At 36.3% G+C, this 72,089-nt stretch overlaps 1 protein-coding gene across 2 annotated transcripts; it reads right to left on the bottom strand.

Annotated features, from left to right (window-relative positions):
• Positions 1–30,370: 30,370 nt before the first annotated feature.
• LOC308058791 (uncharacterized protein) lies at positions 30,371–65,378 on the bottom strand. Of its 2 annotated transcripts, none has more exons than XM_080375142.1 (3): positions 63,839–65,378; positions 61,472–61,569; positions 30,371–33,496 (listed from the first exon to the last, which is right to left on the bottom strand). In XM_080375142.1, the coding sequence occupies exon 3, from the start codon at positions 32,820–32,822 to the stop codon at positions 31,881–31,883; it is 942 nt and encodes a 313-aa protein (XP_080231268.1). In that variant the 5' UTR covers positions 32,823–33,496; positions 61,472–61,569; positions 63,839–65,378; the 3' UTR covers positions 30,371–31,880. Both variants share the same exon structure in this region, with proteins under 2 accessions (XP_080231268.1, XP_080231269.1).
• Between the last annotated feature and the right edge of the window lie 6,711 nt (positions 65,379–72,089).

Raw genomic sequence — 72,089 nt, 5'->3', positions numbered from 1 at the left:
CTTGCTGGAAGTGGTGAGACAAATTAATGAACACCTGAATGATTATTTAAAGTTCAACAAGGTGAATTCCATATTAATTGTGTAAGAAGCTGCTTCTAGTACATTATCTGCAAGACAAACACCACTGATTGGGTGATATATTAATGCAGGTTTGGTTTGGTATTTTATTGAGTGAATAAAGTAATAGTTACTCAAGTTGTTTCAACTTTAACATAAACACATCCTAGAATGTCTGGGGAAAATAATTCTGCATGACTGATGAGAAGGAATAGCAATGAACGGTGTATAATCAATTTTTATTGTGTAGAGCCATGTTTTTCATACAAGGCAGTCCTTTGGAATATTTGTGTGGTAATATAAAACTGACAGAGGGTAATCTTGGATTTGATCCTCCAAATGATGGTAACGTTCCAGAGTGTAACATTTAGATGTAAGATTAAACCCAGAATCGTTACTGGTTTATGTTTAATGGGCTTTAGTATATAAAGGTAACAGTTTGAAACTGCCACTTTTCTTTGGGCAAGATTAGATTAGCACGGACTTCCCATCAGAAGGCTGATTTTGTTCAGATGTAGCAATCTTTAATGGCATTGTAGATCACATTAGAAATCTTTTTGGCTGTTTATGTATTTTTTTCCATTGTCCTAAACCTTTCCAAACATTTTCCTTTAGAAGTTTATTTTTGAAAACACATAAAAAGTATACATGTTGAAAGAATCCTAAATTTTTTTATCACTTGTTTATTGTCCTACATAGAATGATGGAAGATTCTGTAGATAAAGACATTACGTACAAAATCCAAAATTCTTGTGGCATGCTGATAGCACACAGCCTTATTTTTCTACCAGATTTTGATATATATGTAATTTCTTTATAGCTCTCCCATGTATCTATTTATAATTTCAGGTCATAGCAAATAAAATCGGGGAAAAATCTCCCTTTTACGCTTCCTTCTTGTCCAAGAGTAGGTAATATTTTATAGAATAGGTGGAATACTGGATCTAGACACTTTTTTACTTTTGAACTGCACATGATTTAGCATAATATCAATTCAAATGCCAAAAATTCTGCAGCAACAGCATTCTTGTTTTACTGTTTTAGCCAAATTCATTGAGCATTTACACTAAGCACAGTTCAGTATGACACGATTTTATAATTGATCTCATGCAAATCAAGAAGTATTTTAAATACAGAATAAGGTTCTTATCATCATGTATGTTCTTGAATTATTTTTAACTAATGCCTTTTTAAATCAATATCTTTTTTCAGCACTATTCAAATGAAGTTACACATTGCACGGTCAGTTCTTCTGCAATATGTATTTCTGTTTATGATTTTACACAGTAAGTACAAAAAAAGTGGTAGTAGTTGTTGACTTATTCTGTTTTGACAGTGAACGCACCCATAATAAGCATCAAAGGGATATTCCAACACAGATTATTTGCAGTTTTAGTAGATTTTCTAGAATCAAGATTACTTTGGAGGCAGAAAATGTCATTTACATAAAGCTTATACAAGTGAAGGACAGAGAACCAGAAGAAAGCATATAGAAACTCTGCCAATTTAAGAAAAAAAACAGTTCTGAAACACTCAATGCAGGTTATACTATATGATGGACTACTTTTTATGTTATTTTGAATTACAGGAGTTACATCAGTGGAACAGTTTCATTACCTTGTTGCTTTTATAATGTCTTGCTAACATTGATGGAGGGGGAAAAAACAACAACACAGAAACCATGAATTGCCTTTTATCATGTGACTGTCACTTGCATTCTTAAATACAGAAAACAGAAATGTTTGAAACATCAGATATTGATAAAATTTCAAATTCTTCTGCATGGTTATTTATTTTGAGAGGTGCACAATAAGGTAACAACAATAAAACTAATTTTCAGAGACTGAATAAAACAGGGGTTGATGGCACACTGAAAGGTTTCTGCCTCCCTAAGGCAGGATAAGCTATACCTAACCTATGTGAATTACTTCTGATGGTTGACTTAGTTTGACTTTTGAGCTTGGAGATGGTATTTGAGTCTGAGTAACATGCTTAGATTTTGAAACACCTGAGAATCAAAAGCATAGCTTAGGAGAATCTGATCAAAACATGACATGTACTTGCTACTGAAATACAAAACCAATGTTACAGATTATCATCATCAAAATATTATTTTCAGCTACTTATAAACATCAAAGAACTCTCAATATTTCTGGAATGAAGAAAAAGGAAGACTGTATCAGCTAAAAGAAAACTATACACAAAAAGAATAGCTGGTACCATCTTTGTGTATGACTCAGTAATTTTCACCAAATGCCAGTCAGAAAAGACACCACACATGAAGAATCTGTACCAAATAATCAATAGATGGGACTTTAAATCACGTTATCTGCCATGTCAATAAGATGCTTCCTCACTAATACCACAAAAAGTTTATTTGCCAGGAAAACTGTTCAGTGCTTTCAAGGAAATGGTTTGGGTTTTGCCATGTCATGTTATGCATTAATATGAACTCACCTGAAGACATCTTTACTAATGTAGATTTTTTAAAAAATACCACAGGTTAGGACAGTGCCATATATAAAACAACCTAAGCATAAGTCTTTTTGATTAAGAGAACCTAAAAAATGCATGGTAACAGTAATGCTATTCTGACCTTGACTCAGATTGTGGCTTTAATGAAGTCATTTTGCTTATCTAGGCTTTCCTGTTCTTAACAGAGACAACCTATACATCACTAGAGACAGCGTTAGAATGAATATTAGGTTTCAGCTAGTAATTTAAATAGTTGTATAATCTCATTAGAACTGATACAAATTTTGTTATTTAAATTAACGTTGAATTGAGACAGAGTTGAAATATATACGCTTCTCACTGGAACAGTTTGGAATGTGGCAATGGGTGTTCTAAATGCATCCCTCAACTGTGATAAAGCAACCGATTAAAAAGAAAAAGATGGAAATTAAGGCAAAATGGGCCCATAAGTTATTCATGAACAAGTTTAAGGGGAGCTGTGGAAACCAACTAAATGTAGAGAAAGATATCTGAGAAAGAAAAGTAAGAAAGAATGATATTTCTGAGTTGTTGAGTCTAAAAAAGAAAAAAAAAAAAAAAGTGTTTTTTTTGCTCACAAAGTAAAGAAGTTGAAGGATTAATGAGTCCCAGATGGAAGTGCTACAGCTGTCAGAGAATCTACTGGCTTTTCCAGTATAATTTAGTCTTCATTACCTTAAGAAAGTGAAATACAGACACTAAATGATTTTTTTAAGCAAACAAAAATATTCTTAATCTCAAAATTTTAAAATAGATGTAAAGAAATTATTTCAGGTCCTTCCCTGTCACCCCCCACCCCTTAATTTCAAGGTGTCATTATGGTTCAAACATCAAAACAGGTTAGTGTTGGTGCACAACAATAGTATTTTTAAAGACCTCATTTAAACTTACAACTTGGGGTTCCCCCCCCCCCCCCCCCCCCCAGTCCTTTGTAGAACATATAAGGTAGATCATTTGTATAGAAAACAAGAATGCAAAGCAAATGCAGATGGACATGAAGGTCTCGGGGAGTTTCTCAAATGTCATTGTCCAGATTTTTGTGTTTAACAGGTCTATGACTTCTGCAGTATTCTTAATTTGCTTTGATTTGTTCAGTTCAGGTATTAAAAAACCCCACAAACAAAGCACTTACTAAATCACCTGATTATATAAACGTCAGTGAAAGTATAAGCTTAGTTATGGCACAGGTTATTTGTGATGCTTAGTTAAACCTGCATTTCTCACTGTGAATGACAGTGTGATACACCAGCTGAAATAACAATAAACATGACAGAAGGTTTTATTCCTTAATGTAGACAAACCTTGGTGTTGATGCTGTTGAAAGAATTTCTGAAGCCACATGAAATCAAGAATGGAATGGTACTGAGCTGCTTGGAGTGAGTTGAAATCCTGGACATAACATTTTCAATAATGTAAATACGACAAAAAGAAAATCTCATACTTACTTGTTTGATCTCCTTTCTCCTTATTCTTCATTCCATGGAACTGACCACAGCTCTGGTGCAGTTACGCTTTCCTGTAAGCCTGCCTCTAGCCTCTTGGCTTCGATGTATCTGATTGCTCTCTGATTCTTCCATTCAACTGGAAATTAGCATTCACTGCATAGCAAAATGGAATCAAGAGTGAAGGGAGTGTTCAACAAAACAGGTTACTGACAGATTAAAGAATGATTGTACAGTATGTCAGTTATTCTGTGATCATTTATACGCCATTGCTAAGACACCTGGCAGCAAACTAACAAAGAAAAGATCATTAATGACTTAAGGTAAAGGATAAAATTCTACAATTTCACTGATGACATACACATAAACAGCCACAATTTCATGGCAGTTTATGGCTCGGCTTTAGCTAAATATATGATATATATATTACAGACAATGCATTATACAATGTTGAGTGACATTTCAGTCTTGATTCAGAGCGTTCATACCATTAGTAAGACCAAAAGAAATAAAGGACCAAAAATTATCTCAGAATGACCTTTTAACACTATAAAGGCAAAATTATGTATTTCAGTGCTGTGACTAAATTGACATAATCTGAGATAGTTTTATAAGTCTCTGGAATTAATATATTTCAGTACAAGGTATTTGAGAAAGTCAGATAATATTGCCTTCGTTTTAAAGAGAACCAATGACTGTACATAAAGGAAAACAAGGATACTGATGTATAGAAGGCACATGATAATTCTGTAGTCATTGGAAAGAGGAACAGTGAAAACGGGCAAACAATTAAGAACCATAAGAACTGACAATATAAAAACATGAAGAAATAGAAGAAATAGCAACATCTATAGAGTGTGCTTAATATGCATGTTGTTATGTACATACATGTTCACATGTATGTACATATATTTAAATGCTATATGTATATGCTAAGTAGATAGCTCAATCCATTTGTATGCATTCTTACATTTTATCTTTTTCTGTTTCTTCAGGAAACATGGCTGTTCCCTGAAGTGTTTTCTAGTAAAGGAATGATGTATGCTGGCATATAGGACCAAAGGACCTCTTATTTTTTAGGACCACACTCAAAAACCCTAGCAAGGATTCCTCAGTCATAACCCTTTCCAGGGTTCAGCTATGTAAAAAGGAGATATTTACAAAAAAGTAAAAATTTTTAAAAAATCTGGTTTTAATTTTGTTGTACAGATGATGTAAGGCTCAAGCTTCTTTATTAGACTGATCTATTTCTGTTACAGCATCTGTTTAACGCACTCACCTCCTATCCCCACTACCACTTCCGTACCCCAGTTGTAAGTCAGAAACTGTTGGCTGTCGTAGAAGTCATTAAGGCAATTGTAGAGTAAATCTGATATTTGACAAGCAGTTGCACTGTGACTCTCCCTCAAGACTGGAGTGACACACTAAATTGCTTAGAATGAGTTAAAATTCTGGACACAGCATTTTCAGTAATGTGCAGCTTAGGCAGTATTTTCTTAGACATCCATATAAATAAGACTGAAGCTGTTACAGTGCTTGTGGTTACTGAAGGCCAGAAGTCTCTGAAACCACTGGCCAGTTTTTTATTTGTACTAAACTTGCAGAATTGTGAATATTTTTACATAAAGATTTTTAAAGGTTGTTTAAAAAGTGATGTTCCATTTCATAAAGTTTTGGAAAGAACCTTTCATATTCAGAACTTTAATCCTCCACCACTGTGTGATAAAATCTGATGGTTTTGACTGTCATAGAGGAAAGAAAACTGTGACAAGTTCTTACCTTCAAACAGATAAAAATGCTTCTATTGCTTAAAATATTTAAAATCACATTCCTGCTTGTCTTGATTTTATTGTCTAAACAGACAGGGATCTAATTTTTGTTTATTTTTTCCCATCTCCTTACACACTTAAGCTCTGGAACTTAAAAAAAAAAAAAAAGCTTAGTTTTGCCTGTTTGTATAGATCATTTATCTACTGTTTCACAGCCAATAATCATCCCTAAACTTTTTTATGATCATCTCTTCAACTACATGTCATCTCTCTAAGGCAGTCCTTGTTGTTACATTTCCCTATGGACATGCAGGGATCTCAGACTGAAGTAATGACTGCTGATAATTAGACTAAACCAATCACTAAATAGAAGAGGAATTTCTGAGAATGTTACACCTTACAAACTCTTAAAGCCCAGAGAGAATCCTCCAGTTGTCAGTTTCAAATGGACCGATTCCTCACTGTCCATCTTCACCACAATTGGAAAACTTACTTGAAGGTCCAAACGTTAGCAAAAAAATGGTCTGTAAGGTCAGGAAAAATTAAGTACAATCTTGACATCTAAGTAGGACTTCACAATGCTTCTATGTAAATTGGTTCTTTTATATTGTGACATTTTATTGGTGTGACTTCTGTGGCCTTAAATTTTTATTGTGTATCATTAGATTTTATCTTATAAAACAATGTAATTTCTGATATTTGAATAACAAGACTTGTTACAAGTAGAAATTTGAATAATTTTTAATAATTTCTGGAATGATAATAAGGCTGTGCCTTTGCACTTTTTCCTTCTAGTAGTGTGAGATGATGTAATTTGGGCAATGATAAAATTAATAAACAGAGGACTGTGTAGATGAGTATGTTTTTTCCATTTTCCTCATATTAATTCTTTGATCTCTTAGTGGCATATATACCATAATTCAAAAGTACCAGAAATTAATGTGTAGCAAGAGTATAGCTTTATTGTGCAAGCATATCATCAAATAAAACCTGAGTGAAACAGAAACCTAGAACACAGGAACATATTGCAAAAAGCTTCCCAGTGTTCACTGACAATGAAGAAACTTTGAAAAGTTGCCAGAAGAACTTACTAAGTATGGCATAAATACATTTGTCCTTTACTGCAAGGCTAACACAGAAATGACAGAAATACAATATATGTGTTAGTGAATAAATTGTCCTTGGCTAACAGAATTTTTCTAAAGATTTGCTAGAATACTTCAGAAAAGAGCAACACATGAGGAAACTATACAACACCAACAGAGTAGCTATGTATGTAATACCAGGGGAAGATAATCATAGTCTTCCACTTAACACTTCCTATGCTCATTCATTTATACTAAAACTGCAGTTTCAGAGATGCAACAAACACCTGGGTTTTTTTTTGTTGTTTGGGGGGGGGCAGGGTTGAGAGTTAACTGTCAACTGTTATTACAAGTATGATTTTTTCCACTTATTCTTGCTAAATGTAGCAATGTCTAATTCCATATTCTTCTTGATGGGTGTTTTAACGCTCCCATTTTTATTAAGGGAGGTTGCTATTTTTGTGTCTAAAAAAGAAAGCAAAAGCAAACAAACTTATAAACAAAAACAAACAAACTATAAAATGGGTATTAATTAATTGTATTTGTTCTCATATTTTTCAGCCTGGACAAAGGAAAAAGATGTGAGAGGGCACTCAGAGGACCCCTGACAGTTCATGCTGCCTCAATACAAGAAAGCTCACTAGCTTTGTTATAAAATACTGCAGCTGCCTTTCTCCAAAAAGTGTCATGTTATAGATGGGAGTAACCCAAAATAGCATAGACATAAGCCAATCAGTGCCACATGGCCTGTGAGCAGATGTCTGGACTTTTTATTTCCCATTGCAGACACAATCTAAAGGATATTCATAATTTTTTTTTTGGGGGGGGAGATCTGAGCCATTAGATTTATTATTCTGGGGTAAACAAACCTACTAGTAAACATGGAAAATAATCCTTACACATAGAAAATAGAAATTGTGAAGAAAACTCTACAGATCTTATCTACAAATCAATATAGCACCCTCCAAGCTTCAGAAGAGAAGGATTTTTCAAATGTTATGTGTCATGCAATTCTCTTGAACTGCAGAATTTGCCCCACTGTATATTCATCAGGTATACCAGAAAATCCATGCAGCCTGAATGTCTCACCAGGCTTGTAAATCAAGTATTTTTACATGGTGAAAAGGAAGTCCTTAATAGTTTTGAGAATGGGGAAGGGCCGTGACAGCTTCGTGCAGGAAAAAGTGATTAGTGGTAGATTTATTCCATCAAAAGACACTTTTTAAAACAAAACAAACCAACAGTGAGCTGTGGAGAAAACCATCTTTCCTTTAATAGTGCATGGGAAGCAAGTTGTTAAAATCCAGTTTGGACTATCTCTGCAGGTAAGTAGGGGAGATACATACTTCCTTATGAGTATCAGCTTTCCAAGGAAAATCTTATCTGTTTCCTTGCTACTGAGAAGATGACACTGAGGTTCTTGACTTTATATTTCTTTTTTTAATCTTTTGCTACATAAGCTTCCCTCAGCTATTTTATTTGTGCTTCATAATAGTTTTCCATTTGTCAGTCTCTATGCTAGGAGCTCCTACTCTTTTTAGAGCTTATTTAATGACCAGTATCTTTCTGTGGTGTTTCTTCAGGTACAGACACCATCTCTGTAAACCTTATTGTCAATTACTTTATCATGGCAACTCTTTCGTTGTAGAAGAGAAGAAATAGTATCATTTTAAAAGGGGAGATAAAGAGAGGTTCTAATAAAGGAGTAAGATAACGTAGGGTGGGTTATGTTAAGGGTGAAAAAGCAAAATACAGCAAAGGTGGAAAAGGATTGGGAAATTAAACATATGGTGGGTTACAGGACAGAGAAGCGTACAATATGTGCAGCAGCACCATGAGAGGGAGATAATTTAACACTTTTTTTTATTTTTTCATGAAGTGTCATCTATAAAAACTTGAGGGGGAAAAAACTTCTTTATGAATGTTTGAAATTCTAAGATAAAAAAATTCATTCATTTTGGCTGCAATGCAGAGCTTATTTGTTTTTAAATCTTGAACTGGACACATTACCATTTTAAATGCAAACTGACAAATGTCACATCATAATATAATAATAAACTTTAATTTGGGGGCATTTATGCCTGTGGGCATCTGACAATAGTAAGTTGTAAATGAAAATATAATGAAATGTACTCAGATAATATTCCTTTTTACATCAATCTTCTTATGCCTGTGAGACAAAATCTAAATCAATGTAATGGAGACAGAAATATTGCAGGATTTGATTGGATTATTCCCAGTGTTTTTAATAAGAAAACTAAATTCTGCCTGTATCACAGCATGTGTTTTGTTTTTTTGTTAAATTGAAATACAGTAATTGCACTAAATAAGAATAACCACCTAGATTTTACTCCTCCAAAATCTGTGAAATCCATAAAAAATTTTAGTCACACTGGGACTAATCTTTTATTGTACAACAAAAATACAATTAGAAGGAAACTTCAGACAACATATAATGGAAAATTTCAAACCCAAGAAATGCTTAATGTCAAGAAAAATAGTGTACATTTTGCTAATGGAAAAATATCAGCATAGTGATGACTTTCTTGTCTGCTCAAATAGAAACCACAATCATTGATTCAGAGCCTCAGTTCACTATAGAACAATTATAAATAAAATACATTTATATGTCACAGCAGATGTGGTAATTATCATAGATGTTGAATAAAGCGGTTGTTCCTCAGAGCTGTTCTCAGTTTCAATTGTGAACATCTTTCAAGTAAAACCATGCCTCTCTATTTTGATTATAATAGTGCTACCACTTTACCCAAAGTATATATTTGTATAGCTGGTACTTTTATTTGTTTGCAGGCCTAATGGGCTTGGTATCTGAGAAAGCTGAATTTCAGGTTTCTTAGAAAAGCAAGATGGAGTGAACGAGGTTCTCCAGAGTAAATTGAGATTAATTTTGTCAAAAGATACATGGTTCTCAAAAAAAAGAAGGTTCTATCAAACATGTATTTGCCATTCTTTCCATAAGTCTTTGTAGGAAATGAGTTGGCGTTAATTTCCCCCTTGTTTTTCAAATTCAGGATTGTTTTCTGCAGAACCTAGTGCTGCGTAAAGGATTAATCTTGAAAAGAAGAAGTTGTCCTGGGTTTGCCTTTTAGTCAATCTTAATGCTATCTAATGTTACATGAATCATGCCCCAGAGTTAAGATGGTTTTGCCCCATTGATCATAAACTGAATCTAGAACGGTAAAGGGTTTTTTTTATTGTACATGATAAATACGAAAAATGGCACTCATTTTTCTTCTGTCAGGAAATGAAGCCTAAAACTTTTTATCTTCTCACTTCCTCATATCACAGCCCAGGGGAATCTCTTCCCTATCTTTACATGAAGGTTTGTTATTTTTATCTACAAACCTACATAAGCTCATTTTTGTACCTCATTTTCTTTTAAAATCTTCAGGTCAAAGTATGTCTGCATTTAATAAATTTTGTAAAATATTGATAATAGATACTCCTGATCTCTTTGTTTTCACATTTGTTCTGGTTTAAATATTGAAATAAAATATAGTGTTAAAGAGGTATTATCACTGAAAAATTGTTAAAAAAAAACATTCTGTAAGAAAATTCTGGTTTTGTTTTCATTTTGGTTACACAAAAATGGGATATAGATGTTTAATATGCTACAGACAGGAGATCCCATTCTCTAAGCAGCTCTACTATACATGCTTTGGTTTATTCAATATTAAGGGTAAACACATTTCATTATGAGCTGTTAAGAAATTTTCTTTTGTCTTTTTTAATTTGTGACAAGGGTGTAAGTATCTGATTTGCATGATAATATTTCTTTGATTTTTTTAAGAATCAGTTAATTACAAATACTAATGCAATGAAGAATGCAGTCAGGAGTTGTCTGTGCTGAAATTATCTGATTTGCATTAACTAAAGAAGCTACACGTTAAAAAAAAAAAAAAAAAAACAAGTTGCACTTTCCTGACTTAAGAATGTATGTTATGTAGCCCAGGGACAGCTATAAGTAGATAGATCCAAAGATCCACAAGTCTTCCATTTTTTCCCATCAAAAAGTGTGTGTTTAAGGAAAGTTATAAGAACAAGACGTAAATGTAAGTTTACTTTCCCTGAAAACATCTCCTATTTTCAGAAGCCGCTGATTTAGGAGCTTCCTGTGTGGCAGCTGAGTTGAGCTGGGCCTGGCTGATGATAGTCTTAGCATACAAACTTCAGTTAATCCTATAGGATAAAGAGGTAAGCATAGAGTAGTAGCTTGAGCATAAACCTATTAATCACTGTGAAAGTTGCAAACTATGGAGAAAATTCTCAATGAAGTATGTAAAGGGAACAAAAGATAGATGAAAAGTTGACCCCGTCAGAGAAAAAATTTGGAGGAGTCTCAAAGATCAAGGAGAAAATATGGAAAAGAGGTGTGAACACCTGTGAGCTACAGGCCTGAGCTGAGGAGTTAAATGAACAGATCAACAGAAAGAAGACACATCTGCCAAAGGAAGCTGCAGGCGAATCTTTCCTTCAAGAAAAGATTATTGATGACTGCTTAATGATGCTGCTGGAAACTGACATCCTGTGGTCTGGGTGCACCACTGCTGCCCAAGAAGAGGAGGGGGATGTATGGATTTTGGCCAGGAGACTGTTGTATGTTGAGGAGTTAGCGATCTACACAACAGAGAACCTGGGTAGGTGCACATCCAGTATGGCTTTCAGGCTGTGCTATGCTGCACAAATCAATTTGGCTGCAGGGTAACCTCAGCCAACTCATTGTAAAAGAGAAACCTGCAGGCAGCTCCCGTTTGGTACCAGTGATTACAACGCTCTACATGACTTTCCCTTTAAAAGAGCGGCAAGAAGTTCTCATAAGAAAATCTATTAGGAACAGTTGTTTTCTTGCAATGAAGTTATATAATAGCTAAAATGGCCAAAAAGGGAGAGTTTCTTTCCACAGACAGAATCTGAGCAGAACACTGTTGGAAAATCCATGGGCTGTCTAGCACCGCACATCTAGAGGATGCACATGACTGGATGAAGTCAACTTGTGCAACCACTGTATACTGTGATCCATAAGTGGAACCAGTTTAGGAGCATATCCAACCAATCAGAAGCCTTCCAGCAAGTGAGGCCAAAAGTACTGTGGGCAGCATTCTTAGCCCCTGTCTAAACGTGATGGGGTAAAAAATGTCCTCTATACCTCCTCCGAAGATAGAATCCCTGAGAATGCATGGCAAAAGAACCCTGAAGAAATCAAAGTTCAGCCACTGAGATTTTGGAGCCACAGCTATTGGGGATCAAAATTATTAGAAAAACATACACGGAAACCAAAACAAACCTATAACAAGAAAAAATATTTTTTAAAAAAATACTATTGAAAAGCTATCTAGTTAAAATGTTTTGATAACTAGGTCCATTTTATCTCCACACTGTCAATTTTAACATTAACTATGACATCCTGAACCAAAAGTTTTTGTTTTGTTTTAATGAGGTTTTGTTAGTGGGGGGTTTTCTTAGGACTTTTTGTGTTTGGGGTTGTTTTGTTTTGTTTTGTTTTTTTGTTACTGAATAATATATAAAGGAGTGAATGTGACAAAAAAGAAAGGAACAGGAATTCCTATGACTGATAGCAACACAGCTTTTGACAAGATCAGTTGGCTCTACTAGTACAGCTGTATCAGAATTAATTGAAATTTTCTTCTGTAGCTTTTTAATCACAAATGAAATAGCCTGAATCCTAATCAGTTGGTGGAACAGAAGCTATTTTTAAAACACACTGAAATCCTTTCCCTTAACTCACAGAGGTTTGCCCAAGGACCTGGAGTCCATACATAGAGCAGTGTGGGGAAATATATTTTTTTTTAAAGTGATAGTAGGCAGTTCTGGATTGTGAGTTATTCATATTCTTCTCAGTATGATAGTGCATGATACTTAGTGCAGTTTTCTTAAGAAAATAGCTAATTAATATAAAATTCAATATTATGAGGAAAAAGGTTGAAGCAATTTCAAAATCAAATAAGATCTGTATTCTGTATGTTGTTGTTGAAAAGTTGTTTAGTCTGACATGAAAATTGAATGGACCAATTCATGCTTCTCTGTGTATAACATTTAAATCCAAAACAATTTTTACTTCTGTTTCTTCCTTCCTCATACATATAACTCATATACAAATAACCATGGTTACAACTTGCTGCAAACAGTCATAATGGAGATGTATTTCACAGAAAACAAGAAAATAAGCAATCAGGGAAATAGATTAAACCTGTGAATGAAGTGATGACATACATACTATATAGTTTCCATGAAGCTATTCTGTAAAAACTAAAATAAATTAAAAAAAATTAATTTCAACCAGTTAACTGAGACATTTAATCTATACTGATTTGATTTAATTTTCTTTAAAATCCTGTATGCTAAAACTGCTTGACCACTTTTTTCCTTCTTTAAATGCAAAATATTAAATTATAAAAAAGTATTAGAAAGAAGATATTAGCTTACATTTCAGAGCTACATCCTGAAAATTATTAAGCTATGAAAAGCAACATTCCTTGTATTTGAAGCACAGAAATGAAACCCCACATGTAATAAAATCCAGCTGTTTACTGGAATGTAGGTGTCACATGGAGCTCTAATGAGGGTTTAATCCTGAGTCTCCAAGTAGTTTTACAAATCATTGGATAGTGAAGGATACAAATTTGCTTAATTCTATATGATTCAATCTAAAATTAGAGACTGTTTGGGTAGTAAAAATATAGCCTTGAGGAAAAGTGCTTTCATCTCCGTTAGAATAAAATGTCAACATTAAGATTTAACAGAATATAAAGCCTTAACTTCTGAGTAATAGCTACAGAAATTAACAGCTAACTACAAACACTGTATTTCACACACACACATAAAAATAATTTATACTTAAATTAAAAGAGCTTAAAAAGCTTTTATTAAAAAATAGGATCCCTTGTTTCATTAAACATTTTTTCAGGGGAGCTAAACTGACTCATGTCTTGATATACCTACTACTAGCACAGTGGCAGTAAAGATGCAACTCTGCAATGTTTAGGTAATCTCTGATAATATCATAGACCATATAAGCATTTGCAATCTGAATAACTACACTCAGAAGGGACTTTTTGGATGCATCCAGGAGATAAACTAGCTCCTGAATTATCTTTCTTCCTCCACATGAAAGGAAAGAACAGTACCTTTGTCCTTTTGGGACGATTTCACTGGCCTCTTTCTCTACTAAAAAAAATTTATATTTCAGGTTTGTGGATGACACCAAGCTGATTTATGTGGTTGATTACCTAGAGGGAAGGGATGCCGTCCAGAGGGACCTAGACAGGCTTGAGAGGTGAGCCTATGTGAACTCATGAAGTTCGACAAGGTCAAGTATAAGGTCCTGCACTTGTTTCAGAGCAATTTCAAACATGAGTACAGGCTGGGTGATGGGAGATTGAGAGAAGCCCTGCAGCAAAGAAAAAGCTGAATATGAGATGGCAACGTATGGTTGCGGCCTGGCCCAGACAGCCAACCACATCCTGGGCTGCACCAAAAGGAGCATGAGCAAAAGAGGTCATTCTCCCCCTCTATTCCACTCTCATGAGACTCTACCCAGAGTACTGTGTGCATCTCTGGGGCTCCCAACATAAGAAGGGCACGAACCTGCTAGAGTGAGTTCAGAAGAGGGCCATGAAGATGACCAGGGGACTGAAGTACATCTCCTATGAAGACAGGCTGAGAGAGTTGGGGTTGTTCAGCCTGGAGAAGGGAAGGCTCCAGGGAGACCTTACAGCAGACTTCCAGACTCTAAAGGGGGCCTACAAGAAAGCTGGAGAGGGACTTGTTACAAGGGCCGGTAGTGATAGGACAGAAGAGGGAAAGGCTTTAAACTGAGAGAAGGCAGATTTAGATTAGATATTAGGCGGACATTCTTTACTGTGAAGGTGGTGAGACACTGGAACAGGTTGCCCAGAGCAGCTGTGGCTGCCTCATCCTGGGAGTGGTGAAGGCCAGGCTGGATGAGGCTTTGAGCAACCTGCTCTACTGGAAGGTGCCCATGACAAGAAGTTTGGAACTAGATGATCTTTAAGGTTCCTCCCAACCCAGACCATTCTATCTTTCTATGAAGACAGGATTAAATTAATGAATAATCACTGAATATCTTAACCAGATTTAAAGGACAACTTCTGAAGTCATTCCTTACAGGAAATTTAGTTCAGTGGCGTGTGCATACAAGTATGAGTTGTTGTAAGTAATGGCTTGAATAGAAGAGCAATATAATAAATTATGATCATAAGATTTTTATATATATATAAATCTTTAAAATTCTACAAGCTGTCAAAAAGTATGAGAAAAAAATATGCTTTAAGGGGTATTTGTTGATCATCTAAATGATCTCTGAAGAACAGTTCATCTTAATATCAAGGTAATACATATTAATATTCAGGGGGTGAGTTTTTCCTATTGTTGGTAAACACCACAGATTCATTGGATAATTAATTATATATAAAGACTGAGGAAAGGCAGATTCATGTAACCATGTCTGTGTAATCAAGACCCATAAAATTAAAATGTAGATTCAAATGTCTAATCTCTTACAATAAAAGCATTCATGGAAAAGACTGACAACAGTAAGTCAGGGCAATCATTATAGCCAAATGAGAACATGGCATAATAGCCTCAACTATGTCTGGAGGGCTGATTTTATTTTAAAATGTTAAGGTTAAGGATGTTTATTAGAGGTTTTGTAAATTTCAATCTTTAGAAAACTAGAAAGGTGATTTTAAAATCATGTCAGGATGTACTTAATTAGAATGTATGTCCAAGTTTTAAGTCCAAAAAGCCTTTTCCAAAAATTATACCACATTAAATGCATTGCTAAACAGAAAAAAAAAAAAGGCCTCCAAATGGAGATCAGTGCATGTGTCCACCAAGAATTTGACCTTATGTGGGTTTGTAATAGGAACATCATATACTTACATATAGTTTCTTTTATTTGCTAAATGTATTATCATAATGCAGCTGATAGCAATCTTGGAAAGAAGGATATAGTTTCTGAAGTTCCGATTTACAATACAACACTTTCCATTGATGCATGAAAAGTATAAACTCGCATTTTCTTAGATTCAAGAACTCACCTCTAAAATAACATTAACTTATATTTTCGTCTTCCGTAAATATTCAGTTACTCTCTGTAAACACGTCTGTGATGCATATTAGAGATATTGATCACTAGTTAATAAAGCATTGACAGAAGTCGACAATTACCCTTGGAATAACAAAACAATTTCATGGAATTTAGAAGTAAGATAGAGTCATCAGATGAGTCATCATGAGAATACCTGCCAAAGATGTTCATTTACTTGAAGAAAGAAACCTATGTTGTAGTCATCTTTATCAGTATGAGGTCAGTCACATTTTGAGAAGTGACTTTTTCCTCTTACTATATGTACATTTAGTAAGATGAATCCTACCCCCATAGCCATAATATGGTAAAATATGCCTGAACTGAATTTGCTTTATTCCTTTGTCTCTTTGTTCATGGCAAGTCTCATGGCAAAATGTTGGTGTTTTTTTTTTTTTTTTAAATGAATGAGATAATAGCCCAAGACTGAGATTCTCTATAAGCCAGCATTGTGCTTTCTGCAAACAATTCTTAGATGAACGAAGTATTGATTTTACTCATGGCCTTTCTTATTGTCCTATAGAAGCAAATGCATGTCATCCTGATTTCTTCTTTTGTTTTATCACTTATTAATATTATCTGGATTAATTATATCTATATAATATAATTATAAGATATATATATATATAATATAATCCTTGCTTAAGAAAAAAAAAACATACAACAAGACAAAACAAACTGCAGACTCAGATATTTTTCCAGTTAATGGCTTTTTCATTTTTCAACTTGATGATCTCATGGATAGAAATACGGTACAAAATAAAACTAGTGCATGGTCTAAACTGCTTCTTTTAATGTGTCAATGAGCAATTTATTTTTTTTTAATCCCGTGGCTCCTTCTTAGTTCCCCAACAACATCCCACTGACTTTCTACTGACTTTAGCAGTTGAATTCAAGAGTATGACTTAACACATCTAAATCAGCTCATGGAAATCTTACATATTTAATTGGATATCTATAGCTACTACATTTTAAGCTTCTTGTAATGTCAATATAGAAAAACTGACACCTCCAAATCTTGTTCATATGACTTTACAAGAGATGCTCTTAACTGTTGGCACATCAATCAACCTTCTAGGTCCCTATTACTCCTATTGATTATATGAAAAAAATAAAATCACAAGCTCAAACTTAAGTCTGAGATGACTACAGTTAGGTAAGATGAGCCTTGCATCCTGAAAGGGATTATGATCAACTCCCAACTCCCTCACCTTGATGGAAGGGGGATGGAAAAGATCATGAACAGTTTTTAGGAAAAAGAGACACAGTGGGCTTCAGAGACAAAAAGACTGGAAAAGGCAAGATTTTCATCTTGAGTAAAAGAAGAATCAGAGGTGAATTGGGCAGTTTTTATGTAGACACTGCAGAGAAAAGTGATAATTTTGAAGTAATTATTTGTGGCTTAACTGAAAAAGAAACAAACACAAACGGGCAAAGCAGAAACTGATTCAAGAGAGGACTTAGCTTAGGTTTTTCTTCTTTATGACCTGTATTTCATTCTGAGAACAGAACACAAGCCAAAATGCAAACACAATTTGTTAAATTGCTTTCTTTCTTTATGCGTGAACCTAGAAATACTGCATTCTTTCATAGGCTGCTAATGGAAATTTCCTGTCTTTAATTAGAAGAGTTAGTATTCTTAATTACAGATATAACAGTCTACAACCACAATTTTATGAGTCATTAAAATATTGTAGAAACTTCCGTAATTCCCTCTTTTTGTAGCCAGGCTACAGTATACTAGGTTAATAAAACTGGTTGATCTCTTGCTCTGAGAATTCTTTCAAGCTGCATTCTATTGTGATCATCAAAGATCAGTCTTGAGACTTAATGTGCTGAGAAGTTTCAATTTTAAAAATAAAGGGATACTCTTGTGATACTGATGGAGGTATTGTCTTCTCTCGTTTTGAGGAAGTAGACTTTGAAATCTACTCAGTTATCAACTTCATTTAAAAAAGGGTAAAACTAAGTCACTAATTCTAAAGACGTTATTAAATTCTGTGATTTCTCTGAATATTAAAAGAAAAAAGAAAACAATTGATAAAGATTACCCATCTTTTCTTTTTTTTCTTTTTTTTTCCCGCCTTCTTTTTGTCCCCTTAAGTTCATCTGACATGCTTTTTTGGCTTTGCCTGAAAATATGTGTGTTTGCACTGATTTTCTTTGTGTCATTCCATATCTATCTGTCTTATGTCATGCATAAATTCAGTAGGCTATGCATCAGCTTCTGCAGTTACCATTTTTCTTTTTGTACGCAGAAATTCCTTGTGTCCTGTAATTAAGTTTCTTTTTAAACCTTGGAGTAAGCTCATGTTTGATAAATGCCACTTGGATTCAATTCCAGATTTAGACACCTTAAGTTAAGTGTGGGCAATGTGGACAACTACATGCGAGTGAGGTATCCAATCACCCACTGTACAGAGTGAAAATAAGGGGGTGGTTCAATTAGTAGACTAGCTGAAGCACAATAGGGATTTAAGGCTTAGTCTTTTTATTTTAGTTGAGTGACTATTTGTGCAACTAGTTCTTCATTTTCAAAGCAGAAGCATAAATCCAGGCTCCTAATGGCAGTGCATCCAACCATGTTTGTACTGTATCTGTATTTTTGTACCTAGAAATACTACTTTTTCCCATAAAATGTAAAAGAGCAGAAACCTTCCTCCTCCCTCCATTTTTGTGAATTTTTTACCCTTTCATAAAAACCTTTTCCAGAAGTGCCACCATTGTGGCTGTGGGCATCAGTCACGCCCTGCAGTGGGTCTGTTTAAGCAAGCTGGAAGGGGCTGTGTCTGGCATCAGGCAGCCCCAGTCACTCCTCACAGAGGCTGCCCTGTAGCCCCCTCCTACTAAAAGCTTTGCACCTGCACCCAACACATTGTCACAATGGAAATTTAAACTGCTGCCCATTAAACAACACCTAATTAGAAATTTCCTGTGACAAAAGGAGTGAGCAGCATATGTTATAATTAAAAAACACAAAAAAGAAAGTCTGTCACTTTCAGAGAGAAAAGAAATATTTCCTTCCCTTGTATTCCAGCTGAGGACAGTAACAGCATTTGGAGTCACGGGTGCTACAATTCACATTTACAAATTATTTACAAAAAAATTTACAAATCACTTTAAGGCAGGGTCACAATGTGTGAATAAATGCTGCCCACATTGAGGATTCATTCTGACTATAAAAAATGTGACAATTCTTACAATAGGCTGATACTTACAGAGTTTGGGTGTTCTATAGTCTAAACAATGTTTGACTACTTAAGAGAGCGAACAATGTGCAAGGCTGTATCCCTGTTATCTTCTAATTTTTTGCTGTTGTTGCTGAAAGGTCTCAATAAGATTTTAAATTTATGGAATTTCCTTGAGAATGTAGGACATTATTCTAGTCCTGGAACTTGGTTAATGCTCTCAGTAGGGCTAGAATATGTGCTTTCTCCCATCTGCTCCTTTAATTGTCTCTCTTTTTTTTTTTTTTTTCCTTTTTTTTAAATGTAGAAAATATTCACTCCATTTTTTACCCTTTCCAGCTGACTACAATTTTGTTCTTACTGGTGGCTTTCTTTCCAGAATGAATGATATCTGTGTAGTGTTCACATTAATAAAATATATAAAATGCTGATGATCTGAAAGTAGTCTGTGAATTTTTGGAGTTTTCTTCATACTCTTTCATTATGCGTATTTTTTGTATAGTAATCAAGGGCTTGGCTTGACCTGTTTGTATGTTTGCGTTTAGCTTTTGTAACATACCTGCTGTGTTTTCCCATGTTAAAGAAATGAAGGTCAAATTGTGCACATACTCAGGCTCAGAGGTGTTGTAGTCTGTGCTGATCCTTAGCTTTTGTGGAAATGGATGTCCATCAGACACTGATGCCAGTTACCTGTCTTACATGACCTCAGCCTCCTATGTGATGTCCATGTGACCTCAGTGCTCTCTGTTCAGTACAACTGAATGTGCATTGTGAACACTTGAACATGACCTGACTATTGCAGGCGAAGAGTAAGTGCCTATATTATATTCATGGTTGTCAGGTTATGCACAGTAGCATAAAAAAATTATTAAATTTTCCAGAAAGCTAAGCCCATAAAGAGGTAACTATGACTAATGCTAGTCATCATGCATTGGAATGCATCTGAATCTGTTTAGCCAGTCAGATTATATAAAATATTTATCAGGCTGTTGCTATGTTACCTCATTTTATGTACTAGTATGGAATTCAGAAATATACTCAAATTGCAGATAAAATTTATTGTGAGGCTTTCTGCTAAAGGAAACTGTACCAGAGCTGTAAGTTATTTTCTCTGTTCCCTAGTGCAATTCATTTTCACTTGAATTAAGTATGGAAACCTACACTGCTTTTTTTGTTGATGTTGTTCCTTCATTTTTCAAATTTCATAATTATTCGATTTCTTAGACACTTTAATTCTTAAAGACAAAATTTGACTTTGTCTAGAGAAAGAAGATTTTTAAGAAGTCCTACAAGGAAGGTTCTGTAGTAGAAATGTCTTCTATGTGTTCAGCCATGAACAATCCAGGAAAATTGAGACTGATATATTCTTTTGGTATCTCTGTCCCTTGGATATCAGGATAATGATGTCTCATGATCAGCAATATCACATGCTGCTGATATGCAAGGACAGAAGCTTATACATTTCCTGTCTTTAATTGTTCATCACTGCTACTCAATTTGTTTCTGTATCATGCTCTAATTTGAATCAAGATAGCTGAATATAAACAATCTGTAGGATTGTAGTGGTATATCTTAATGCAGAAGACAGCATCCTTCATCATAAATCAACTATTTCCAGAAAATTATTTCTTTTTGAAGAAGCTAAGACAATATCAAAAAGGCAGCAATAGATGTGAAACTTACTGATATTCTTAGTGTATAATTTATCCAAGAATAAATAAAATTAGAGAAAACAAACAAACAAAAAACCACTTTATGTTCTAAAAAATATCCATGCAGTGATGCAGAAAAAAGAATCATAGTGACATTCTACAATGTAAAGATAACAAACTGATGCGGGGGGGGGGGTTAAAAAATTAAAAGTAGAAAGAACTGGTAAAATCAAAAACATTGCAGTGAAAAAATAGAGTTGAGAATGCATTCAGACACAAGAAGGATTTCTCACCAAGTGTAGAAAACTGCATAGTAGATACATCTGAGGTAGTGTATTGGGTTTGGGTAGGATAGAGTTAATTTTCTTCAGAGTAGCTTGTTTAGTGCTATGTTTTGGATTTATAAAGAAAACTGTGTGGTTAACACAGCAGTGTTTTAGCTACTGCAGAGCAGTACTTACACAGCATCAAGGCCTTTTCCACTCTTCATGTCTCCCCACCAGAAAGTAGGGTGGGAGAGCAGAAGTTGAGAGGGGGTAGAACTGGAACAGCTGACCTCAATTTACCAAAGGGATATCCTGTGCCATATGACAGTGTGCTCATCAATAAAAGCTGTAGGACAGAGAAGGAGTAAGGGTGGAATGGTGTTTGGAGTTATGGCATTTGTCTTCTCAACTGTTACACCTGACAGAGCCCTGTTTTCCTGGAGGTGGCTGAACACCTGCTTGTCAATAGGAAGTAATGAATTAATTCCTTGCTTTGCTTTGCTTGTGTGCGCAGCTTTTGCTTTACCTATTAAACTGTTTCTACCTTAGCCCACGAGTTTTTCTCACTTTTTACCCTTCTGAATCACTGGTGAGTAATTTCTCTGTCCTGGACTGGACTCGACCCTGACAATGGGGTCAAGTGTTCTTGGCCCACAAGTTTTCTCATTGTATTTTTTTCCCTTATCCTGCTGATGAGGGGGAGTGAGAGAGCAGCTGGGTCTGACAGCCATCCAAGGTCAACCCACCATACAGTCACTAATATTGAGGACAAGGCAGAAATTGAAACAAAGACAACCACTGAGAACTCTCTTTAGTTCTAAAACTACTCTAGGTAAGCTTAAGACCATAATCTATTTCCTGCTAGTCAGAGTCTTGTCCTGTATCTCAAGTAAAGAATACTGAACCAAGCCTTTGTTTTTTAGGAAGGCTGACTCAGAGTTTTGAATGTTTGGAGCTGATAATATTGAGTATATCAAATAGATGTGTCAGATATAAAATGGAAGCATGGGTAATATTTTTTGCCATTTTGCTATCCATTTGAAACTGAAATTTCATTGCAAAGCCCACAGTCAGTAAAATGTTTAATTTAAAGTATAGCCATTCCAACGTATTTTATTTTTCCTTTATAAGTGCTTAATTAAATTCAGCATTGTGGTTTTTGAAAGAATATGTTTTGAATGTCTGAGAATATGTAATTTTATCATCAGCTACAATATTTTTAAAAACTATATCCATTGTAACCTTCTATCTGACAGTTGTACACACCTATCCAAAGGGAATAGCAACCAGTATTTGACTTAGAGCAGATACATTGAACTAAAAAACCCAACATTTTTTTTTTTTTGTGCAGAGCATTTCAAGATGCAGGAGATGGTAGGGTTTCCTGTCTTTTTTTATGGTCCAAAGTTTAAATTTTTTATGTATGCACAGATGTAAGTACTTAGCTTAAAAATGTTTCACTTTTCGTAAACTACTCAGTGTCAGAAAATAAATTTTCATTTGTAAAGCTGTGTTTTCACCCATTGACATGTACATTTTAGCAGAGATAAAAATCTTCAGAAAGAAAATGGAGCTAAACAAGCATGAAAGGTTATTATTTTCTTATGCAAGTGCTAGATTATATTTACCTAAGCCATTTTAATTGTGTTTTATCTGTTCCTTAAAAGTAAAATAAAACCTTCCAAACAATCTTTTAAAACAGACCATTCCAATGCTTAACCATTATTGCTATTAAAGGTTTTACTATAATTTAGTTCTGGCTTACTGCATTTTATGTTACTAATTACTGTCCTATTCACTGTGGAGAGCAAGCTGTTTCCTGCTCCTTTGATGCATCATTTTACATATTTGAAGTCTATTATGTTGTATTCTTCTATTTCTTTTAGCCAAAATCATATTCTTTTTTCTATTTTTAATGTATTTCCCAAAACATACCAGGGAAATAAGCCATTAAAAATTTTCTAAAGATCTGTTTCTATAAGGAGGAGACCTTCACTGGTCTAGCATCGAATGGTTAGACTGGAAGAGCAAGTGTTCCAGTTCAGTAATTTAAACTTTCTATAAAACAGTGCACTACCCATATAATTCCTATTTTTATTAAGTAGTAGATTCAATTCATGATGTTATGTACAGTTCCTATCCACCTTAAAAATAATTTAAAACCTATTAGCAGAAGTTTTGGTATGGTGTTGTGGTTTAATCCTGGCCAGCAGCTAAACCCTACACAGCTGCTCACTGACTCCTCACCAAGGGGCTGCGGGAGAGAATGGGAAGAGCAGAAGTAAGGAAACTCATTGTAGCACAAGGTTTCAAGGACAAGAGTCCAAGTACTGATAGCCTGATGAATAGAGACTTGTTAGAACTTGTAGGGCACAAGCCCTGGGAACAAAGGAGCAAGCTAACTGCAGACCCCTGAGCCGCTACAGTTGAGGAGGCAACCAGACGGACAGAGAAACAAGTAGCCAGATAAGGGAAAGGATGGCGCCGATATGTAATCAAGAAAGCCGCGTAGAAAGAAACTCCCTAACCTTGGAATAGAAATTATTGCTATGTCAAGATAAACTAATAAGTTCCTATTGTTCTAACGGTGTGCCTTAAATATCAACCAATCAGTGTTTTTTACGCTTAAGATTTAACCAATCAGTGTGTAATATGTAGAAGGTAGAAACGTATATAATTGTAAGAAAATCACTAATAAATGGACATTTGCTTGCATCAAGCTGTGTCCCGTCTCTTCATTCGCCGCAACTCATGTGTTAAGGTAAAGACAGTTTAATAGGTAAAACAAAAGCTGTGTGAGACGAGCAAAGCAAAATGAGGAATTCACTCACTGTTTTCCATCAGCAGGCAGGTGTTCATCCATCCCCAGGAAAGCAGAGCTCCAGCATGTGTTAGATCCCCAGAATTAATGGGAAGACAAACACAGTAAATCTGAACATCCCCTCTTCTTCCCATAGTTCTTATGGCTGAGCAGGATGTCATATGGTACAGGATATCTCTTTGGTCAGCGGGGGCCAGCTGTCCCAGCTGTGTCCCCTTCCAACTTCTTCCCCTCTCACCTGCCTTCTTTCTGGCAGGGCAATCTGAGGAGCAGAAGAGGCCTTGGTGCTGTGCAAGCACTGCTCAGCAATAACTAAAACATGGGTGTGTTACTAACCATGTTCTGATTACAAATCCGAAGCATAGCACCATACAAACCACTACGAAGAATTAAAAAAAATTTAACCCTATTCCAGCTGAAACCAGTGTATATGGCCAGGAAAACAGGGAAATGCAAATATATGCAAATAAGATATAAATTTGAAGAAGTATTTTTTAGTCAACCTCTTTACGGAACTGCATAAAGTACAACTAGAGTGGTATGTTTCTAATGCTTTAATGGAAACATTGAATTAAAAGCAACTGTTCTGTATATTCAAATACCAAAGGGAAATTAAAGCTTCATGTATGGATTTCAAAGTTTGAATGGGTGTCAGATAGGTATACACATCAATTTAGTGGCATTCTCCAGAATCTCTTCATGTTACACATTAATCAAAGGTAATCAAAAGATATTAAAATAAACAAGAAAATCTGAATGGAAATGGATTCCTCCCTAGGAATAACTGTGAGTGAATCCCAGATATATGGGATTCAATTAATTTGACCTTTAAGGAAGAAGTTTTCCCCTTCTATTTTTGCTAGTATATTCCATAGTTTTATTGTCATCACTTGTGAGCACAGTAAAGTAAATGTTTCATTTTGTGATAACACGCTATCCACAGCTATTCTTTGGATCACTAGTTTCTCTCAGGTTTACACTGTTAATGTATGGTATTGGTAACAACAACGTAACAAGAAGCCAGTCTGGAATGAGCAAGACTGCCATGAGTGAAGTAATGATTACAGTCTCTGCATCATCCTCCAAGCCTTGTTCTTGGAACATTAAATGTTGATGAGATCTTTATTGCCTTTATTCTCTGGGCACTCCCATGCTTTGGGGAATGTTGATGAGGACCAAAGTATGTATCATATGTATGATTATGCAAGTTATGCTATCACTTGTATGGTCATCACAGTGGAACAAACTGGTAGGTTAATAAACATTAATGTAGGTTTCACAGAAGAATGCTTGAAGCCTAGATTTCTGAAATTCCAGCTTTGGCCTTTACAGTGACAGAACCTTTATTCTCACATGTATGCTTTTGGTGTTCAGGTGCCTGTTTTCATCATTACAAATGTTGCATACAATTTACTCTGCTGAGTTTAGGCAACAGTGGAGCTTGTGTCTGATTTAGCTGAACTCTGACCACATATGACATGGACTTTGAATATGCTTTGGTTGGCTGAACACCATGTGATAAATAAGACCAAATGCAAAATCAACAAAGGTCAGCAAAAGCAAATGCAAAGTCTTGCATCTGGGATAGAATAACAATCTGGTACCAACTGCATAGAAAGTACTTTTTTAGAAAATACCTGAGGTTCTTCATGGGTAACAAGTTCAGTATGAATCAGGACGTCAGATTCCTGGGCTGTATTAGGAAGAATGTTGATAGTGAAGTTGAGGGAGGTGGTTCTTCCCCTTTACTCAGAATTGCTGAGGCCATATATGGAGAGCTGGGCCAAGGTATGTCCTCCTCAATAAACTAAAAGTTTGATGTATGAGTGGGTCCAGCAGAGAGCTTGGTGGCCCAGCTTGAACAGTGAAGCACTGGATGCACCAGGAGAAACTCAGGGAGATGGTTTACTTGGGCCTCAAAAAAAAGTATCACAGAAGATACTTATTTATCTGTTGTACAGAGAAGATGGAACTAGTATCTTTTTGGAGGTGAACAGTATAAGGACAAGAGGCAACTATAACAATGGGCATTTCAAATAGCAGGAAAAAAAATTCTGATCAAACACTAGAGAAGCTGCCCAGAGAGATTGTGGATTCTCCACTCTTGGTAAGCACGTGTTTGACCAGGTGACCTGTAAAGTGCCTCCCAACCCAAATTGTTCTACGATCCTGTGACACTGCTTGTGTAACATGATAGACAACCGTATTCCCAACAGTCTCAGTTATGGGTACCTGCTGTTCTCGGCTCAGTGCCTGTGATGGTAAAAGTAAGACTATCCATCCTCACAGGAATAAAAAAGCATTTTATTTTTTTTTTTTGTGGTGACCATACAAGCAAGCAATTAGGACAGTTGTATCTACCACACTTTCTGTACCTTCTTTCAAAGGGAGCACACACAAATGCTGGATATCCAAGAATGGACTAGATAGGACTGGAGAAAATGTAATTGTATATAAATGGCAAATGTCATAGGGTGAATAAAAGGCAATAGATTGCCAACACCTGTCTCTCTAACTTGTTCCCCCCTTCCTTTTCCCTCTTCATAACCTAATTATATTATCATTACCACTTTTTTGCACAGATGTATTGAGTGTGTGTTCCCTGAGTGAATGATTGTGTGTTCCCTGGGCCTCTTTGTATTTTTTGACATTTTCTGCATAGTGGCATGTGCCTGTGTTGTGGTTTAATCCCAGATGGCAACTAAGTACCACGCAGCTGTTCACTTACTAACACCCTGCCCAGTAGGACAGAGAGAAGAATCAGAAAAAGGGTAAAACTTGTATGTTGAGATTAGAACAATTTAATAATTGAAATAAAGTAAAATATAGTAATAGCAACAACCATTGTAATGAAAAGGAGAGAGAATGAGAGAGGAATAAAATTCAAAAGGAAAAAATGGCAAGTGGTGTACAATAAAATTGCTCACCATCCTCTGACTGATACCCAGCCAGTGCCTAAGCAGCAATTGGCCAGCCCCAGCCAACCCTCCCAGCTTATATACTCAGCATGCTGTTCTATAGTATGGAATATCCCTTTGGCTAGTTGGGGTCAGCTGTCCTGGCTGTGTCCCTTCCCAGTTTCCCGTGCCCCTCCAGCCCTCTTGCTGGCAGGGACTGAGAAACTGGAAAACCTTGACTTCCTGTAAACATTACCCAGCAACAACCAAAACCATCAATGTGTTATCAACATTATTCTCATACTAAATCCAAAACATAACATTATACCAGCTACTGAAAAGAAAATTAACTCTATCTTAGCTGAAACCAGGGCAACCTGAAAACACTGTCTCAGCAGAAGACAGCTATCTTACCAGGACCAAGCAAGTAGCTGGGAAAAAGTGTATTAGTAAAATGTGTGCAGCATGCCAAGCAGGAGAAAGCAAGAGGGAGAATGAGGAAAGCTTTTCTTCATCTGCAGTTCTTTAGGAGGTGGTAGGAAAATACTAACATTTGACTGTCCCTTCTCTGGGGAGGCTAAAACAACTTCATAATGGCTAAAGAAACAGTTCCAGCTAATTAGGCCCTGAAGACCAGAAAGTAAGTTTTCACCACTCTTGCCAAAGAAAACAGTTTCTTCCTTGATGAAAGAAAATCTTCTGTCCTCTTTCCATTCCCTTTCCTTTACACTTCCTGTGAGAAATGATCCATTGGTCATGTACCTTAGCTTCTGGCGGAAACTCCCTATTAAGAGAAGACCACACTTTTCTACCTCACACATTCTCCTCCAAAGTCAATTAAAAGAGGAATTTCCTCCATCCCTCCCTGCACAAGAGAAATCAGCACCTTTCCTTCCCAGATAATCTTTCTGATACATGCTGCCAGTCCATGAAGTGTCATGAAAGCCTTGCAGTCCATGATCCCTTCTGTAGCACTCCACGCAACACACCTACTAAGAAGGCACAGGGTAACAGACAACAGTGAAAAATCTGCATTTAAATCAGAAATATGTCACACACACATGATTTACTGAGAAAGCCAAAATCACCTATAACTTCATGAGACAAACATGAGATGGGAAAAAGAATCTAGAATTTTTGTGAAAGAAAGATATAGGAAGAGATTTCAGGGGGTGCCCAATTATCCAACACCATAAACAGGAGTGAGTGGGTGAGCAGGATCCCTGAGGGAACAGAAGTAACAGATTTGCCAACATTGCCTTACTTTTGTTTCCCTCAGGACAGAGGGTGTATGGGATGAGTTCATTTTCGCTCCAGTCCATTTCTCTGAAGGACCAGTGGAGTGAAGCTCTGAAAAGAATGAACTACCAGTTACTGTGAAGTCCTATGAATGTCCAGTGTGCTGCTGGAGACTTTTTTTTTTTTTTTTTTTTTTTTTTTTTAATCTCTAAACATCATCGTTAAGAGAAGGCAGAATAGCAGAGGTTAAGTGCTCAAGTGATATGTGTGTTGGGTGAAAACTGGTGTCAAACTGAAATGGAAAAAAAAAAAGTGTGCTCAAATATTAATGCTAGTTCTTTCCTTTGTTTTTGTGGGTTTTCCTGAATGGAGACCAAACAAATAATTTCTTACTCTTCCAACAGCCCAAATATACTGAATGAGACCTTGAACATAGTAGAGGCATTTTGTCAGTATTTGTCATGATTTTCCTTCACGATATGCTACTGATGGTATTCATCATAGCATCAATGAATAATTTACATTGTAAGTGACCTCCAGAGGTCATATAGTCATCACCTTTGTGCAGTCATGAGCAAATAACTTTGTTCAAATTCCCTTCAAAGTTCCCTGTAACTTCAAACTAAAACATTACAGTCCACGAGTATTAATATATTTACTTGAGGTGATCAGTTTCTTGAAGTTTTGTACAAAGCTACAATATTTCAAAGCTGAAGAATATGTTTATTTTACTGCCTCACCCTTGCACTGATCCTATCGAGCTATTGACACTATACCAGAATTCTCAGACTTTGTTTGTGTAGCCTTTCTGATGAAAGTTGTTACCTTCAGTCTTCAATTTTGCACAGCAAGATGTTGAAAGGAAAGAGTAAAGATCCTTTTTTTCCTAAGACAAAAAGTATAAACACAGAAAGATGTCATTAGTTATAATTTCTAAAAGAGTGACATAGAGAATGATGAACAAAATTCCATGTTAATAAATAGATGTGTAAAGGAAGCTAAGTAGGAAAGCTTGCACCATTTAAGATTGTTGTACTTGTGTTAAGCAGAATCTGTAAATTATACTAGCTGGCCTCCTTTTACTCTCCAGCAAGCAAACAAGCTTGTCACAGAATTTAGTGTATCCAGTCTTTAATCATGATGATCTTCAGAAGAGATGTTCTCCGCTTGTATTCTTAACATCAATACAATATTACTGTTCTCTTCTTCATTACTGAAAATGAATGCCATTGAACTAATCACTTGTGCACTGATTACAAAACATTTCTATTCATTCCTTATTAACCTCTATGGAACCACTGAGAAATATTGAGCTGACCTGACATATTTTTATCCTCTTTGTGGCTTGTTAGGTGCTTAATCACTAAAAGTTCTGTAGAAATTACTTACAACTTTATCAGTGTAAGTTTTTATTTTCACATTGTTATACCAAAACCATGAGTATTTGGAACGTTCACATGGAAGTCAAATAGAACAGAATCTTTTTTTCAGAAATGATAGTTGCAATATGGAGCAAACTGCAATGACATTAAATAGTAACACAGAAACAGAAAGTTCAGAAAGTAATCTTTTTTAGATATGGAAAATATTGGCCATGTCAGCACTGACAATATTTCAAGGAATAAATTTGTTGCTTGGGTATAATTAAATAAATTATAGTTAATTAGAGCTAACTTGAAAGAGCTAACCCGAAAGACTTAACAAGGCTTAATGCACAGTTTGCTTCACTCTCCTGAGTGTGTTCTTGTTTTCATGTCTTCTAGTTCATTTCTCCAAGATTAATTGCCCACATCTGAACCTTGTTCATAGTCAATGAAGGGAAGTTCAGGCATAATTCATCAGAGCAAAGGTATGCATCTGTCTTCGATGAATCACAGGACTACCAGACTTGACATGCAGAAAATAATTTATTAACAATTGATAACAAGTAAGATCGAAATAGAAATAACAACAAAACTATAAACACCTTCCCCTGGACCCCCTTCTTCCCAGGCTTAATTTTATTCCTGAGTCTGTCATGGTTTAACCCCAGCCAGCAGCTAAGCACACACAGCTACTCGCTCAATCCCCCCACAGTGGGATGGGAGAGAGGATCAGAAGGGTTAAAGTAAGAAAACTTGTGATAAAGAACAATTTAACAGGTAAAGCAAAAGCTGCTCACATAAGCAAAGCAAAACAAGGAATTCATTCACCGCTTCCCATGGGCAGGCAGGTGTTCAGCCATCCCCAGGAAAGCAGGGCTCCATCACATGTAAGGGTTACTCAGGAAGACAAACGCCATAATGCCAAATGTCCCCCCCTTCCTTCTTCTTCCCCCAGCTTATATACTCAGCATGATGTCATAAGGTATGGAATACCTCTTTGGCTAGTTTGAGTCACCTGTCCTGGCTGTGTCCCTTCCCAGTTCCCCGTGCCCCTCCAGCCCTCTCACTGGCAGGGCCCAAGGAACTGAAAAGTCCTTGACTGAATATACATGTTACCCAGCAACAACCAAACCCATCAGTGTGCCATCAACATCATTCTCACACAAAAATCCAAAACACAGCACTATGCCAGCTACTAAGGAGTAAAGTAACTTTAGCCCAGCTGAAACCAGGATACTCTCCTACCTCATCCTCCTCCCTGAGCATTGCAGTGAGGTAGGGAATGGGGGTTGTGGTCAGTTCATAAGACTTTGTCTCTACCACTCCTTTCATCTCACTTTCACTGCTCCAACATGTGCTCCCTCCCAAGGTCTGCAGCTTCTTTCAGGGCACATCCACCTGCTGCACTGTGGGGTCCTCCATGGGCAGCAGTGTGGATACCTGCTCCATCGTGGTCCTACTTGGGCTGCAAGGGAATGTCTGCTGTGGTGCCTGGAAGCACCTCCTTTCCCTCCTTTATTGATCTTGGTGTCTGCAAGGCTGCTTCTCTCACATTTTCTCACTTCTCTCACACAGCTGCTGCACAGTGGGTTTTACCTTTTCTTAAATATATTATCACAGATCCACCACAAGCACCACTGACAGGTTTGGCTTTGTCCAGTGGTGAGTCCATCTTCGAGATGGCTGAAACTGGCTGTCTGACATGGGGGCAGCTTCTGGTCTTCTTTCACAGAAGCCACCTCTGCAGCTGCCCCCTTATCAAAACCTTGCTATGTAAACCCAATACAGAGTGATATTTCTGTCCATGTATTCCTCTATCATAAAGTATGCAAGACTGTATATATGAGGTGACTCAGGATGCAAAGCAAGACTGCCCTTAGACAAGGGTAAACAGTTTCAGACTTTTCAAATATATTTACATTCTGTTCTTACAGAGGTAGTAGAATATTATACCTTTCCCTTTTTTTAACAGTGAATTTTAAGCCTGTTTTTAAATAAATTTCTAACACAAGCTGTGAGGATTTTCTCAAGAAGCACACCAAAAAATATTGAACAATATTATTCTTTTATCACTATGACTGTTGGAATTGGTTATGGATAAGACTGCATTGCTTCTATTCAGATCTTCCAAACTAGTCTAATTCAGGAAGAAAAGATGGAGACAAAGCTATAGTTTATAACAAATAACAAAAAGTCCTGCATTTTCATTAGATACCATTTATTGTTATTTCTATTGAAAAAGAAACTCAGTTGAGATCTGTAAGAATACCGGAGAATAAAATTATTTTCCCCTCTATAAAGCTTGCATCCACACTTTAAAGATTCAGCACAGTGAAATGATGAGAGTCTATGGCAAAAAACACAGTCTCTGGCCAGAAAAAGCAGCTGAAACATAGTTCAAAGTGTCAGGTTTCTGTTGTATAAAGCCAAGTTACTGTTAGTGGATACAAATCATAGCATCACAGAATACCAGGTTGGAAGGGACCTGAAGGATCATCTGGTCCAAACTTTTTTGGCAAAAGCACAGTCCAGTCAAGATGGCCCAGCACCCTGTCCAGCTGAAGCTTAAAAGTGTCCAGTGTTGGGGAATCCACCACTTCCCTGGGGAGATTATTCCAACGGCTGATTGGTCTCATTGTGAAAAATGTTCCTCTTGTGTCCAGTCCGAATCTCCCCAGGAGTAACTTGCACCCGTAACCCCTCGTCTTTTCCATGTAACTCCTTGTAAAAAGGGACTCTCCAACTTCTTTGCAGCCACGCTTTAAACGCTGGAACATGGTGATAAGGCCTTCACTAAGTCTTCTTTTCTCAAGGCTGAAGAAGCCCAGTTCTCTCAGCCTTTCCTTGGGTAGCAGGCTTCTCAATGTTTTGATCATCTTTGTGGCCCTTCTCTGGACCCTCCCCAGCCTGTCCACAACTTCTTTGCATAGCAGGGACCAAAACTGAAAACAGTTCCAGGTGTGGCCTGGCAAGCACTGAGTAGAGTGGGATAATGACTTCTTTATCTCTGCTGGTAGTGACGTGCTGACACAACCCAGCACCCTGTTGGCTTGCTTTGCCGCAGCACCACACTGTTCACTCATATTGAGCTTGTCGTCCATCAGGACGCCCAGGTCCCTTTCCAGAGAGCTGCTTCCCAGCCAGGTAGATCCCAGCCTGTGCTGCACTCCTGGATTATGTTTTCCCAAGTGCAAGGTCTTACACTTGTCATTGTTGAACTTCATAAGGTTCTTTTTAGCCCACTCTTCCAACCTATCTAGGTCTTCCTGCAGGGTGGGTCTCCCTTCTGAGGTGTCCATTTCACCACTCTGCTTCACATCATTGGCAGATTTCATCAGGGTACACTTGATCCCATCGTCCAAATCACTTATAAAGCAACCAAGCAGTGTTGGGCCCAACATCAGTCCCTGGGGGACCCCGCTTGTCACAGGTTGCCAGTTTGGAAAGCAGCCATTCTCCACCACCCTCTGGGTGTGGCCTCACAGCCAGTCCCCGACTCACCGCAGAGGCCACTTGTCTTGACTATGATGGATCAGTTTCCATAGGAGAAGGCTGTGTAAAACCATAGTGAAAGTCTTGGAGAAATCAAGACAGAAATTGTTCAATGGTCACCTCATATCAACTGAGCAGGTTACTTTGTCATAGAAAGCAATCTGGTTTGTCAAACTCAATTTGCACTTTGTGAATCCATGCTGGCTTTTCCCAATCACATGCTTCATTTGACTTGTGATAGCCCCCAGAAGGATTTGTTCCATAATTTTCCCAGGGACAAAACTAAGACTGATGGACCTAAAAATTTCCTGGATCCTCCTTTAAGCCCTTCTTGTAGAACAGGGTGACATTAAGCTTCTTCCAGTCTTCTGGACATCCCCCAATATTCATGACTTCTCAAAGATTATGAAGAGTAGCCTCACAACATCAGCCAGCTCTCTTAACACTGTCAAGTGGATGTTAGGGGCCATTGGTTTGTAGGGGTTAAGGTCCTGTAATAGTTCACACACCAACCCCTCCTTCACTGACAATGCATCTGTGTTTGCATCAACCTGGATTTTTGTTGCCAAGGCCAAATATATATCTAGAATAAAGTAAAAAAAAAAAAAACAAAAAAACAAAAAAACAAACAAACAAACCAAACATAATTGTCATCTTGAAATCTACTGATGAGAACTGGTGAAATAATTAATGTCAAATGATATTAATAATCTACTTCAGACAGACAACTTCCACTAAGGTAATACACTTTGAAGTAACAGTTAAATCAGCCTTTGCTTATTCATGGTAAAGAAGACCATTAACCACAAGAAATCCCCTTGGTTTTTTTTCCTTCTCAGTTGGCATCACATTCTGGCACAGAATCTAGCAATGAATGAATATGCAAATTTGACTTCTTCATGATTTTTTTTTTCTTCTAAAGACTAATCATTAATAAAGGCTTAAATACATAAAAGCAAGGGTAGATCTGAAATATTTAACCTAAGAATTCCTTAAACAATTTAATTTCTCATCCTTAATGTAAAGTATTTTAAAATTTATAAAGGGTACTATGAAAGCATTACACTTTTATGCTTATGCTTTTATATGGGAACTCTATTTGTATTGCTCTATTCCAGTTGTAGTGGTAGGATCATGGCAATATTATTTAAAAGGGAGAATAAGATTGTCTTAACTTTGAACTATCAAAAGAAGTCAAGGGAATATTTATGCATTAAGTAATGTGAACAGGCATAATTTTTTCAAGATTACATTGGTCAGTTGCATTCAGTATACATGTTGTTAAATAATAGTTATATGAATAATAAAGAGAAGGTTGTTGAATATCTTTAAGAAAATATTTAGCTAAGATCACTAACTAGGAGCATTATTAACAAAGAAAGCCACTTTTTTTCCCAAGAAAAAAAAAAAACCTTAAGGCTCTTCGCACTCATTAAATCCATAGCAATGTCTCTCTAGCATCACTGAATGCAAATGAGTTAATGATGGTGTACTTAGGCTTGATACTGTGTTGTGCCTGGGGGAATTTAAAAGACTTCAAACGAACAGAGCCAGTTGCAGATGTCTGTTTTGGTGTATGCTCTGTGGGAGGGGATTTGGTATATTTAGTAGCTAAGTGGAATTGTCCTGCTTTGTCAGATGCTTACTAGTTCACTAGCCTGCAGCAGGAATATTTGCTACCCTGAGTATTAGGACATGTGCTTAAGATATTCACCCATAAATAGTGAGCTCTAGCTACCAGATCCTTTTCTAACAACGCTTTGGAAATAATTCAGGTGCCTGAAAACAAGTTCTTCAGTTCAGGTGCCTGAAAACAAGTTCTTCAGTCTAGTACTATAGAAGATTTCTCTGTCTGAGATAGTCTATGGGTTTAGTAAATACGACAGGACCTCTGGGAGAATCGTGTCTTTCTGGAGTGACAGCTGTAAGGGTATATACAATCACATTGACAGCTATGCTTAGGAATCTGAATCCCACCATTTCTTTATTCTTCAATTACTGTTTACTAAGTAAAAAATACATAAAATGTCCAAAGAATGGGAACTGGAATCCAACATTTCTACATACCTTATACCCTAAACATTGAATTAGGAACTTAACCTACATTTTTTGCAACAGATTCTTTCTCTCTCCTATGTATTTCTACCAAGAGAACAGCCATGTAGCCTAGTTTATGTTACTCTTCTGAGCAGAGTAGAATAGATGTGTAGAATGGAATAAAGTAGAAGAGATGTGAATGTGCATTTTTACAAACCAAAAAAAATGCATTAATAGTCTTTTGGGTAAAAGATTTCTCCTTCCTCCTTTAATCTCTGCTTATTTATCTATGACATAGAATGAATGTGAACACAAAGATTAAGTCTACCACACCTAAGACCTGGATCAATCTGGCTTTTGCAGCCAGATTTGTCATGTATTTCCTGAATTTTGGTCTCCCTGAGACAATATAGCCCACCCCCCAAAAAAATCTCCAGTTTTGGTTTGCCAAGACATAGACAAGAACTGAGTGTCTGGCTATTTGGCACAACCAGGGCTCTGAACTGAAACCATCTTCCTCACATACTCTGGAGTAGCTAATAATCTAGCCTTTACTTTGAGGTTTGTGATTTTAAACGGAATTTCCATGTATCATCCAGAAATCACAGTTTTGTCTGCATTGGAGGACCACAGAGAAGCTGAGCTTTCTGCTGGAAGAGATGTGTGCATCCACATTTGAAACAGGTACTCTAGAAAGCAAGCTGTTGGGCAACTTCAGGCATGGCTGAGAAGGGAAACCACAAAAGAAATAGCTTTAAAAGCATAAGTAGTGTAGATTGAGGGCCTGATAGCTCCAAATATAGCACCAGATTTCACCTTCCAGATCACTGAATCATTAATAGGAAAGTCCAAAAGGACTCAGAGGCCTAAAAATTGACTTCTCTTAATTTTGACATACAATACTTTAAACATAAATTGTTGATCATTTGATTTGTCTAGAAACCTAGTTTCCTGCCATTTAATATATCAACAGTCACCAGCAGTCTGGCAGAATTAAACAGTCCTAATCCAGCTGGGATTCACATACCTGAGACTGGATTCAAGCTAACTCATGTCTTTTGGGAATTAGGGATGGATTTCACATCATGCGACTTTAGACCTTTACCTCTGTGAATGTTTACATCTGAACACATACCTTTTATTATTTCAATGGAGAGATATAAAGATTTTTTTTAGTTTATGACATGTCTGACTGAGGCAGACACCAGCATTAAGGGTTTCTAAATTAATGCAGTAAGGCAGGAATCAAAAAACCCCTAGAGGTTTGGGAGTTCAGAGACTTCTTGAATTGCTTGCTATCACCCACTTTAGGCATATTCTGTTTAGTTTGCTGATAGCTGTGAATCCAGTCTCATTTGAATTCATAATTACTAGACACCACAGGACAAATCAGAAGTGTCATTTCAATCCCCATATTCAGGCCACTGAAACAGGTGTGATGCCACGGATTGCCCTCAGGCTCATGTGCTTTTGTGTACCCTGCCTGTAACATTGATGATGAGACAGAATTTAACAGGGTAGTGGATTTGCATGGCAAGGTTATAGTAGCGGGGAAGTACAGGCGTGGCTTCTGTGAGAAGCTGCTAGAAGCTTCCCCCTTGTCCAACAGAGCCAACGCCAGCTGGCTCCAAGATGGACCCAGCACTGACCAAGCCAATCAGTGACAGTGGTAACACCTCACTGATAACATATTTAAGAGGAAGGGGGGCAACATATTTAAGGGGGGTGGGGGGTGGGGGTTAGGGGACCTGCGCAACAAATTGCAGAAAAAGAGAGGAGAGAGAATATGTGATAGTGACAACTCTGGAGGCACCAAGGTCAGTGCAGGAGGAGGGAGAGGAGGTGCTCCAGGCACCAGAGCAGAGATTCCCCTACAGCCCATGATGAAGACCATGGTGAGGCAGGCTGTCCCCCTGAGGCCCATGGAGGTTATTTGTGGAGCAGATATCCACCTGCAGACCATGGAGGACCTTCTGCTAGAGCAGGTGGATGCACCCAAAGGAGGCTGTGACCCTGTGGGAAGCCTGTGCTGAAGCAGGCTCCTGGCAGGACCTGTGGCCCCATGAAGAGAAGAACTGATGCTGGAGCAGGTTTGCTGGCAGGACTTGCGACCCTGCTGGGGACCCACGCTGGAGCAGCCCATTCTTGAAGGACTGCACCATGTAGAAGGGACCCATAGTGGAGCAGTTTGTGAAGAGCTGCAGCCCATGCGAAAGACACATGTTGGAGCAGAGGAAAAGTGGGAAAAGGAGTCCTCCCCATGAGAAGGAAGGAGCAGCAGAAACTACATGTGATGAACTGACCACAATACCCATTCCCCATCCCCCTGTGCTGCTGTGCTGAGGAGGCAGAGAAAACTGGGAGTGAAATTGAGCATGTGAAGAAGGGAAGGGTGAGGCCAAGGTATTCTTAAGATTTGGCTTTATTTCTCATTCTCCTACTCTGATCTGAACTCTAATAAATTGAACTAATTGCCCCAAGTTAAGACTGCTTTGCCTGTGACAGTAATTGCTGATTGAACTCCCTGTCCTTATTTGGATCCATGAATGTTTCATTATATTTTCTCTTCCCTGTCCAGTTAGGTGAGGAGTGATAGAGCAGCTTTGGTGGGCACCTGGCATCCAGCTAAGGTCAACCCATTACAAACAGAAAACATTCCTTCAGAAATTTTCCAGATCAAATCTTGAATAATAAAACACATAATAAAGTTGCTATGTGTTTAAAGTAATTGTACTTTAGTTGAATTCTATTCTCTGCTGATGAAAAAAAAACAGTACTCTGGCTAAGGAAATTTGTAATTAAATAGAAACCGCTCAATCTGTCTCACATTTCCCATGATTGGTTCCAGAACATCACATGACATTGACAATCCATGTATCATTTTCTTCTTCAGGGTTACTTGGTTAATATGGAATTCCATAACTTAATTATTTAATGTCTTTGTTTATGTTTCAGTCCGGTTTTGGTCCCTACAGACTGTTTAAAATTAGTAGTTAAATTACAAATGATAAAGTCTGAGAAATATGGTTGTGTTGTGGTTCAACCCCCGCTGGTAATTAAGCTCCACACAGCCGCTCGCTCACTCCTCCCTCACCCAGAGGAGGAGAACTGGAAAAGAATGCAAAATCCAAGGGTTGAGATAAGAGCAATTTAATAATTGAAATAAAATAAAAATGAAAGAACAACAATAATAATAAAACCAATAACAGTCATAACGAAAAGGAGGGAGAAGGGGAGAGGAATGAAATCCAAAGGGAGGGGAAGAAAGAAAGCAAGTGATGCACACACAATATAACCACTCACCGCCTGCTGGCCGATGCCCATCCAGTTTCGAAGCAGCAATCGGCAAGCCCTGGCCAACACTTCTTCAGTTTATATACCAAGCATGACACCCCATGGTATGGAATACCTCTTTGGCTAGTTGGGGTCAGCTGTCCTGGCTGTGTCCCCTCCCAATGTCCCGTGCCCCTCCAGCCCTCTGGCTGGCAGGGCCTAAGAAACCAAAAAGTCCCAGACCACACCTTCCCACACCAAATCCAAAACACAGTACTGCACTAACCACCAAGAAGAAAATTAACTCTATCCCAGCCAAAACCAGGAGAGGTGGTGTGGGGATTTTTTCTGGTGATTTTTTTTTTTTTATTATTCAGAAAGTTTTTCTTGAAGATACTTTATTAAAGTCTACACATGGAACACAAAGCAATTATTTATGAGTGTATTTGTCAAGACTGGACAGCACCCATCTTATTGAACAACTGCAATCATCTTTTACTGTATGCAACAAATGATGAAAGTTCATTAGCATTTTTTAGGGGGCAAAAGAGTAAATTTCAAAATATCATTTGGAAAGGGATTCTTCATAATAGGTTAATTAATTTCACTGGTAAGAATGTAGACTTTGAGTCCAAATTACCCTACTTTTACTTTTAAGTTATTGGATCTTGTGACTTATTTTTTTGCTTAAATTAAACCAAAGATGTGTTTTTTATCAAAGTTCCCTCTCCTCATTCATAAAGATATGATAATTTGCAATTCCTGCTGATCTGTTCTAATAATTGTTTTTCATACCTAAATATTGTAAAATTTGATAAGCCATGAATGGTCATGAATAAATTAATAACCTTTTCAGGAAGCAAGAATCAAAATTATTGTTCTGGACAGATGAAGTGAGCCTAGAAGAGCTTGTTGGTTCTTGTTCCTAGGAAGTTGCTAAAGGAAAGCAACAGGGTGGCTTGTTACAGTGACTAGTTACAAGTGTTGGCAGATGCTGGAAATCAGTGGGAGGGCATTTCAAGTGGGACACAGGTACAGTAATAACAAGCTAAAACAGCAGCAGAGGGATTATAACAACATGTTTCCATGTGGCCCCTGATATAAGGTGAGGAGACTGGAGAGACTCCTGTGAGAAGAGCAAGAGGACTCCACTCCCAGTGAGGAGAGTGTTTAGAGAAACACAAATTAAAGCATTTGTGCCCTATCAGTGGTTTAGGGACTTTGTAATTGAAATTGTTCCATTTTGCATAAACAATAAATAATTCCTGGATAGAAAACATATATATAGTAACATATATAGTAATATTTGTAGTAATATATACATAGTAATGACCAATAAGAGAATATTCGCTCCAAAAAATACTGAAATTCTACTTTATATAAAGTAGAAGAGTTTCAGCCAAAGAGAAAAAAATGTTAAGGAAAGACTATTCAGAAATATACTACAATTTGGGATTTAGAAGACCTGGATGCCTGATCTAGGCAATAAAACTGGGGTCTTGAAACAGTATTTTTTAATACTCCATAGAAGTGCTCTTCTCAAAGAAATAATATATAAAGGTTAGGGATATCAGCTTTCAATGTGTTATCTAGGTTTTTAACATTTTTAACATTTAACATATTAACAATAGACATATTTTAACATTAACAGTCACCTCGGATTTCCAGATTTGAGCACTTCAATAATTAGGGGCCACATTAATTGTTCCTGTCAGTATGTGTGTCCATACACAGGTCTTGAAGAAGAAATTTACATGCATCTAGAAAAGGTGTAATTTTCACCCACTGTTGCTTTTGAATAGCTGTTTCTTAATTGTAATTGACACATCAGATGTTGGTTAAAAAACTTAAACGGCAAAATTCCTTTTTTTAAAAAAAAATGAACTTGCAATTTCATTAAAATACCAAGTTTGTTTGGTTAGAGTTATTTCCTAGACATACAAGTTTATTAATCATTTATTATATTTACTGGTTGACTTCTGAGTTAACTGTTACTTTATTTTGCTACAAATAAATATGAGACTGACAGTTCTAAAACTACTTGGTCACCTTTTTTTGCCAGTTTTTCATATAAAAAAAATATACTCATTTGTTTCCTCAGACCCTCAGTGTTCTTCCAGCCTTATGAAAATACATACTGATACTTTAAAGAGTTTCTTGTCTGAACTATTTACTTAAGTATGTAAAGGAAGCTGCACCTGCTGATTAAAACAAACAAACAAATTTTCTGCTCATTGAAACATTCTACTGCTTGAATAGATTTATTTTCATTGTATGGGTTGATATAGTAGAGGAAAATACAACAGGTGAAATTATTAATGAGGACAGAGGAAAAGAAACTGTAAAAATAATCTAGCCCACAAATACAAAGACATGACTTGTTAGTAAAAGAAAAATAATTTGTAAAAGTAATGACAGCACTTGTTAATAGTTTCCTGTAGAGGACATGGGACAGTAATGAGAGACAGATCTCACATCTCAAGCTTAATGGATGAAGCAGATGGTAAAATCAATATCAGGTAAACCAAAGCTGTGATATAAGAAGAAAAGTTCCACTTTCATCCATTTGAAGCAGCACAACTCATTAAAGTTGAGCTGCTTGTAAAGTATTGAAAACTGAGAGATATATCTACAGAAGATATTAATTGGAGTCCTCAATGACTGATAGCTGAAGTAATTGGAACAGAGAAGGCACCACAGAGGAGAAGAAACTGCTAAATGTACATCGTAGATAGCATACACTCCTTCCACTACAGGACTACTTTGATCTAAAAATATTGAGAGGTATCCAAGTAAACTTTCTGCTTAATATTATACATTTAACTTCGAAGTGTTTTAAACTGTAACACTTTAAAATACTCAGAAGGATTTCTGTTTCTTTCCTGCTTTTCTGAAGATCAAAAATCCTTCCTATCCTTTTCACTGACACACAGAGATAGTTCTGACAATGACAGGAAACTATGTGAATCATGTCGCCAAGTGCTTTGAGTCCTCAGGAAAATTTCAAAAAATTCACTTTAATCATCCATTGCTCAAATACCAGTTCAGCTGACGACACATATTTTCTTGGGTGTTCTGTAGTAAGAAAGGTCAATGTCCCCAAGTTACAAACTATTTATCTCCTGAAAGTTAAACGTGCCCATGTATTTCCAGCCTAAATTCACCCAGGTGCTCACTTTGTAACCTCAAACTGCCCCAAGCAATACTAGTCTGCTAGGTTTTCTAGTTTTTTGGGTTTTGTTTTTTGTAACTTCTCATTAAAATGAACTCCATATTTATTCAGTAAAGAAGCAGAAAACCCCTCACCACTAAACTGTATCTTACTTCTAGATAATTTATAGTGAATTATGACTATTGTAATTTGCTATACTTAACTCTGTTATTGATAAAATAACTTGCAGCTGTATAATAGAATCAATGTGTCATAACTAGAATTTACAAGTAAGGCTTTACTGTACCTATTTGAATTAGGTGATTTCTGTCCCAAATAGTCAACATGTTGCATAGCCAATATTGAAATGCATGTTTTGGAAACTGGGGGGGGGGGGGGGGGGGGCGGGGTTTGAAGGAAGAAAAAAGTAACATTCCATTTACTTTCTCTGTGTCAGTTAGAAGACTATCTTTTTATAACATTAGGCTTTCAAAGCAGCAAAGAGACTACACAATCAAAATATGATAGGAGAATGTCTACATGTGTGAAAGTATATATGTTTGCATATATATATATATATATCTCTCTCTAACAGAGAGAGAAGTGGAAATTTGGTTAGAATTTTGTTAAAAAATTAAATTCTCCTTAGAATTTCATATCAAAACCTTTCTCTGTTTCACCTATTTATTCTAATGAGGTGATTGCCAGCAATGATACTGGCAACTTTCAAAATGTGTTGCACTAAAGTGATATTTTCAATCTAGCAAAAGAGAAACAAGTAATCACAGAAGCTTATCAGGACTTGGGACATCTCAGACAGACATGATGGTCAGTCACATGACAGTGACATTAACTTTTTCCAAAGATTTTGCTTCCAGATCTTTTAGACTTTTAATTTGAAAAAGGTTTGAAGTACGAATGATTTTCAGTTCCTGGACCTGTATTAGTTTTGCTGAACACTGTACCAAAGCTGCCTGTTTAGATTTCTGACCTGAGAATTGTTTACAGTTTTGTTTTGTGTATTGGACTATGCTCCTACTCAGTCCAAAGAAAATGCTATTATATTGTCAACAGGAATGCTATTAGCTTGTTTGTTTATTTCATCCTTATCTTGTCCTAGGTTTGATAAGCTTAATTAAAGTACAAGGTATTTATGTTAATACGACACATATCAAATCAATTAATAGCTAATAACTCGTTATTGTATTAGATTATTTATGAAGTCAGTGTTACATTAATGATGAAAGAAATTTGCAAGTGGCATTTTATTCTTCTGTTTGGAAGTGTTGTGAATATAGAAGATTTTCATATGCAAGTGATGGGTTTGGGGTTTTTTTATGATGCTGGATTTAGGAATTTTTTTTTTTTTTTCATAAATGGAAACATAAGTTTTGAGAGTGGGTTTGTGGGTTTTTGGGAGCGGGGGCGTGGTGACTTTTTTGTTATGATTATTATCAACATACCAATAATCTTGTACCATTCCATTGGCCATCTGAAATAATCCATATAATGAATGACTAGTCTGTGAGTCACATCATGCTGATAAAGTAGGTATATATACGTTGCAATCAAAATGCTTTTGATGAGAAGTCTAAAACAGGTTCAGATACTTCTATTTTGGAGCTTTTCATTCTGGTATTTCATTTTAAAAAAGACTCTAGGCTCGTGCAACCAATTGGGTTTTTTTTGTTTTCAGTTTTGTTCTTTACAACCCTAACCTCTGGTCTATATTTACTTCTTTTTTTTTTTTTTTTTTTTTTTTTTTTCCTTTAATGAATTATGTGGTTTTGTAATTCTATAAACAGAATTAAATGTTTGCATCTGATTATCTAATTAACTGCATCTTCTATCTACTTTATGAAACGTGCCTATTGAGCTAAATATTCTAATGAAGCAAAGACATAAAAATGTAAGTTCCAGTATGTTAATAAACACTGTCTACATGACAGTTTTCAAATTTTATTTCCCCTTTCTCCCCCAAGAACATTATTTGAAGCCCTGCATGTAGTCTTTGACTGTACTGCTATGGAACACAATTTTCTTAGAAATATTCCCCCAAGAGCACTTAAAATTTCCATGTCCTACGGTGAGTTCAATACTAAATTCTTATTTGATATCTAGATACTATTTGAAGAATTTTCATATTATTTAATTGTTTCTTTTGGAACATCAAGTTTCAGTGCAAAAGATGAAAAAATCTATTTATTTTCTAGTGCTGTGAGTGTTCTCCAAGGTTCCTGAAGACAAAAACCTTGGCTCCTTGATTTTTTAAAGGCACATATATAGCTAATAAAACTATATATTTATATATAGTTATGACTATATAATATATATAGTCCTATATTAACATATATGTGTGTGTATATATATATATATACACATATATATATAAAATATAGTATGCTGTAAATTTAGATTTTGTGTCAAGAAGCATCATCACATTTTAAAAGCATCTTGGAAGGGTTTTGAGCCATAAACCTTTTGGTGGGAAACCAAATGCCTTGCTCAGCCTTTACTGCTCTCCAGTACTAAAAATTGTTGCTCTTTACCTTTTTTAATAAAGAATTACAAACAACTTATTTAATCCTTTCTTTTCTTGTTTTAATTGGTTTATGTCATTGTTACCCTGGTGATTGCAATTACCAGCAGTTGTCTCTCTTGCCCAGATGGTGGTATAGTTTCAAGGCAAGTGCATAAGCCATTTACCCATTCTGTTTTATTGATATATGATGCCTTCATCATAAAATGTCTATTTATGAGTTACTTCTTTACACTGAACCAGTGCAAGGGAAAAATAGTTCCCCTAATTTTAATCATCAGACCCTTCTAAATAACACATTATATATAATAATCAATCAATATGTTAAGTCCATTGCTCTATGAACAAAAAAATCATTCACATTCCCATTTTATCTGAAGTAATGAGGACATCCAGCTAATTCATAGTAGATAAGAACTATTATAGCATTATCATAAACAAAGTAAGAGAGTCTGTTGTTTGAAAGCAAACCTATAGACCTTGTGAAAATGCTTTTAGATAGTGAATTTAGAAGATTAGAGCAAATACACTGAAGTTTTCCCCCAGATTTTCTTTATATTATAATCCATTTTCCACTTTCTTATAAATTATAAATGACTCATTCTAATTGTTCTTAATTCGGTTTTACTCATTGTAATTACTGTTGTTTCCATGGATGTCTTAAGCTTATTATTTGTATACAACATTATAAAGTATTTGCTTTTCTAGTTGAGTTGCATGATACAATAACTAACACTGCAAAATAATCACAGAATCACAGAATTATAGAATGGATTGGGTTGGAAGGGATCATAAAGATCATCTAGTTCCAAAACCCCTGCCACAGGTTTCCTTTCACTAGAACAGGTTGCTCAAAGCCTCATTCAGCCTGGCCTTCAACATTTCCAGGGATAAGGCATCCTCAGCTTCTCTAGGCAACATGTTCCAGTGTCTCACCACCCTCACAGTAAAGAATGTTCTCCTAATATCTAATCTAAATCTGCCTTCTCTCAGTTTAAAGCTTTTCCCTCTTCTGTCCTATCACTACATGCCCTTGTAACAAGTCCCTCTCCAGCTTTCTTGTAGGCCCCCTTTAGAGTCTGGAAGTCTGCTGTAAGGTCTCCCTGGAGCCTTCGCTTCTCCAGGCTGAACAACCCCAACTCTCAGCCTGTCTTCATAGGAGATGTGTTCCAGCCCTTTGATAATTTTTGTGGCCATCCTGTGGACTTGTTCCAACGGGTCCATGTCCTTATGTTGGGAGCCCCAGAGATGAACACAGGGGTCTCATGAGAGTGGAGCAGAGGGGGAGAATGACCTCCCTTGACCTGCTGGTCATGCTTCTTCTGATATAGCCCAAGATATGGTTGGTTTTCTGGGCTGCAAACACACATTGTCAGACCATGTTGAGCTTATTGTCCAGCACATCCCCAAGTCCTTCTCCTCAGGGTTGTTCTCAATCCATTCATCCCCCAGCCTGTAATGATACTGGGGGTTGCCCTGACCCAGGTGCAGGACCTTGCACTTGGCTTTGTTGAACTTCATGAGGTTTGGACAGGTCTACCTCTTAAGCCTGTCTAAGACCCTCTGGATGGCATCCCTTCCTTCCAGCATGTTGAGTACACCACTCAGTTTGGTATCACTGGCAGATTTGCTGAGGGTGCACTCAATTCCACTGCCCATGTTGCTGACAAAGATGTGGAACAGCACTGGTCCCAGTACCGACACCTGAGGAACACCACTCATCACTGGTCTCCACTTGGACATTGAGCTGTTGACCACAACTCTTCAATGTGGCCATCCAGTCAATTCCTTATCCACCAAGTGGTCCACCTGCCAAATCCATGCCTTGCCAGTTTAGAGAAAAGGGTGTTACGCAGGACAGTGTCAAAAGTTTTGTACAAGTCCAGGTAGATAACACCAGTCCCTCTTCCTTGATCTGTCAACACTGTAACCCCATCATAGAAGGCCACCAGATTTGCCAAGAACTATTTGCCCTTAGTGAAGCCTTGTTGACTTTCACCAATCACCTCCTTATTTTGCATGTGCCTTAACTTAGTTTCCAGGAGGATCTGCTCCATGATCTTGCCAGGCACAAAGGGAGACTGACCAGCCTGTAGTTCCTTGGGTATTCCTTATTTCCCTTTTTAAAAATGGGGGTTATGTTTCCCTTTTTCCAATCCATGGGAACTTCACCAGACCTCCTTGACTTCTCAACTATGATGGATAGTGATGTAGTAAAAAGAACAACATGCATATACAAAATATTGCCCACAGTTGTATGTTTAGCATGTCCATTCTCATAAACCTAAGTGGGCCGGGAGTGAGTTGAAACACCAGACCTTTGACAGTCTACCCTGATTAAATATTAGTTGTCTTTGTCTCTGTTTCAGATCCCTCCAAATGTCTTCTCCACAATAGATCTGCTCTAAGGTGAGCTTCTGAGCAGGGTGAACCCCAGTTGGTCTGTACCACAGGGCCGGAGAATCCCCACAGTCCTTCTCTTGTACAGTGGCAAGGACACTTATCAGGTTTAATATTTCTGACAGCCCTTCAAAACATAATCAGGAAAAAAATGCTAATTGGTAAACAAAAATAATAATAATAATATTTCATTAAAATTGTAGAGAAAATATAAAGGCTAAATATTAACTATAACCTCAAAGTCACACATTTACTTCTATCTGAGTACTTTCAGTGCCATCCACTACAGAGGGATCAACTTTAGTTCTCCATGCACCTGTCACAATCCTCAAAAACAGAATTTGGGACAGATATGTCCACATTTGTATCCTCTCGGAAAAGTCAGGTTTAGTTTTATTTCCTCACAAAGAATAAGTATTACACTGTACTTTAGCCCCAGTTATAAAATATTAGAAAATACTATTTTTAAGTTGTGTTTGTGTAGACTGTAAAGGCCACAGTGTGAAAAACCTCATTTAGGAATTTCAGGAGCAGGACAAGGCCTCCTGCCTTACAATTTGGTTAGGACTTAGCCAAGTACCAAGAGAGCTGCAAACTGACCCTTCTTACTGAATAGGAAGGCAGTAATTGTATACCCATGGTAGATTCTATACAATTCTTAAATATAGGGTTTGGTTATAAAAGAAAGCCGTTTTCCAAATTCCAATAGCATTCCATGAAAGCAACTCTGTGGGGCTGCATAGGACCTGGATCTGAATCCAGGAAACTATAAATGTTTTTCACCTCTTTTAACTAAATTATGCACGAGAGAAAATCTTTGGAGTTAATGTAAATACCAGATTAATATTAGTATATTTTCTTTCTTATTTATGAATTTTCCAACTGGAAACCTTCCTATTGTAAGATATCAAATGTCAAAAAGAAAAGACTGATAATTTAATGCTAAATATTTTTGAAGGTACAGGTAGAAAAAAATCTGGTTTTTTTAAGCCGAATCTGAGTCCTGATGTTTCTTCTGTCTTATATGGGCACAAAGCCAAACCAAACCAAACAAATGTTTTCAAAGTTTTTGCTTTGTTTTGTTGGTGGTTTAGGTGAAAATGAACCTTTTACTATCACTATTTCTGCGTAGAAATGTGACAGTACTTTCAGATAGGTGAAGGTGTTTGTGTAAAGTGGGACACTTCAGTTAGTACACATAACTAGGACACTAACTTTGAATGTAGAACAATATGTTGAAGTTCTTCTGAAAAATATGGAACAGTGCTTTTCATCTCAAACTGCTCAGACCTGAATGGGCAAGGATCCCCATGTATCCCCTGTATTTTAACTGACAGAGCAACTACTCTTCTGAAATTAAATTTTCTATGCCCAAATACTCCTTGGCAAAATTACCTTGTTTCCATAAAGTATTTTAATCTGGAAAAAAAATAATTAATTAATTAAGCAAATTATGTTGAGCAATGTCAAAATACTTACTTCCTTTTTCTGTTCTACTATAATGTTTTTTAATTCCATGTTGGCTTGAATGCTCAATATTTAACAAATATATTTTTTTCTTAAATATTCAGCATAAGCAGTCATTTTGTGATTTATATTATGTTATTTTGGGCATTAGCAAAGTAAAAGTTTCAATTCAATAATGTTAAAATACAAATTTTTGTATATTAACATGGGTTTTTTGCAAATAAATCAACTTCCCTTGTGCCCTCAAAATTTTAACTATTTTACTGTGCCATGAAATAATTTAATGAAAAGAGACTCAGACAATGAAACTACATTTTTTACTAATGTCACTGCTTGTATAAAACTACAGATAAAGTCACAGAATAATTTTGAAACCAATTATATAATCACAGAATGGTTGAGTTAAGCTAGAAGGATCTTCTGGAGGTCATCTGGCCCAACCCCCTGTTCAAACAGGGTCATCTATAACCAGTTGCCCTGGACTATGTCCAGAAAAACCAAAAGGAAGAAACATCCACAGAACTTCACAAGATACACTACCTTTCTTATTAACAAAAAATGGTATTTGATTTTTTTGCTTATTCAATAAAGGAGAGATTTAAAATTTTTCAACACAAGATAAAGTCTTTCTGATACTAGAAGCAAGAGTTCTGCTACGTATTTCAAACAAGAGAGATAGTTTTTTGGGTTTTTTCAGTTGTTAATTTCACATAAATGAAGTTTTCAAAATACATATGAACTTTGTAAGGGTTTTACCTGCTTTTAGTTTGTTCCATATTTGTATTCTAACATTAATATTCTCCAGATGCAATGACTTTACTCGTTAACACTGACAGCGTTAGCTGTTATAGCAAAAATGTACACTTCACTCATTTAACTGTTTCAAGACCAAACTTAGAAATGTCTTCAGGAGCAAAGAACCACTTGAAAAATAAGAAAATTTTAATTTATTTTAATAGTTGAACTTGACAGACCTGGTTTTCAAGGATTTGATTCATCCCATGTAACAGAAGACAATTAATTGAGATGCTTAAATTGACAATAAATGAAGTCTGAAGAAGTCCCTAGGCTGCTTCTCTAGTCAATGAAGGCAGTGAATTCTCTTCAGAGAGCAATCAAATTCTTACATGGGCTAAATTATAAATTACTCTCTCACTTCCCCCCACCCCCCCACCCCTCTTTTTCTTTCTTTTCCTCGACTGAACATAAAAGGAGCTCAGGGGGTTATTAACCTAGTTTAGGTTACCTTAATCTAACCTGAAAATTAACTTTATGAACAAGGTATATACCACAGCTTAATTAGGTATACACAGTAATATAAAATCAGTTTGGCTATGTGGATACTATGTCTATACTAGCAAATTAAATAGGGCCAAGGCCCATTGTCCAGACCTGGGCAAAGTGGTATAGCACTACTTGTACCCATTTTACTAAACTTTCTTCTCCTCAGAAAAAAGACTTGTCTATGCCATCTTTTGCAAATAAGCTCTAAGTCTTGATACCTGTGAAAAAATGACCAGGAATTGCCAGAGAAATGATTCCTGGAGAGACCAAATCTGTGTTACAGGCCATGTTAACACTTGACAACTTGGACACTCATGCCTGAGAAGTGGATTGCTATTTTAGTAGTATACACATAGTTTCCAAATCTGATTTCTGAAATATTAATCTGGGACTACATATGATGCAAATTTTCTTAATGAAAGTCTGTGGTTTCCAAACTCAACATCTTTTTTCAACATTTTTTTTTTTTTTTTTTTTTTTTTTTGTAAAATCAAGATCAGTTGCTCTGCTCAAAATAGAAGTATTTGAAATGGGGTGGATAGGGCTCTGAGACAGAGATATAGAAACTGAAGTCAAGTCTCTTTATCTCTCCTTTATCTGCCACCCTGGCATGAATATTTAGAAATGCCTTTCTAGGAGAATGCATTAACAGTTCTAATTTTGATGGATATCAACTAGGATGTTACCCTTTTAGCATTTTCATTATAATGTAGCAATTTAATAGGCAGGAGAGATTTGAACAGATGAACAATTATGCAAGGATAATTTCAGTCATGTGTGCAGGGATATCGTTGATACCCTCGAGGATTTGGGTTTGCAGTTACAAGCTAGCCCTAATTACAGGTTTTGTAAGTGAGAATTTTTCTAGTTGCTCCTTTCTGTACTGCAAGCTTTGCAAAAAAGATGTTCTCCTTTCAACTATAACTCACTGTGTGTTGGATTAGCTTCCTACTTATTCAGGAACTTAAATATCCCAGTTTTCATTCTTTATCATGACTTTCATTAAGCTATTATAAAGGGGGAGAAAAAAAAATATTAGCAGCGTACCTTTGCTGTCAGAACTCAAAAATACGTAAGAAAAATATGGGTTGAACAAGAACATTAAGTTTTGAAATAATTTACATGTATTTCAGTGTGGTGGTATTAGTAACCAGTATCTACTCTTAATGAGTACTAGTCAGTTCTGATGTTGTATTTCCCTTAGCTTCCTCCTTCTTAGTAAGTAATATTCCAGGTTTCATTTTTTTTACACCTGTGTGCCGTTAAGAGTATAGATCTGCAGATTTAAACCCTCTTCCCAGAAAAGGTTCTTCACTCTTTGTATCATTAATCCTTGGAGTTTATCAAGCAGTAAGTGATTACAAAAAGAAAAATACAGTTGAAAATCTTCAGACCTGTCCTCGAACCTCTTTGCTACCTTTAATTCTGTTCTTCCCCTTTCCCCTTTCTACTTCTAACTGCCCTGACTTTCATCCTGTGGCCCTGGACATACTTTTTTCTACTCATTAATCTACCGCTTTCCACATTTTTGCATAACACACAAGTCACTTCCTTTCAAACTATTATGAGGACAGATCTAAAAGTTTCTAAATCTCTCATGAAATGGTTTCTCATAACATTTGCATTGTTTTGATTCTAGTCAGAAGGGAAAGATAAAAATTACAAAAATGTTGTAAAGTAGAATTTGGTTTGTTAAGGAATGAAGTTCATGATCTAACTCTGATAGCAGTAGACTGGAATTAAGTACTTGGGCGCTCTGAGTTTTTGGTTTAATACACATTTTTACTACCCGTTACAACTATCCCAGTTAATGACCAAAAAAAAATTACACTGTAAATTGTGATGTTATAATAGTTTTCATTATCTTGTTGTACAAACATTGTCTCCCTTCAGATTTCTGCCAATCAATTTAACTTTTCTTTGCAACACAATTTTAGGGAACATTTTATTCCCTCATTTTATAAACAGTGAAAATTTTGAGAAGAAGGAAGGAAATGGGAAACTGTTCTTTTTGTGTGATAGAATTAACTACTGTTAGTTGATGAATCACAAAGGTTAAAAAAAATTGTTGAATTGTCTCTTGTATGCAGTGTTTCCTCTTATCTTGGCCATGAATTCAGTAATTAGTTTACTTCAAAACAAGCATTACAGGGTGAAGACCAAAGATAAGTTCCTGAAAGACCTCCCAAAGACCTCCCAAAGTCCGTTACAGCTGAAATGCTTCCTAATATTATGTTGTCTATGTGATCAGAAAAGTGTACAAAAACTTCCTTTTTTTGAAGTAATTTATTTGTTCAGAGTAATCTTAATATTTTTGGTAGGATTTAAAAGAGAAAGGGTCTTTCTGTCTGTATAACATGATGACTTTGATAATTGCTAAAATTATTTCAAAATATTTCATGATCTCTTTTATTAAGAAGAAAGACTCTTTCTTTTCTAGAATTAATAATAAAATAAAATAAGAAACATTGCATATCCTGAGAAGTAAAAAAAGAATAATCAAATTTAAACTTGCAGAATGCTTCTTAAGATGTGCAAGAAAATATAGTTATTATAAAATTCCAAATAATCAAAAAATTCCAAATAAAGAACCGAGAAAATTTAGCATAGGCTTGGTAAGTCATGTAGGTTAAAAATATTTATGTGAAGATGTGTCTGGGTTTCAGCTGGGATAGAGTTAATTTTCTTCTCAGTAGCTGGTGCAGTGCTGTGGTTTGGATTTGGTGTGAGAACAATGTTGATAGCACACTGATGGGTTTGGCTATTGCTGGGTGATGTTTATGCTCAGTCAAGGACTTTTCAGTTTCTGGGGCCCTGCCAGCGGGAGGGCTGGGAGGGGACACAACCAGGATGGCTGACCTGAAGTAGCCAAAGGGATATTCCATACCATGGGACATCACGCTGAGTATATCAACTAGGGGAAGAAGGAGCAAAGGGACATGCAGTATTATGGCATTTGTCTTCCCAAGTAATCATTACGCACGATGGAGCCCTGCAGGAGTGGTGAATTAATTCGTTGGTTTGCTTTGCTAGGGTGCCTGGCTTTACCTATTAAATTGTTCTTATCTCAACCCTTGAGTTTTACATTCCTTTCTGATTCTCCTCCCCATCCCTCTGGGTGAGAGGGAGTGAGTGAGTAGCTGCACGGTGCTTGGCTGCTGGCTGGGGTTAAACCACAACAAGATAATATATGAATTAATAAAGACAGCCTTTCTGACATATACAATGAAAAAATAAGTTATCTGCCAAACATCTATAGTAACCACAACTACATCTCAGGTTCTGTAGAATCCCCTAACACTCACTGGAGAGATGCAGTTACTTCAGGGCTGTCCGTATTAGTAACTTAAACTATACTGGAATGTGAAAAGAGTTTTGGGCATGCTTTTTTTCCATACATTAACCACTCAGGCAGTTCTCACAGAGGTTCCAAACATCCCCAGGACATCCTCTAAAAGCAGTCTAAAGAAGGTGACAGTTTTAAAGGGAAAGAAATGTTATGAGGTGTTATAAGCAGCCACCACCTCCAGCAATTCCAGGGCCTTGTGATTCCTCCTGCCAGGCCACTGGAGCCTATACCCCCAGTTTGATTTCAGTAGCTGGCATCACCCCTATGGGTCTACCCACTAGCTGGCACTTAGTCTCTGCAGCATGCACACATATCAGATAAAGTGTGTGATTAAACAAAGAGAAGTTAAGAAAAGATTTAATAAGAAGATACAAGAAGACAGACAGACGGCAGTAATCAGGTGCAGGGCTTGGTCAGACAAGTGTACTAAGGAGCCAAGGTTTACATGTAACCAGCTCCTTTAATAACCTTTCCTGTCTGATCCCTGCTCTGCTCCTCCTCATCCACTTACTCTAGACTTTCTTTGGTAAATTTTGCTAGTCCCACAGACATCCTTTGAGTGTCTCCAATCCTCATGTTCCTGTTGTTTTCCCCTTCTTATCAGTTACAAAATCCAGCTGGCTCTTTCCAAAGCTGTTCCTAGAGTTTCATAATGGCCCATCAACTAGCAAATAGAAACATCTGATCTTTCCAGTGTCTCTGTTGACTATTGTTTACCAAGATTTTGACTCTGTGTGTTCCTTAAAGGTCCTTTATCAGATGACTTGAAGGGATCAGAAGCTCTCACAGTCAACACACACTTGCAAGAGAGTTTACTGGAATGAACCTGGCTTTTGTATGCCAGTTGACATCCATGCCTGCAAAAGTTTCTGGACACAGGTAATTTACTATTAATTTACTAGCCTGTGAGTGCTATTCATGAGAGAATTAAGATATTCAAACAATATGTATGTCGAAGAGATATCTAGTAAGTTATATATATGTCATATATATGTATATATGTATATATATATATGTATATGTGTGTGTATATATATATGTCATATATTTATATGTCATACAAATAGCAATTGAGATTGCTTTTGCAGTCAAGATAATTCTTTTTCTCCATTGATTATAAAAGGAGCTTACAGGATATCTAATTCAGAATTTACTTCTACAGTAAATCCTTTAAATTTAATCAAGGGTTTTCATACCATGAAGTTACTGAGGCTACTTGTCCCTGGATGGCCCATACCTGTTCTTATGTTCTCTTTTAGTCTGCAAGGCAATATTGGGTATGAACTGCCTATGCTGTGTGATCCCAGGAGTGCTTCAATCCCTGGAATCACCTGGGAGAAGCAATTGCAAAAAACATCCTCAACAGTAAAGAAAGCCATACTCCACTACTTGGGAAAGGCCCCTGACGCTTTAGTTTGCAGTAAAGACACAGCCCAAGACACCATACGATAATGAACCCTGGGTCAATTCTCTCCTTTTTTCCTTTATATAATATTTTTTAAAACTATTATATCTCTAAATTAATCAATTATGTTCATATTAAAGACTTCTGTGGAAGACATTTCTTCTAACAGTCTGCACTACGTTCTGAAGATGCAAATATCAAAGGCCAGTTCACAGGACATATCAGATTTATAATGTCAGCATTCTGCAAGCTTTGCACAGCATTTAAAATATGATAACACTGAGAGTGAAACCAGGAACGGAATACTTACACTAACACCTTTCTATACTAATGGAGTTTTTAAGTGAACATCCTTCAAGATGTCACAGTGTTACTGTCTTCAATTGTTTTTCTGTGTAGCTGCCAATGAAAGACTTGGTGTATTACCAGTTTGAAGCATCAGTTTCCAATACATAACCTATTGCCTATGGTTATATTCTCAAAATTATTTTATATAATAAGTCTAAAATAGGACATTAAAAACAAACTTATTTTTTAGAAGTTTATTCTGCTTACAAAATGTCAGTTTACACTCTTCTTGTGTAAAAAATGAAATTCTGACAACCATGAACAGTTGCAATAGTTTCTGCTAAAGGTCTGATTTTGAAAGTTATCCCCTTTGAGTACTTCCATGGATGTCGCTGAGGCTATTTGGAGAATAGACACTAATTGAAGTTAGCAAGGAAAAAAATCTGGCCTAAGTATGTGTTTAGTAATTTCTACAATACTTTCCACATATTGCCTAAAGAAACAATTTGGAAAAAATAATAAAAATATATTAAAATACATGTTTAGAATAATTTCTCATTAGAAACAGCTGTTGTTTCTAGGCCCACCAACACACAGCAGACTGTAGGTATTTTAGTCATCTATTCAGAAATCATGTCATCTTTTAACTCTTCACCACAGAATCCAGCATCTCATATGATATATTTCATTCTTGTAAGTTCAAAAATAAATTGATAATGTGAATGAAGATTGTTGCTACATCTTATTGAAATGATTTTATGAGAATGCATCACAAATTAGTTACAATTATTGATATGTTTTACTCTGTCTTTCAGTTTTGGTGCTGAGCTTGCACACTGCAGTACAGATTTGTTTGTCATTATCATCATCCGTAAATAAATGATACCTTAAATACTATGTGAGCTGCAATTTCTTTGATGGATAAAAATGCTCAGTGGTAAAGTAGAACAAAGTATGTTTCTAAGTATGTTAAATTTTCTTGTCCAGTGATTTATAACAGCAATCCTAAATGAAGTTTATACCCTATAAATTCCACATGTTTATCTTCCCAAGCAAATTTAGCTTCTATGACATGCCAAAACAGTCTGTCTCTTCTACTGTGTTACATTAAAATTGGTATTTATTGTTCATTTCTTCTTATCGCTTTTGCAGACAATGCAGTAAGGTCCAAATACCAAGTGCAGAATAATGTAAGGACGACACAGTTACAGCTTTCAAATCCAAGAATCTCAGCAAAAGCGTTAATGTATCTAAGACAATAACAGAAAAACATTATTAAGAGTATTGCTGCTGTCCTTGACAGTTTAGGTATCAACACTTACAAAATGATTGATGCAAATTCAACTGCTGTTCTTTAACTGTGTACAGCTAAGATCACAATGTACCAAGGACAGAAAAAGTAGAAATATTAGCTACAATTTGGCTGCGATACATTACAGACTGTGCTATTTTTTTCGATATATATAGTATACTAAATCTAACAAATAGATAATGAGTCAGTGGTAAAAGTACATTTACTTTTATTTTTAGTTGACATTGCTTTGGCTATGGTATTCCAAAAGTTTTTTGTTATCTTTTGTAGTCTTGGCTCATATTAATATCCCATAGACAGCTAAATTCAGGATTAGGTATGATGGACAGTGGTATCTCTACTTTCTCAGACAGTTTTCATATATTTATAGTCTTCAATTTACAAATTAAGAATTTTTGCAAAGTAATAAACTCTGTACTCAAAACACTCGATTATTTTTAAAAACAGACAACTGGTCATCTCTTAAATTTTAATGAATACTGTCCAGTCTTACAGGTACAAAACAATGGTAATAGTTATCAGTTAAAAATTCACCTGACATTGTCTAATAGTGGGATGCTGTGGTGGGTTGTCTCTGGCCAGCAGCTAAGCACCCGTCTAGGCACTCACTAACTCTGTCTCAGAAGGATGGGGGAAAGAATCAGACAGATGTAAGCTGAAAACTTATGGGTCGATATAATGGTGATTTAATAAATCAAGTAGAGCTACATGTGCAAGCAAAACAAAATGAAGAATGTATTAACTACTTCCCATGCCAGGTAGACATTTAGTCACATCCTGGAAAGGAAGACCTCATTACACGTAACAGTTATTAAAGAAGATAAGCACCATAAACACAAACAACTTTCTACTTCTTTCCTTGAGTTTTTTGTTGCTGTGCACACTGTCATATGGTATGGAATACCTCTTTCATCAATTTGAGTCAGCTCTTTTGGCCATGTACCCTCCCAGCTTCTTGCACACTCCCAACTTGCTTGCTGGTTGGGCAGAGTAGGAAAAAGAAAACCTCAATACTGTGCAAGCACTGTCCAGTAACAGTGAAAACATTGGTGTGTTATCAACACTGTTTTGATCACAAATCCAAAATACAGAACAATATGGGCTCCTATGAAGAAAGTTAACTCCATCTCAGCCAGACCCAGTAGAGGTGTCAATGAAAATGAATGATAAAATAATGAAAAATAAAAGAAATATGCATAATATTTCAACAGATATTCTTCTGTTGTTCTATATTTCAACAGAAGCTCTTCCTAGCTTCTAGATAACAGCAGTTCAGAAGCCTTTCAAGCTGAGGATGGTGTGCTCTGTAGGTTGTAACATTAAGTGTATTTTATTTCCATGAGTTGTTTCCAGTGGTTTTTGCACTGGTGTAACTTCACTTCTGCAAGGGCTTTCATATCTTAATTGTGTATTGTGTAAAGAATCTGCTTTCTTTTTCATCTTGAATTTGGTTTATAGGAGTTCACTGAATAAGATCTTCTGCTGAAAAAGTGACCAATTGTTTCCTATTTCTCATGTTTCTTTGTTATCTCCTGACAATCATTTCTTTTACAGGCTTAAGTGTTATTTTGTTTAGTTTATCCAGTACAAAAGTCTGCCCTCAGTCATCACTGTAATTTTTTTGTTGCTGTTAGTTTTCTTTTCAACTTTATTATATCATTTCTGTATTGGAAGTACTGTGCACTGTATTCCAGGATTTGTTATCTCTGCAGAAGGTTAACAATCTATGTATGAATAAAATGACATAGAAGATGACTAAAGACTGTGTTATAATCCAAGCATCAAGGCAAATTTGAAGGGGTATGTGAAATACTAGCTTTGATAATTTGTGACCATCTAATAAAGGAAAATATAACATCTAAAAGGAAATCTCTTTTCCTTACAAAAAAAAAAAAGGACATTTAAAAGACAAATGAATTACCTTTTTTCCCCTTGGCGTTTGGTCAAAATAAATGATAATTTCATAGTTCTCTTATTTTGCCTTAATATTAGATAATATTAAATCTATTAAGCTCTACTGTATTTTTAAGTGTGTTAATTGTCAGCTATTTCACATAACTAGCTTTTTGCTACAGTGTGAGAGGAAAAATATTATTCTTGCATTTGCTGTTAATGGCATCTGGTGTCCCAGATAGTGCACATTTCTGAGTTCCAATTAAGTTCACTCCATTAAATTGGTCCTAGACAGTGCACTTTCAGCTCTAAGTAGAAAAATTTCAGTTTCTATTTCTTCTGTTCAGCATGAAGTATAAAATAGTTCATAACAATCTGACTTCTCAAGAAAAGGGAAACCTCATATCAAAGTCTTTGCTCTAACAAGACTAAGGGTATTGGTTTTATCTAGAAGCAGGGCTGATTTGAAGACATTTTTGAAGTAGAAAGAACCATAGAATGGTTTGGGTTAGAAGGCACACTTTAAAATAATCTAAACTCCCTGCCATGGCAGGGAACACCTTCCACTACATCAGGTTGCTCAAAACCCCCATTCAACCTGACCTTGAACATTTCCAGTGATGAGTCGTGCACAGCTTCTCTGGGCAACATGTTCCAGTGTCTCACCACCCTCACAATAAAGAATTTCTTCCTAATACCTAACCTAAATTTACCCTCTTTCAATGTAAGAACATTATCCCTTGTTCTGTCACTACAGGCCTTGGTAAAAACTCTACATCCTTCTTGTAAAGTCCCTTTAAGTATTTAAAATCTGCAATCAGTTCTCCCCAGAACCTATTCTCCAGGATGAACAATCCCAAATCTCTCAGCTTGTCTTCGTAGGAGACGTGGCCCTCCCCAGTACCCTCTCTAACAGGTCTATGTCTTGTACTGGGGACCCCGGAGCTGGATGCGATACTCATCATAACTCATTTCATATATATGGGTACTAAATAGATTTTAATTCTTTCATAACAAATGTATATAACAGAAAAGGGTTTAATAAAGGGATATTTGTGTTAAGGTAAAAATATAAAGTGGAAGCAGCGCACCACATTTCTTTGGATTGAATTTATTACAGACCCTGCAAGAGCCACAAAACCTAAGCTAACTGTATTGATATAAATACTTAAGTTATTGCACTGTAATTTGCATCTAAACAAAACATAGGTTCCCACTTAAACACTAAAACTAAGTTCTCCAAACTTTTAATTTTTATCCCAATATTATAACTTGATCTAATTTATATTGCAAAAAGCAATTTCATTTACTAAATTCCACTTCCATAAAATTGTCTGTGCTTCCTTCTCCTTGGACAGAAGATATAGTTATGGGTGTTATAGCACTAAAAGCACTTTGAGATATTTACTACAATGTACTTAAACAAAAAATATGGAAAAGCATATAAAAACCCATAATATAAACATCAAGAGTCCACTACATTTTTTTTTCTTTCATGAATATTTAAAAATATTTTACTTATGATTAAAACATTAGCCAAATCCATTCTTAAAAAATATATATAAACATGGATTTACTTCAAGGTACATTCTTAGTACTTGTCTCTCTGAAAAAACTTATGCAAGGCAAGTGAAGCCAGACAGTATTTACTTTTCTCTTTGCCATGAACTGAGAAGGCTTAAGGAAAATTAAAGCCAAGCCCTTCTGAGCATGCTTTCCTTGCAAGGACATCTTTTCTTATTGCATTTTAAACCTCACAAACTGTGATTTCAATCCAGCATATTAATCAGGCTTTAGATCACAATTTAAAATTTTCCTATGCAAAGACTGAAGTCCCAAAGACTGAGACGTCACAAATATTTTGAATAAATTGCAAAAGAACTGAAGTCAAGTAAAGAAGGAATGTAATGCCAGTGTCATGACAGAAAGTACTACAAGTTATTTTATGTTTCTTTTAGGAAATATTGAGTACCTTTGATGGCAATCTTCAGATTAAATTTATCTACCTGAAAACCATTGTACTTAGTAAAATGTCAGAAACGTTAGACACGACTATTTGAAAAAATGCACTTACTAATTAAGATATAAACCATGGGAAGGCACTAAACCTGTAAACTAAGACATAAACTAATGTCCTAGTGTCACAGGAAAACAACCAAAAACATGAAGGTCAATCTTCTGACTAGACTTCATTAATCTTATCTTGCCTAAGCACCAAACAAATCTCTGGTCAGGAAATCACTGTTTCTTATGTTAGAATTCAAACACATGTCTAAGGCTTCAGTGGAAACCTCAGGACTGACATGAGGTTGATTTACATGGTTTAAATTGTTCCCATTGGTCTTTAATTGTTTCATTTAGTTGTCTAGTTTAAAATGCTTGCCCAGGATGTTACAAGTCAATGAAGAGACAGTTGTACCTGTAGGTCAGAGCTCATCCTTTCCTTGTATATATGTAAGACATGGAGAATAAATAACACTTTTGAGAGGTGAACTATAAAACTTACACTAAGTGCCTAATTTTTACAGCGCTAAATGTAGACGAAGCAAGTTCCACCAATAAAGCATACAAATCCACAGACATGTTACAACCCTCAGGTTTCTATGCAAGAAATGAAGGAAAAGGTGAACTCAAAAGGGTATCATAATACCATGTCAGGATGGAGTGTCCATAAGCACCTGGGAAAATTTTCAACAAAATTGTCAGGGCTGTTTGTGCCCACCACACACACACACACACAGAAATACTGTCATGGTTTAACCCTGGCTGGTAACTAAGTGCCAGCCGCTCGCTCACTCCCCCCTCATCCAGAGGGATGGGAGGACAATCAGAAAGGAATGTAAAACTCAGGGGTTTGGATAAGAACAATTTAATAGGTAAAGCAAAAGCTGTGCACGCAAGCAAAGCAAAACAAGGCAATCATTCACCACTTCCCATGGGCAGGCAGGTGTTCAGCCATCCCCAGGAAAGCCGGGCTCCATCACGTGTAATGGTTACTGGGGAAGACAAACACCACAACGCCAAATGTCCCTGTCCCCTGTCCGTCCCCAGTCCCCGTTCATCCATCCCCAGTGCCCCGTTAGTTTGTCCTGTGTCCCATCCCCCACCCCACCCCCTACCCCCTTCCCCCAGTTTATATACTCAGCATGATGTCCCATGATATGGAATATCCCTTTGGCTAGTTGGGGTCAGCTGTCCTGGCTGTGTTCCCTCCCAAATTCCCGTGCCCCTTCAGCCCTCTTGCTGGCAGGGCCCAAGAAACCAAAAAGTCTTTGACTTGCTGTAAACATCACCCAGCAACACCTAAAACCATCAGTGTGCTATCAACATTGTTCTCACACCAAATCCAAACCACAGCACTGCACCAGCTACTGAGAAGAAAATTAACTCTATCCCAGCTGAAACCAGGACAAATACTAAAATATTGGTTTTCTGAATGATTTCAGAAGAAAATCGTAGAAGAAATGAAGACCCAGTTAGTGATGGCTTTTACCCCCTGCCATAACTCTATCAAAGCTTTTCCCAGGGTGTCCATTTTGCGTTTCTAGGTCTAGTTTTAGCATTGCATACCTGTACACCCTGGGCTCAGATTTCTGAGAAGGAGGTTACATTCTCAGAAAATTATATGAGAAAGAGCTGTGCAAGACAGAATTGCAAAACCAAATTGCAGGCAGAAGTAAGATTATTGAGATACACATAGCTGGTAAGTAAAGGATTGAAGAACAAAAGTACTGACATGAAAAAGTATAAAAATATCTTAAAAAAAGAAGCAAAACAGGGCATCAGCAGCTCAGCAATACTAAGCATCAGGACATTTCAAATAGCAACAGAGTGTAACCCTTCCCCACCTTACCGGCAAGTGCCTGGTCAACCCCTCTAGTGTCTTATTGGAGGTGATGACAACACTAAAAGCCCAGCTTTACAGTTTATTAGTCTTAGCTGTCTGTTATGTAGGTGTTTCCAGTAGCCTTTTATTTCTGTGTTTAACCTACTTAAACATGGCAAAAGTTGACCAAGCTTGGTGCCCGAGAGAGGCACCAAGGAACCACTCTATCAAAAGGTTTAACCTCATATTAAATATCCATTACTTCACTTCTGTTAAAAGTGTTTTGTATAACAAAAATTAGTTATTAACTGGGTACCAAACATCCTGTTCTTACCAGCTTCCTGAAAGAACATTTGACTTTTTGACTTGTCCATGGAATGCAGAAGAAGCAATTTGGCATAAGCCTTTTTCTTTCCTGCCTCACAAGTTCCTCTGCCAAAACAAAGGGGAAAACAAAGTCATTAAAAATACCAAATGCATTCTGGGGAGAGAAGCACACTGGTATCTGTGGTTCAAGCTGACTGCTACAGGCCAGCAATAGCACAGAAGCCAGAAAGCCACATTAGTGAGGTGTTGGGTCAAAGCTAACATGCTCTACAGGGAAACATATAATCACAAACATCTGCAGGACTAAATATATAAATGTTGTGAAAACTCTCATCAGGATTAGAGATGTAAATGATGCTTTAATTGTGTCCATTGACTGAGTGTGACTCAATGATTTATCTGTGCAAGTCAGATTCTGAAAGATAGAGGGAATTCAGGGGAGTGATGTTTTACTTTACATGACAAGTTAAATGTAAGCAATAGACCTGCTAAACTGGTAAATGATTCATCCAGAAACAAAGGAGAAGCAAATCATGTTACTTTCATCCACAGAGTATGTTGTTAAACCACCATCTTTTCACTGAGTTTCCTTCAAATTCCTTTATTTCTAATCTTGAAACTGAAATTTAATCATTGCACATTTACTTTTTTTTTTTTTTTTTTTTTGTACTTTTTTTTTTAATGAAGGAGTAAGGGTCATTCTTTCATTTGTAATTTTGCACTAATCTCAGTGCCAGAATTTAAACAGTCTTTTGGTATGCTACATCTTCTACATTCCTGTCCTAACATCTTAATCTGCTGTTGAATTTTTTTCAAAGCAAAAGGAAAACCAGCAACTTGGTTTGATCCTATTACTTGTCAAATGAGATTAAATCACTTGCAGACTCCAAACATCATAAAAGTTGAAATGACCATAGAATTATCCTATCAAAATTCTTAGGATCAAACCAGCTGAACTGTAACAGTAGTTGTTTTATATATATATATATATTTATATAAAGCAATTGGATCACCACAGCTAATTTGTTGTAAAGGGTACTAAACAACATCAAAGTGGATAACAAAACGGCTGTGCTGACTCTGCACCACAGGAAAGGAAACTTCTTACCATCTTAAAACAATTCAATACATTTTCCACTAATGTTATAGTATCCAAACTTAACAAAAATAGTCACAATTTAAATATGTACTTTTAAGGATAGAACTTTTTGTTACACTTTTGCAGGATCTTGGGCTTCTGTTACTCTGATATGATTCTTATGGTGAGAAAAATAAAGACAATTATGATGCCAAGAAAATATTAACAATGCCAATGTTGTATACATCTGAAAACTGTGTCTATGTTTCCAGGAAATTTTTGTTGTTGTTTTGGTTTGGTTTATAAGTGGATTTGAACAGATAGAGGTGGAAAATATTACAGAATTAGTAATGTCATCCAGTTTATCTTTGTTTTAAAAAGAAATTATTATTTTTCATGTATTTATCACCAGATAGTAGTAATCAGATTTCAGATAATCTTTGTAATTGTATCTAATCAGTAAATAATTCATAAAAATAAAATATTGTTTGTGTAGAATCTAATTGGTTTTTTTAGGTGAAAGTTTGGAACTGCTGAGGATAAAGCACAAACTGTCCTTTATGTGATAAAAACATTCTAAATCACAAAGCATTAGTTGAAAAAAGGGAAGAGGTTGGATTAAAACACATATGACTCAATTCAATTGTCTAAACATAGACGTCTCAATCAACTCGGGAGTTCCTAGTATAAACCCAGCTGGCTTTAACCTACTGCTTCAGGAGGACTCTGGTCTCTCACAGGTATTGTGCCATAACTTTCAGTCTCATGAAAATGTTTAAACACTGTGGTATGTTTCAGTAGCATTATTTACCCAGATTTACAATGAGTCCCAAATGTCTGTCACAAAAGACGTGGTCAATACTTCCAATACTGTCCAAAAAAACCCAACATACAGAATATACCACAGGCAGGATTCAGATACTTCACTATAGATTTTTACACTGTGTGAGATAACCTAAAGTATCCCACAGATCTTCACCTGCAAGTTTCCAGAAGCGTAGTTCCTAGGTCATGCTTGCTAGCTCAATATTTAGAAAAGCTCTAGGATATATCAAAGTGGATGGATGCCAGTGTTTGGCCAGCAATGTTCATCCTTGTATTTCTGAGGTAACTTGGAGTAAATTAATCCGGTTTGATATACATATACATATACATATACATATACATATACATATACATATGCATATGTATATGCATATGCATATGCATATGCATATGCATATGCATATGCATAATATACATATACGTACCTTTTTTTTTTTTTTTTTTTTTTTTACAGAGTACAGTACATCTTACCTATTTGAAATGCCTGCGGTAGGAAGAGAAAATTCTTTTTCCAGAGATGTCATTATTTCTGTTTCCCTACAAAGGAAGATTAAGCTATATATCTCAGAGAAGTCTAATAATGAATCCAAAATAATAATCAAAAAACCCTGTTCAGTTTCTGCAATTTTTAAGGGTTCCTAGAATTTTCTATGTAAGTCCCATAGCCCTGGATGTTTAGCTTCTGAGACTCTGTTTCAACATGTCTGTGCAGGCTGGTGACTAGTTCAGCTCTGAACTACAGTGTTCAGATATGTTGTTCCTCTACACATTAATCATCAGAAGCTTGTCTCAGTGGACATTTTTAGAGCACATCTTATCAACTGGACTCCACAAATGTGAACTGACAGTAACTGTCTTCTAAATGTAGCCAGAAGAATCTCATATACATTAACCCCATTCTGTTGATGACTTGCTTGGGATTTAGGAATCTGAGGGCATTCCTCATGGGATACCATGACATTTTAATGTTGAGGGAATAAAAATCTATAAAGCCTTCTTAATCAAAGAATGCTTGAGCTACCAAATCAACGTGGAGGTCACTCTTCTTCTGTCTAAGTTATGTTTCAATAACAAAACAGTGTTTCAGTTTTTTTTGACCAAAGAGAAGGGAAGCAAAAGGTTAACTGTAGCCAGATGGTTATAACACTGACATTGCAGTAAGTCTTCAAATTATTTTTTTAAAGCTACTTGGTTTTTTACAAATGGAAGATTTTCACATGAAAAGGAGAGAACAGATTTCCCTCTTTCCTGTGCTTTCAAATTATTTATATCCTAGGGTTGGAGGATAGTTGTTATCAAATTCCTTTTTTAATAATAATGTAAAAAAAAAGAAAGTATACAAGGAAACTGAACAGTATAGTCCTGTGAGAAGATATAAAGATATATTTGTAGATGATCCCTGTATCTGTTTGCCTAACTTAGTCTTGACAACCTTTGAAGAGTGAGATTTTACAAGTCCCTAGGTACTCTTGTTGTCATGCTTAAATCCTCATTCAGAAAATCTTTGTTTTGTTTGGGTTTTTTTTCCTGTAATATCTAACCTTATTCTATGTAAAAGTACAATAATTTCTTGCCTCATCTCAGTGCACAAGGACATTTTATTGATTTTCCCATTTTAACAGTTTATTTTTTAAAAAGTTGCCATGTTTTCACCCCATTATTTTCTTTTTAGCTACTTTCCTCCTTTTTTATCTCCTGCCCAACAAGACAAATTCCATCAATGATTAATCATGAATGTGGCTTTCCAAACTTCTGATGATTCTCTGGTTTCTCATTAAGACTCAATGATTTACTAGGAGCTATTTACAATGTAGAGCTAACATTACATCTAATATTGCAGCTAATTATTTATCAATATCATATAAATATTTCATTATCAAACTTTATATTTTATATTACTATTAGTGTTAAAATAAGATTATTTATTCTATTTTGCATTGACATCACATTTTTGACTCTTTCAGTCTGAGGTCTACTAGTATCCAGAAATGTAAAGTTGTTTTGGCCACGTTGTTTTAATACTTCTTTTTGTCTTCATTGATTTAATTTTTGTAATGTAAGTTATGATCCTATACTTTAAAAGTACTTTCCATTTCTTCCAATTTTTTGTCATTATTTGTCATCATTGTATGTTCTCTCATTCTTTTATGAAAAGTATTTAGTGGAAGTATTTTAGAGAACCGGGCCTTGTTCTCATGGTGTAAATCTAATTGCCTAATTTAAATACAAACAGATATAATTCCATAGGCTTTTAGAAGTTCCTTTTCTAAGCAGGCAAGGTGAAGGTAGAGACAAGAGAGTCCATATAGCACATATGGATTATGCTCACACAGAGAGGAGTTCTTTGAATAACTAAGTAAATGAGAAAGGGATAGCCTAATAAGCTACATGGACAAATAAAAGATATTATTGTACCCGATCACATTATGCACACCAAACAGTAGTACTGGTGATAAATAGTTACCAGCAGCACTCCAAAAAAGATCTGTCTCCCCACAGAAGAAATAACACCGTCAGGGTCTATGGGTAGTTCTCTGAGTAATTCAATTAATTTCAAAGTCATTCATGCAAACTCTTTAAAATTATATGTTAATACCTTGAATTCACATCTCAAGTTTCAAACTATACAGATATTTAGTTACTAAAAATAAAATGGAGGCTGAAAAATTAATTATATTTAAAGAATACCAGCAAAATTTTATTCTGTGTCTATCCTGTGCATCTTCTTTTACTGTATTCATTTATCTTTCACCTCTATGAACATATTACTAATCATGTTGATAATGTAGAATTTTTATAATGTTACAGCTTAATCATAGGAATAATGTTAAATTAGTGTTTGCATGAGAAAAGTGTGAAGGCAGCAAAAATAGTTGTTTTTTTCTTAAAAAAACCAACAACAAACAAACCTTCCCAAAAGGCATAATTATTCTTTCAGCAATAAAAAGAAGAAACCTGATATTGATTTGACTTGCTATGTCAAATACTGGAAATTAGTTTATTGAAGTTTATGAAATGAAGTTGTATTGGTCTCACAATAATTAAAACTGGGGGTTTTAATTAAATTTTGCGGTGATTTCATAAGAATTCAAAATGAAACTTGATCCTAATCTAATGTAACTATTTCTTGGGAAGTTTTCAGGAGGAAAATGTGTTTATATTTTATCTTCTTTTATTAAAGTTAAAAGGAGGGGGAGAAATAGATGGAGAACTATTTGCCCTCTTTGTAACTAGCATACTATTTTTTCTAATCAGTGTGATCAAATATGTAAGCCCATGAATGAAATTAAGACCTGAATACAACGAATCATATCAATGGATTGTTTGAAGTACTCTTTCCTGTAGATATTTTGTGAGTGGCTGCATAGAATATTTCAGAAATAACTATCCTGATATTACTCAAAAATCCCATGAAATATGCCTTTATTGCATCCCATAACTAAATAACATCTTGCGCTCTGTTGTTTTGTTTCTCCCTTGTTAAGTTTCACAAAGTGATTTGAAAACTGACAAAAACATGTTAATGCAAGGCACCCACTTTATGCAGCCATGGGTAACTGGCTCAGGAGGTAGTAAATGGTCAGGAGATACTATAGTATCACACATGATATACTTACACATGTGTAGTCATTTATGATTCAAAGACCCCACTGATAAACTGTTGTTTAACAAAATAATACGACCAAACATCGTAGTGCTTTCCAACCTTTGATAGGTCCTAGCAAAAACTCTTTGCTAGGCACAATTGTTATAAACGATAACAATTAAAACAAATTTATTTGGGGTTCAATCAATTTAGGTTGAGAAACAATAAGAAAAAACAGCACTGGGTGCGCGGAGAACTCAATTAGTTCCACCACTCGCACACCTGAGCCCTAAAAGCAGCGTCTTTTATCCCCGGATCTTGACCAATCTCTTCTCGCCAGATGTTCGTCCCGCTCTTTCCCCACTGGGTCGTTAGGGTACACCTTCTCCTCCTATTGGCTCTCCTTTGGCGCGCTTTTTCTAATCTCAAGGTCTTTGTCTCCATCGTGGGCCTTCTTCTCTGGCACGGTTTTCGCTTTCCTTATCTCCTTTGGCAGGCTTTTCCAAGCGGCGATTGCCTCAGGGGAAGGGGAAGCCATCCCATTGTCTCAAAGGAGAACCACACATGCCCACTCACCACAACTGCGATACAGGTCCCAGATTTACACAGGGTACAACAATTACACTTATCACAGTGCATTCTATTTTTGACATGGATCATGACTGCGTTTATCACACTATGGAACAATTTTCAGCAAAGCCTGCAATATACTCCAAGTAAGTAATGGATAACACCAATGGATATTGATTGGACAAGTTCAGTTTTGTAACCAACAAGTTCTGCTTGTTAGGAAAGTTCTAGGGAGTAAGATTCAGTCTTGTTATGTATTCAAAACTAATGAGTTCTGAATACAAACAGCCCTAACTCAGAGACAGAGGTGCAGCTGTATAAACACAGAAGCCTAGTGCTACGGGAGAATCCAGCAGTGTCTGTCCTGGCACCCAGCTGTCACACCACGACTTTGGTCCACTGTATGTCCACTGGTCACACAGACATGGATCATGGAAATTCCAGGATATCTCAGATGTTATTGAGGGCCTGTGTCTGGGCAACTGAACCAAAGCCTAAATTACAGAAGAGAAATTATACATATAAGGGGACTGTAAGTAATATAAAAGATAAAAAAGGAGGGAAAATGTGGAGAATCATGAGACAAACAAAGGTTGGTTTCAGATCCAGACTCAGACACTCATTTTGCAGGGTTTACAATGCAGATACTTAAATGTGAGCTCTAGTACTAAGCTCACAAAGAACCAGTGAAGATCTTGTTCCTAGAGTTAATGAAAGTGTGGGAAGCTGAATATTCAGCTTAACCAGAAGACACATCTGATCAGTTGAATCACTCCACTAAACAGGGCCAAGGTTTATTTCCTGAGTACAGACATTCAGTGTTTTTTTGGATGTTAGAAATCAGAGACAGCTGCATAAAGCTGTCAGATATGAGACCTGGCAAGTTGAGGGTAGGTGGGGACCTTAATGTCGCTTTAATGGAGTCAGTGGATCACTATTTTTAGACAATTGAGTCCTGTCTCTAGTTCACATGTAGATGTCTACATTTAGGTGTTCAGAATCTCATTACATAAACCAAAACTACAGCAGGTGTAAATTTACCGTGTGATTTAAATAAATAAATCCTAAGTAAATACTGAAATAAATAAATCCTAAATAAATACTTCTGAAGGAAAAGTGTAAAGACATATCAAAGGAATCTTAAAACATGCATCTCACTTATTCTGTATTTCCTTTCTTAATTCTGTCCCTCTAGCAATATCTTAAAAATTCCACAATCCACAAACAAGTTTCTTGCTTTAATTGCAACATGCTGTACGGTAGAGTAAGCATCCATTTTATTGTTGTTTTTTTTAATAAGCAAAATAATTTTGGGGAGACATGCAATTATTTTGTATATAACTTTTTGATGACAACATTAAAAAAAAAAAACTATTATTATACGATGTTATTTTTTTTTTCTTTCATCAGTTGCATAAATTGGTGAGTAAGGTAGATTTGAGCGTAGAATCTGTAAATCAGTTTACAGACTTTCTGAACTTCTACTAAATGAGGTACAGAGTAAGTCTACAGAGTTTTACCCCTACCGAGAAGATCCGGCAGTACTTATCTGGCTAATGGCCAGATAATAGCCTAAATGGTCTTTGAGAGGTTAAGTAAATTGGCATGCATACCAGAGGACGGGTGAATGTCCCAAGTATTTAACACTCTTTAGAACTAAAGACCTTGCCGATTCCTTATCACTTCAGATATATAATTGCCTTGATTTACATCAAGAAGACAAGTAGTCTTGTTTCACTGTAGAGGAATGAAGCTGGGTTAATTAGCATTGATAATATACAACTGTGGGTTGGCTTCAGGGGTGTCCGGTTGGCTGTTGTAGATAAGTGCAGCTGTGGCTTTTCTGTTAAGTGGTTGGGCAGCCAATAAAGAGGGAGCAGTCAAGGAAGAGAGGGGAGGAAGATGTTGAGAGAATACATGTACTGGATGAGGGGAGACTGGGAGAAGGCAGTAGAGGGACTGGCATGAAGAGCATTGTTGGTATGAGATGGTAAAAGACCTTGTTGTAGCCGTCTAGTTTGGAGAGTTCTGTGACATTTCACTTTTTGCACATAAAAGCTGAATAAATGTATTTTTAATCCATAGCCAATATTCTTTAGACTGTTTGTTTGGTATTTTATCAGAGAAGCTTTAATGATTCAAGGCTAGTAGCATTTCACCACCTTTGTGCACCAACCAACAGCACAATTTACAATGTATGAATAAATCTTATCACTTCAACATGATAAGCTCTTGCTTAGTGTCTCTTTTACAGACATTTGCCTCACAATTAATTTGATAAAGTGTTAAAATATGGTTTTTATTTTTAGTTTAATAAGAAGTAAACAAATGCCTATGTGTATTTTATATATAGATATTTGTAGATATCACTGCAGAGACGAATAACTTTTCAATCAATTCATTAGTCTGAGAGTCAGAGAAAAAAAATGTGTGGAGTTTCTAGTTTTTCGTAATCCTTTTTATAACCTTAGCCTTAAAACAGGGTTCCCAAACTGTTGTAGGACTGTCACAGCAAAGTGAATCCTGCTGAAGCCCTAGATGCTCCTGTTTTTTTTATGGATGCTGCCTAGGATAATTACTGTAGTGCTGGCTGTTGGTGCTGCTACCATTGTCAGTGACATTTAAGTGCAGGAAATTTTGATATTTAGGTGTGGGAAGATTCCATAAAGAGACTTAACAATTTAATACTTGCATTAATAACATCTAAATATTATCTTACCTAACTCCACATACTCTGGTGTAGAAAAAACATAGCAAAACTAATCTCTTGAATTTTCTAGTCAATGCATTCCCTAAACGTAAGTGCTTAATATAATTTTTAAGACTATGGTGTCTGAGATACTTATATGAGCCAACCAGATATCACACAGGACCTAAGGGAGAGCCAAACCCTGCAAAACGACAGATGGAGGCCAGAGGGATACCACAGGGCATCTCAGATGACATTAGGTGCCTAAGTATGGGCAATTGACTTAGGTCCAGAGCAAAATAGGAAGGTTAGTGCATGATTACAGTTGGACTCAATGATATTGGAGATCTTTTGCAACCTAAACAATTCTATGATTTACCTGACTTATTTGAGACATCTCCATTAAGATGAAATTACCATCTGCCCATTGTCCAAACTGTCAGCTTTAATCCAGCTCATCAGTTTCCCATAGAGAATGTGGACAAAGTCAAACTTTCAAGGCAATATTTTCAAAAGTGGGGAGCACAACTCTTCTAGATGGTATAAGAGGTATACTTGGCCAAGCCCCAATCAAGCACCATGAAGTAAAATATAAGGCTTGCTGTAGGGCTGTCCCTAAACTGGGAAGACAGTGATGGAAGTATTTGTGAAAATTTTGATAGCTAAAGTTGCAGCTAAAAAGTAGTTACCTGCACTGTAATAATCGCAACTGATGTAAACACAGATTTAACACAGCAATGCAGCTAAAACAATACAGGGCTTAGGATGGTCTTACAGCCAAAGTGCCTCTTTCAATCCCTTTTTGAGGGAGTTTTATGGGCCATGAAAAATCTTTGTAGCTCTGCTGTCAGTATGTGATGTTCTAGTGTTACCTTCCCAGAAAACAGTCATCTTGGAAACCACTGAGTGTAAGATGTTTAAGATTACACATAGTGAAATCGTTCGGTGTTTTATCCTGAACTAGAGCTAAATATCATTTTTCTCTCAAGATTCTCAGCAACAGCACCTCTGAAAAAGTCAGACATCACAGTCATGCTGGCCTTTCCAGCAAAAAAGAAACAAGATATTGATGGAGATCAACAGCCCTCAGTATTTCCAAGAAGAGAGGCTTAGAGACATAAAGCAACACTCATACTAATGTAGCCAGGTAGTCTCTGAGAGTCTGTAGTTTCCAGAAATGGCTGCTTCCCGGGAAGATATACTGCTCTACTCAATATAACAGTGTTTTCAAGATGCTGTGTCTTACTGGAGTAATTTTGAAAACAGCAGTTGGAACACAGAGGCTAAATATACAGCATCCTGACAGCTTCTTAATATATTGTGTGCTTCAAGAGAAAATCATAGTACACCAAAAATATTTCATACATGGAATAAAAATGGAGTACAAAAGTTTCAAAGACATAAAAATGTCATTATGCTTTCCTAATTCTCTGAATGTGCCATGAAAATGACATCCAAAATAATAGAATCTACTGTAGTCAGTGTTTTCCCTCTGGAATGGCCTATCTGTCATTAGTTATAGACTGTTGTTTTATATTACAGAACAATCGTCCTTTCCTGTAGTAGGTGATACGCTGACTATCAAATAGAAGAAAAAGAACCATTAAAAAAAAATATAATTTATTGTAAAAGTATTTTAAATACATCATGGCTTTATTAGCAGACATTGATTAGAAAATAGTATGGGCAATTAAAGTGTCAAATCTCATAGTCTCCTCTTGTTCATTGGTAATCTATATTAAGTCAAGGAAAGGTCTACGTGAATAATTATACTAAGTACTGTGGTAAAATTATAAACCTTGAAACTCACATTTTTCTTTGTCTTAAAAAGACCATTTTCCTTAGCACAGCATGTTAAGAAAATGTCTGAGTATACG

This window comes from Falco punctatus (genome assembly GCF_963210335.1).
Source record: "Falco punctatus genome assembly, chromosome: 2".
NCBI lineage: Eukaryota > Metazoa > Chordata > Aves > Falconiformes > Falconidae > Falco > Falco punctatus.
Note: the sequence above shows the minus strand (reverse complement) of the source record. Positions and strands in the feature narration are given on the sequence as shown.

Bases quoted from the DNA above. Each gene is read 5' to 3' on its own strand.
- LOC308058791 (XM_080375142.1), bottom strand. From the start codon at position 32,822: ATGTTGGGCCCAACACTGCTTGGTTGCTTTATAAGTGATTTGGACGAT.